The following is a 72,089-nucleotide window of genomic DNA, read 5'->3' on the forward strand; positions in this document are numbered from 1 at the left end:
CACACACATACAGACAAAAATATTTCCTGATAGGAAAGTAAGAAAATGCTTCCTGACAAATTAGGGTTTTATTTAAGGATATTTACTTTGTATATTTTCACATGTGATGTTGACAATTTGTGTTTTAATAGTTATACAGCTTAAACTCTTTGAATCTCAATATATAATGTAATTTTAAAAATGGCTGATTCCCGCATACAATTGAGAAAATATAAATAGATAAAAAAAAAGTTTAAAATACGTATTTTTGTGGAATGTATAAATTTAAATAATTTAAATTAGGAAGAAAAGTCTTAAAATAATCATAGATTATTATTAAAAATTGACTTTTGCCACCCTAAAAATAACCTAATAAGGGTTTAGCCAATTTTGGAATAATTATTTAAAAACAAAACACAAGGGGAAAAAAGAACAAAGGATGTCATTATGCCATAATACCCATTGAAGTCAATGTGAACTCTTCCCTCCATTTTGGTCAGCATTGAATTTATTTGTCAAATCTTGTTTGGATACCCCGAAATTCAACGGAGGCTTAACAGCGATAATTCTATAAAGATATAAAATGGGATTTTCACAGCAGTTCAGGAAATTTAGTTGCCCTAGGTTGCAGAGCAGTTTTTAAACTAAGAGATGGGGAAAAGCTGACTGCTGCAGAGTAGCAAGTGGATCGGACAAAGACTTCTCTTAGAGGAGAGTCTATTGATAGAGATACTCTAGGTTTTAGTCAGGAGGAGAGGATGGAAGAGGATAAAGTAGAGGCCAGATCAAACAAGAAACATTCACATACACATCAGAAAAAGCGAGACAAATAAACAGTGACAAATTTTTAAAATGCTTGTACACAAATGATAGAAGTCTAACTAATAAGACAAGTGAACTAGAGCGCCTTGTGTTAAAGGAGAATATTGATATAATAGGCATCATAGAAACCTGTTGAGTGAGGACAATCAATGGGACACAATCATTTTGGGGTACAAAATATATTGGAAGGACAGAACAGGTCATTCGGGGCAGGGTTAGTGGCACTATATGTGAAAGAAAATGTAGAATCAAATGAAGTAAAATCTTAAGTGAATCCGTATGTTCCATAGAATCTCATGGATAGTAATTTCATGCTCTAATAAGAATATAACAATAGGGATCTATTATCGACCACCTGACCAGGACAGTGATAGTGACAATTAAAAGCCAAGGAGATTAGAGAGGCTATCAAAATAAAAAAATACTGGGGGATTTCAATTATCCTCATATTGACTGGGAAACATGTCACCTCACGATAAAATGCAGAGACAAAATTTCTCGATGCTTTAAATGACTGCTTCTTGGAGCAGCAGGTACAGGAACCCACAAGGGGAGAGGCAATTCTTGATTCAGTCATGAGTGGAGCACAGGATCTGCTCCAAGAGGTAACTATAACAGGACCGCTTGGAAATAGTGACCATAATATAATAACTTTTAACATTTCTGTGGTGGGAAGATCACCTCAACAACCCAACACTGTGGCATTTAACTTCAGAAAAGGGAAACTATGCAAAAATGAGGGGGTAGCTAAACAGAAATTAAAAGGTACAGTGACTGGAGTGAAATCCCTGCAAGCTGCATGTACACTTTTCAAAGACACCATAATAGAGGCCCAACTTAAATGTATACCCCAAATTAAAAAATAGATAGTTTTGAAAATCTTACTGAGTGGCTTAAATAAAAAATCTGGGCCCCATGTGCTTAACTCATGTTTCAAACTCTGGCCCCAGGTGCACAACCTGCTCAAGCACTTGTGAATATCCCATAAAAAAAAAACAAAACTGTTCACCCCAGTAAGTGTAACAACTCAGTATGTTAGACAAAGCCCTTATTGAACAGCTATTTTTCACATCAATACAGCTCCAGCAGCTAAGTACCATAATAAAGCCAAGTTCATATAGTACTAGAGCTAAAAAAAAGATATTTATCTTCCATTGTTATTAAGAGATTAAAACTTTTAATAATAACTTACAGAAATTTACTAGTTTTTCAATGGAAAGACACCCCTCTTCAAAATATCTGTCCTTCCTGACCAAATGCCCTGACTATCCTGTGTTATTTCCAGCAAGCCTGAAAGGCCTGTAAATGCCCGTAGTCATAAATTACCACACAAACCATTCGAAGCAGGCGCATTTATTGTTCAGGTGAAATCATTACAGAGGAAACATCTTAAAACAACAATAGAACCTAAACAGATGCTAATGAGCCAGCCAGCGATCATCCCCACTTCAGTCCTTCAAACTCCATCTAAAGGTCTTTCTGTGGTAACAAGTTCATAGCAGCTTTAGCTCAGAACAAGAACCTGCATGCATAGGTCAGTCTTTCCTTTATATAGCATGGGCCTTTGATCTTCAGATTCTGGGAAGAGGTGATCAGCAGGGAATGGTCATTTCCTCAGGAAGCAGCTTCAAAAGGCTGGGGGTTTGCACAACAGAGGCAGAAATTTGCAGTCACCTCCCCCTAGAGATTCCCCAGGCCAGTCATTTGACACTGTTTGTTCAAAAGTCCATTCTTGTCAATTGAAGTTCATAATACTTCCGAGACTCACAATAATCCATCACCTTTGCATTTAATGCAATAGATGCCAAAGAGACTTAAACACAATGTAATCAGGTTTTTTCTGGATACTGCAGGAAATTGCCATGTCTATCACCCCTATGTAGGAGCAGCACAATGCTGTGATCAGGGAGCTGCCCATCACATCATCTAAGCCGGAAAAGAAGGGAGGGATAGAACAGGAAGGACTGTGCTTTGGCTCAGTTCCTTTCAAACCTCAGACTCCCAGAAGGGGTGAGATCAGACAAGGATCTTTTTTTTTATGATACTCTTGAGTGCTTTTAAGAGTAAAATGAATCTGGTTAATATATCCCTCTGCCTGGCCTTGCTTTCCTGCCATGCTGTTCCTGATGGTGTTAAACTAGAAGCTCAGAGAGATGAACTCTCTGGGATGGAACTCTTGGGGAGTGCGTGTAAGCATATAGAGTAGCTCAGGGGATCTGGCACAATGATTCCAGAATCAGGAGTCAACAGGATACCAGGTATCTGAACCAGGGAGTATAGAACAGAGACAGTGACCACACTCCACCCAGACCCAGTTAACTTTAGAAGCACATGGGATCCACTGACTCATAACTTGGGGTAGCCAGAAGGATCCCCTGGTCAATTTTGGGAATGGGCTTACTTTCCATATTCTGTCTCCACAAACTGTTTTTGAGAAATGTTAAACAATAATCTCACTCAATAACGAGCCAGGCATAACCATGCTGGAAACATATTGCATCCATTCATATTTGTAGGTGTCAAATAAAGGACCTCTTCTGTTGTTTTAAAAGATGTGTTAATACCCGAACATTCCCAGATATTACCCAAAACATTTTGTGTTCAAGTGATGCTAAACTAAGAATTTGCAACTCAGTACATCCTACGGTCAAGTCAGTTTTATTTCCTAGTTCTATTTGTTGTTTATCCAGCAGTCAAGAGATTTTAACATTAGGCGGCCCACTATGGAGTAAGGGTATATCCACTTTGATTCCAGTGAGTGGCCCCTTTTTCCCATTTTAAGGTACATGCCTTGGGCCCGTTTCCCACAGGGCTGCCTTTGTGGGCCTTTGTTTCTGAATTTTGTTGTTCATGTGTTTGATGACCTGATTAACCCTATACTGGAGGGTGGTTTTATCTTCTTGTACCAGTTTGAGCCATTGAAATAATCATGCTGGGTTTCTATTAGAGCTCTTTGCTTCACCCTGTACCAGGTAACTCGGATCAATCATTTGGATCATTGGATGTCAAAACAGAATTTGAAAGGGTTGAGTTTTTGTCCTTAGTCTATTACTGCTCTGGATGACAGTCAAAATCCTGGGCAGTTTATCCGGCCAGTCTTTTCCTCTGTGATTTACTACCTTCTGGACAAAGCAACAAAGAGTCCTGTGGCACCTTATAGACTAACAGACATATTGGAGCATAAGCTTTCATGGGTGAATACCCCACTTCATCAGATGCATGTTTTACAGATTCAGACTAACACGGCTACCCCTCTGATACTTGATACCTTCTGGAGCGGTTTTCTTAATAGTGTGGTTAATGAGCTCTACTTGGCCTGAGGACTGAGGCTGGTATGGTACATGGAGCTTTTGTTTAATTCCCAAGGTTTGGTATCATTACTGTAAGATTTCTCCTACAAAGGATCCCCCCATTGTCAGAATCTATTTTTTTGGAGATGCCATATGTACATACTACCTCATTAAAGAACTTTTTGGCTACCACCCCTGGTGCTGTTATTTTTGGTAGGAAATGCTTGCACCCATCCTGAAACGGAATTAATTATTACCGATAAGTACTGGAATCCTTCCCTATTCCTTGCAATTTATCAATAAAATCAATTTGACCCCTGTGCCACAGCCCAAGCCTTTGTTCATGCATCATGAGTTGACAGTGTGGAGGACGAACCTTGTCTTAAGAGCAGCACACCACAATTTTGCTCCCATGTTTTAATATAATCTCCATACATTCCCACTCTGCTTCTTGCTTTAGCCTTCTTAAAGTCCCTTCACACTCCTTCATGCATAAACTGATGGGATACATTAAATAACTCCTGTCTTTCTTTTTTTCCTGGAGCTCGGTTAGGGCAATCTGCAGTTCCATCTGTTGGCTTAGTTGTGTCAGCACAGATGTTTCTTTTCTGACCTCTGGTTCCAACTGCTATGTCATGCTGTTGGGCTATTGTATCTACCCGGTTACTCCAGGTGGCCTCCATACCAGTTCCTTAACTGTTTAGGGATCTTTGTTACCCACTGGTAATCCATTTCCATTCCTCTGAATATGCAATATTATTTCCATCTGCTGTTTTCCATCCATTCCTATACCAATCATGCATCCAAAACTGTATCCCCGTCACACAAAAATAACTTCCTCTTCTAACTTAATGGCTATGTACTTTACACATCCTTTCCCTTTTACTACCATTGCACTCCTGTCAATAACCAGATGTGCTTTTCTTGACCCACAGAGGGAATCTAATTCTTCCAGTGAGGGTGCTTCTTCCAAAGCAATTCTTTAGTGACTTCTGGTCATTCATGTGGGTTCCCTTTTTCAATTAGGGCATGTATTAGGGATGTCCAGCTTGGACACTGTCTCTGTGATCACCCCTCTGTTAACTAAAATAAGTGTCCATTGAGCCATTTGGGTGTTTGAGACTTTACCTCCCATCAATCTCCCTGACAAAATGTACTTGAGAGGAGTGTGGGTGCTTTGGATAGTAATAGGAACCGTTCCTGTGAGGGGCTCAAAAGATTGTACTGCCCAGATGGCTACTAGACACTCGCATTCACGGGGTCAAAATTTATTTCTGCTCCTTGTAATTTCCGGGATTCATTTGCTATTGGCACCAGCTTCCCTCTTCATTGTTTTGTAACAGTGCAGCAGCCAATGTCAGGTTATTAGCCACCAAATGAATACCAAAAGGCTGTGATTCATCAGGGAAACAGCAGGGCTGGGGCTGTAAGAGCCTTCTGTTTTAGCAGGGTTCAAGTGGGGTCTTGTTCTTTCCTCCATTTCCATTTTGTCTTTTTCTTTAGCAGTTTCAGCAACGGGTGAGTTATTTCACCACATTTATAAATGTGTGGTCTAAGAATATTGTGAATCCTCCTAGCAAAACTCTTAAAGAGTGGGCATTGGTAGGGGCTGGCATTTCTACCAGTACCCTTACCTTCCTCTGATCGATCTGTCTTCCTTCTTGTTCAACGACTGTGCCCAGGCATGGAACCTGAGGTAACACCAACTGAGCCTTATCTAAGACTACTTTGAACCCCATTTCCTGAATTAGTGCCAACACTTTTTCCATTAGTATTTGAGTTCATGCCTCCATTTCCCGAAATATCAAAATGACATCTACATATGAAAACACAAAAAAGCCTTTCTTGTGGGCTCAACTGGTCTAGCATATGCATAATATGCTGGGCTGTTGTGATATCCCTGGGGCAACCAACAAAATGTCCATTATTTCTCCTTTATTGGAAGACAAAGTGATCTTGTGAGTCTGGATGTAGGGTATGGCAAAGAAACAGTTGGTCAAATCAATTACAGAGAAATTTTTAGATGTGGCTTTCACTTTTTGTATGATCTGTGTCATATCAACTAAAATAGGGGTCATAGGAATGGTGCCCTTATTGATTCTTCTATAATCAATTGTTAAACGCCAGGATTGGCCATCTGCCTTTAGCACTGGCCACACAAGGAAGTTAAAGGGTGCATATGTTTTTTGAATGACCCCTTGTTGCTCTAATTCCTGAATGGTTGGGCCTCTGCCTCCCTTGGGTAAGAGTATTGTGTTTGTGGAGGCACAAATTCCCCAACAATCTTAACACAAGCATTAATTTTACTGCAATCTATTTTCTTCAGAGTCCATACTGAAGGGAATTTTAAGTGCCACTTTTCAGCTTGTTCAGCTGAAGTGTAGCTACTGAACTTTCTCCCCCTTTGGTTCATATAACATCCCGTCCAATTTTTCCTGAATGGGGAGGAGGAATTTCTAACTTCCAAAGAGTACTTCTAGGTATATTAATCACCGCATTGTTTTTTCAACAACCAGTCAGATCCCAGAATAATTTCATCAACCATATCAGGAGTATGGATCAAATGCTCTAATGTTAAAAATCCTTGTACTGAAAAGGGGGCTTGGGTCCATTCCCACCTGAGAGTAGGTTTCCCTTGAAAGGATTTCAAAGCTGCCTGTTTTAATCTTTTCCTGCTTTGGGGGTTGTTTTCATTAAGAATACAGTGGCTCCTGTATCTATTAGGGGTATATCCACCCTGCTTAATGTACACACATGGTCTTCCCTCAGGATTCCAGGAGACCATGGCTATGAACCTCCACCTCTGTGCTGCTACTGATGGTGGGGGTTCCTCATTCAGTGAGCCCCTCTATTCTTGCTCCAGAAAAGAGTGTGGGTCCGGGAATCATTGCATCAAGGGAGAAGAGGGCGGTGCACTAGCAGTTATGCTAGTCACCTCTGTTGGTGGGGTTTGCAACCTCATAGCCTCCCTGACTATCTCTAGTTTGAGGGCCCTATTCCACTGTTCTTGGTTTGCCCCAGGCGATCTGGCGAACCTCATTTTCCGTGTGCCCACTTCCCTCCTTTGATTGCTGGGAGGAGACTGTCTGATATTGCCAGAGGTCTGGGTATAACTGATCTCCTTATTGCACCCGATTTCCCCATCCATGGGATTGGCCTCTAGTATGTCCTCCTTGGGATTCTCTGATTCCCTTTGTGCCACTTTCATTCATGTTTGTAATTGCTGGTTCTAATGCAGCTACATAGGCAGCGCTTTCTTTTTTATAGTGGGCTGTGGTCCAGAATGGATAGTAATTGGGTTGGACCAAGCCTCCTAGTTCCCCTAGGGTAGCTAGGCAGCCTTCTTGCCAAATTCCAAGTCTTCCAGAGTAGTAAGGGATTAAGGAAACAGCACAGTGCCTTTAGGATTCTATGGTGAATGTCGCTGTATCCAGTGCTGTGGCCTTGCCCCAACGATGGTAAGCCAGCCATTATCTGCTTCAGATCCCATCGGGTTAAATAATTCTCGGGCTATTTATTGGGCTTTTGGGTTGTGGCTATGACTTGTGCTATGAAATTGTGCCTGCCTATTTGCTCCCCCAAAAGTACTATTAAAGGCACTATGCTGCTGTTCTCATTGACTCTAATTCTATCTCGGACCCCCCGAATATCTGAAGCCGTGCAGACACTCATCAAGCAGTGGACTTCAGTGGTGTTCAGCTCTTCCCTCAGTGCGAGCAAAAACACACTAGAGCACCATCTGGAGAAATGGTCTTTTTTTAGGGGTCACAAACTATCAGTCATGGCTTTTAAGTCAGTGGCTGATACAGGGACAGTGGTTCTTCCCCTCTCTCTGTGGGTGTTGTGACTGTAGTTGGTCGTATTGCTGCAATAGGGTTTTGTTGAATAGGTTCCAATCCCTGGGGCTCATTCCACATATCTCCATTCCAAGCTTCACTCGGGTCCCATTTTCCCTCTCATTCAGGGATCTCGCTGTAATTGACTTGATTCCATTCTGCTGCCATCACAGCCACTACTTGGTGGGCTGCAAACCCCAGTTTTGTTTTGAGACATTTAACAATAGATTCACAGCAGTTGTGATTGACAGGAGATTTCCTTGTTCTAAAGATAATTTCTTTACCATTCTCTGTAAAATCTGATCCTCTTTTTGTGTTTTCTCCTTTTCCTCTGCCTGTTCAGATAATTTCTTCTCTTTTATTTTAACTTCTCTTAGGGTATCTTTGAGAATATCTAACTGGCTTTGGACCCCAGTGGCCAGTATTTTCCATTTAACAGTTTCTTGTTCAGATACACCAAGTTTCTCATGCAGTGCGCATTCTCCTCTCGAAAGGCTAGCCAAGCAAAGGAGTGCCTCATTGAATGCTTCCCACAATAGGCAAATTGCAGCCGAGTCTCTTTTTATCGAGGTCAATGGTCTGTAGACCAACAGATATATTGTGAATCCATCTGCCAAATCAGTTACAGTATGCACATTGGCTAATGCTTGTTCAGTCCATGGGCTGTGCCCACAAACTTTTGCAAAATTGTCCTAAAAAAGGAGTAATTTCCTGTTTGAATGGCAATTTCTTCTGCTCTTATTGAGCTTTGTTCTTAAGGGATTCTTTTGCCTGAACATATTTTCTTTATGAATCTCTTTTATCTTTATAACTTTTCTGTGCCCACACTTGTGCTGGAACTTACAAAGCACAAATAATCTATATCTACAAAAAAATCTGCCTGACAGAGCAGGAGGGGGGAATGCAAAGTCCCCCTACCTTCTGGGTTCGACTCTGCTAAGATCGAGGGTATATTCACCTAGGCAATTTTTCCCCAACAGAGAGGAAGGAGCAAGGACTCTAATCCTCCTCATTAGGTCCCAGTATCTCTGCGACAGGGGGGTTTATATACCTAGACAGTTTGTACAAACAGTTTACACATATATCTTGTCTGTATAATTTTCCCCAACAGACGGGTCAGAGGGAGGACTCTAATCCTCCCTCTATTCCTGGGACCTCTACGACCAGGAGAGTGCACATATGAATGATCTATCACTTTATACATACGGCATACCTTTTAGCAGATGATTTCTACAATCAAAGGGTATGTCTTCCCCCTTTTGCTATTCTTTAACAAAAATGTTATGCTTCTAAGAAGCACACAGAATCTTTTTCAGGGGGAAAGGCAATATGCCATGTTTACTGAAGATATAACAATTAGCATGTGCATTGAGTCACACACACACACACACAAAAGGAAGACAGGAGAGTAGCAAAATACAGACTGTGGACTTCAGATAATCAGACTTTGAATCCTTAGGGATCTGATGGCAGGATCCCCTGGGAGGCTAATATGAGGGGAAAAGGTGTCCAGGAAAGTGGGTTGCATTTTAAACAAGCCTTATTTCAGGCCCAGGAACAAACCATGCTGATAGGCAGAAAGATAGCAAATATAGCAGGTGACCAGCTTGGCTTAACAGTGAAATCTTCAGTGAAGTTAAACACAAAAAGAAAGCTTATAAGAAGTGAAAACTTGGACAGATTGACTAGTGAGGAGTATAAAAATATTGCTTGAGCATGCAGCGGTGTAATCAGGAAGGCCAAAACACAACTGGAGTTGCAGCTAGCAAGGGAAGTGAAGGGTAACAAGAAGGATTTCTACAGGTATGTTGGGCAACAAGAAAAAGGTCAGGGAAAGTGTGGGAGCTTTAATGAATGGGGGAGGCAACCTAGTGACAGAGGATGTGGAAAAAGCTGAGTTACTCAATGCTTTTTTTGCCTCAGCCTTCACAGACAAGGACAGATCCCAGACTGCTTTCCTGGGCAACACAGTATGGGGAGGAGGTGAGCAGCCCTTAGTGGTGAAAAGCTGGACATGAATAAGTCCATGGGTCCAGATCTAATGTATCTGAGGTGCTGAGAGAATTGGCTGGTGTGATTGCAGAGCCATTGGCCATTATCTTTGAAAACTAATGGTGATCATGAGAGATCCCGGATAAACTGGAAAATATAGTGCTCATCTTTGAAAAAAGGGAAGAGGGAGAACCTGGGGAGCCACAGACCAGTCAGCCTCACTTGGAGTCACTGGAAAAATCATGGAGCAGGTCCTCAAGGAAACCATTTGGAAGCTCTTGGAGGAGAGGAAGGTGATCAGGAACAGTCAACATGGATTAACAAGGGCAAGTCATACCTGATCAACCTGATTGCCTTCTATGATGAAATAACTGGGTTCTATGGATATGGGGAAAACAATGGATGTGATCTATCTGGACTTTAACAAAGCTTTTGAAGCAGTCCTCCCGCAGTATATTTGCCAGTAAATTAAATAAGTATGGAGTGGATGAATGGACTATAAGGTAGATAGAAAAGCTGGCTAGATTGTTGGACTCAATGGCTAGTGATCAACACTTAATATCTAGTTGGCAGCCAGTATCAAGCAGTCCTGGGGCCAGTTTTATTCAACATCTTTAATAATGATCTTGATGATGGAATGGATTGGACCCTCAGCAAATGTGCGATGACAGTAACTCAGGGGAGAGGTAGATATGTTGGAGGGAAGGAAATAGGTTCCAGAGAGACCTAGATAAATTGGAGGATTGGGCCAAAAGAAATTGGATGAGGTTCAACAAGGACAAGTGGAGAGTCCTGGACTTAGGATGGAAAAATCCCATTCACAGCTAGAGGCTGGTTACCGACTGGCTAAGCAGCAGTTCTGGAGAAGAGGATCTGGGGATTACAGTGGATGAGAAGCTGGATGTGAGTCAGCAGTGTTCCTTTGTTGCCAAGAAGGCAAATGACATATTGGACTGCATTAGTAGGAGCATTGCCAGTAAGATTGAGGGAAGTGATTATTCCCCTCTATTCAGCACTGCTGAGGCCACATCTGCAGTATTGTGTCCAGTTTGGGGGCCCCCGGTACAGAAAGGATGTGGACAAATTGGAGAAAGTCCAGTGAAGGGCAATGAAAATTATCAGGGGGCTGGGGCACATGAATTATGAGGAAAGGCTGAGGGAACTGGGCTTGTTTAATCTGCAGAAGAGAAGAGGGAGGGGTGATTTGATAGCAGCCTTCAACTACTTGAATGTGAGTTCCAAAAGGATGGAGCTCAGCTGTTCTCCATGGTGGCAGATGACAGAACAAGGATCAATTTCTCAAGTTGCAGTGGGGGAAGTCTAGGTTGGATATTAGGAAACACTACTTCACTAGGAATGTGGTGAAGCATAGGAATGGGTTACCTAGGTGAGGTGGTGGAATCTCTATCCATAGAGGTTTTTAAGGCCTGACTTGAGAACACCCTGACTGGGATGATTTAGCTGGTGTTGGTCCTGCTTTGAGCAGAAGGTTGGACTAGCTCAGGGGTCGGTAACTTTTCAGAAGTGTGGTGCCAAGTCTTCATTTATTCACTTTAATTTAATGTTTCACTTGCCAGTAATACATTTTAATGTTTTTAGAAGGTCTCTCTCTATAAGTGTATACCTTATATAACTAAACTATTGTCGTATGTAAAGTAAACAAGGTTTTCAAAAGTTTAAGAAGCTTCATTTAAATTAAATTAAAAGGCTGATCTTACGCTACCGGCCCACTCAGCCTGCTGCTGGCTTGGGGTTCTATTCATCTAGCCTGGCAGGGGCTGGCAGCCAGAACTCCAGATCAGCAGTGGGCTGAGCGGCTCATCCCGTTGCTGCTCATCCCGCTGCCAGTCTGTGGTTCCATCCTCCGGCTCCTGCCAGTCAGGGTCCCGGCTTCTGGCCCTACTCAGGCCCACTGCTGGTCTGGGGTCCCGACCCTGCCCACATAGAGTTTGGTACCTACCTTCTCCCTGGTTTTAGCCCATTCTCTCCTTTCTTCTGCACTGAGCTAAGGGTTCGAGTACACTGAGCACAGGGCTGGGGGTTGGTGTGTAGGGTCTGGCCAGGAGCTAGAATGAGGGAGGGGGCTCAGGGTTGGGGCAGGAGGAGTGCTGTGTGAGTGCTTACCTGAGCAGCTCCCATTTGGCACAAGAAGTGCAAGATGGGAATGTGGTTGTGGGGTGTGGAGAAGATTCCTTTTGGTGCTCAGGGTGAGGGTGGGGATGTGGAGGGTGCAAGAGTCAGGGCATGAGATGAGGGGGGGCTGGGTATTTGTGAGGGATGCAGGAGTCAGCGCAGGGGTATGGGGGTGGATGAGGGGGATGCAGGAGTTGGGACATGGAGTCTGGGGGAGTTGGGTATGTGTGGGGAGTGCCAGAGTCAAGGCAGTGGTCGTAGAGGGTGCAGGAGTCAGGGCATGGAGTGTGGGGGAGATGGGTATGTGTGGGGGTGCTTGAGTAAAGGCAGGGGGATGGGTGTATGTGAGGGGATGCAGGAGTCAGGGAATGTAGTGTGGGGGAGTTGGGTATGTCTGGGGGGTGCAGGAGTCAGGGCAGGGGGATGGGTGTGTGTGAAGGGATGCAGGAGTCAGGGCTGGGGTTGTGGTGGGGTGCAGGGGTCAGGGCAAGGGGCTAGGTGTGTGTGAAGGGGGTGCAGGAGTCAGCACAGGGGCCTGGAAGTGTGGGGGTGCAGGGTGCAGGGCAGAGGGCTGGAGGGCGTGGGGGCTTCATGAGTCAGGGCAGGGGGTTGGGGGGGTGGGCTGGAATCAGGGGTAGTGGTGCTCCCAGCCCCCTGCCCTGAGCAGCTCACAGCAGGAGGCTGGTGGAGATATGCCCTGATTCCTCCCTCCTTCCCAAGGCCCTGCCCCACTTCTGCCTCTTTTGCAGATCAGCGAGCACAGCTGCAACCTACGGTTCCAGCCCTGCTTCTCCCCCACCCTCTCCAGGGACATCTGCTGTTCTGCCACTGGGGGGGTGCAGAGGAGGGGCAAGAACCCATCACTCTGGGGGTAGAAAGCAGGGAAGGAGGGAACTTGGCTGCCAGTGGAGGCTGCCCTACAGCAGCAGCTGCCCCCTGCCCCCACAGGAGAGAGCAGTGGGTGGGGACTGGAGAAGAGCAGGCTGGCCAGGCAGGATTTTAATGGTACGCTGCTGCCTGCTGGGGTCCCAGCCACCAGCCCTGCTCAGCCCAGGGGCTGGTGACCAGGATGCCGGCAGGCAGCAGCTTGCCATTAAAAATCGGCTCATGTGCTGTCTTTGACACATGTGCCATAGGTTGCCAACCCCTAGACTAGATGATCTTCTGAGGTCTCCTCCAACCCTAATCTTCTATGATTCTATGATTGTTTGACAATCCCGCCAGTTGATGTTGTAAGTCACCAGTCCAGAGTTGAATCAAACTAGTGGCCAGCTAGATTGATCAAGGGTAAGGAGAAGTCGGGTTCTGTTGGTTGTGACATGATGCTCTGGGGAAGTCTTGGCAGCATGAACCCAAAATTTCTTGGCAAGGCACTCTGTTTATATAGTGATTTTCCTTCACTGGGACCAATGAATTTTGCACTGTCATGCTATAATCAATTGTTTGACGAGTGCCTGTTTTACTAAATTGTCTTTTATCTCATTCTTTCATCACGGTTCTCGGGGAGTTTCCCAATGCTGGTTTTGATCACAGCTATCTTGTCCCTCATCTTTAGAGTCATCAATCTGCCCTCTTCAGACATTTTAACAGGGATGTGTTGTAATCTTCTGGTGCCCTTGTATCTGTCCTTGGTTCCTCCCTAGAACATCTGGTTTGGTGATGGCCTTCAGACTTGTTTTCTAACACACACATTCCTCATTCACAAACAAAACAGAACATTTTTAACAGGAACATCAAGTTGCAATGCAAGAGAAAAACAATCGTGGCATTCTTTTACTTATTTTAAAGTGCTAAACCTATAACAAAGTGGTGACTCTAAAAGGTCTGTTACTGCCTTAAAATCAGCCCAGACACAGATTCTGGCTGATGCATCTCTACCAATGGCTCATTAGGCCAATACTTTCTGCTATTCAAAAAGCATGGCTGGCAGGATATGGTTAAATCATACACAGATATATTTAATGCACATTTAATGCATGCATCATTTACTGAGGTCATGGGTTTTCACATCCAGTTATTGCTGCTGAGTCAGATCATTATCTCCATCACTGAATATCTTTTAAACTCTTTTATTAAAGTCCCCCCCAAAACCAACATACAAACACAAACAGTTTAGCTCTATGTAAAATAAAGAATTAAGTAATGATTTCATGGCAACAATTTCCCTTATTCCCTTCCTTTTAGCCATACAGTCTTTTCTGTGGAAAACATCTGTTTACAGAGGGTTTTGTAGGGTATTAAAGATGGCTTAATTGTCCTTTTTGGGTAGAAAATAGAAAAAAAAATAGTTTTGATGGTCATGAGCTCTTGTTGTTGCTGGAGTCCAAACCTAGCACAATAGAAACACACATCAGAAAAAGAACAGCAAAGATAAAGAATGCCGACTTCTGTCTTTTGTGCTGACTCACACATGGCTAGGAAAACATAGGTCCAGCACATGGTCTAATCAGCCACTCTGAGACCTGGCAAATGCTTGCCAGGCTCTGGATGTTCAAGGGGTAGCTTTAGTTGCCTTTCTGGTCACCTGCCTAGAGCTCTGTAATGTAGGTTTGAACTCCTGTGGTCTCTAAGCCAGACTCTTACTAGATAGAAGACAAATGGAGAGGGATTAGAAAGAACAGACACAACGCAAGGAAGGAAAATGACACAAGGGGCAGTGATATCAGGAGTCAGAGGCTCCTTTTCTTGTGTTTTGGGGGATTCCTCCAAAACCAGGGAGGTGGGGGTGATGTCAGTCGGTTCCCTCTGTCTGCCCAGGTTTGGTCCAGATGTCTTTCAGAAGCTGGACAAAAAAGGTCTAAAAAGGTCATGGTGGAGCCAGAGTCTTGGGTGTTGGTGGGGTTAGACACCATAATGATAAACCTTCTCCTTCCACTTCATCCATTCCTATCTAATCCCGTGGAGTGACCCCCAGATAAATAATATTCCAGATGGTGCAGCCAAGCAACTAGCATTGGCCACCATCAGAAGATAGGATACTGGTCTAGACAGACCTTTGTTCTGACCCAGAATGATCATTCTTATGTTCTTAGCCTCACCCAATCACAGTTCACCAATCATTCTGGTGATTTCATCTGCAAATATTTCCACCCATTTCTAGACTATTTTGGCTCATTTCCAAGACAATCTGTGACTTTCCCAGGAGCTCTGGAGACTAATTAGCACTGTTCCATTCACTTAAACAAGACAGTTTTTACCAGTCTTGTTGAGACCCAGTTTTGCTGAGATCTCCAACCATCCCTCTGCAGTGTCCATCCCTTGGTACATTGGATATTCACAGGTTCACCACACTCAAATGAGCAAGATCCTCAACTGGAGCAAATCTCATAACCCCATTGGTTTCATTGGAGCTATTGTGAATTAGAATAGCTAAGGGCTGGACAATATTTTATGCAGATGTAGCCACGGTTAGTACAAGTCCAGATATGTTTATAGATGGACATTTGGAAATTAACTTCCCCATCATTCAGTGAGTATGTTTCACCACTGATTTGCATCTTGTGTAGCCATTTACCTTTGTGCAAAGTCCCTGACATTCTCCTCTCACCTATAGCAGCTTTACACAGGAGTAAGTCAGAAGTGCTCACCAGCACATAGTATAAGCTGTTGGACAATCAGGTCCACTGCTTTCTTTGCAGTCGTTTGAGATTCAAACCACTGGAAGTGTGAAGAAAATCAAATCAGGAAAGCAAAGTGGATGTGATATGTGAAAAAGTGAAAACGAATGGGGAATTCTGATTTAATGTTCTTGTTTCCCATTTACATTAAGGGCTAGAATCACAGAGGGATTTAGACATTGCAAAGCTTATGTATGCTCTACACTACAGACCTGTATTGGTATAACTATGTCATTCATGGGTGTGAAAAATCCACTCCCCTGAGCAATGTATTTGCACTGACCTAACCTACTGTGTAGACGGTGCTATGTCTACAGGGGAACTTCTCCCACCAACATAGCTACTGCCTCTCAGGAAGGTGGATTAACTATGCAGAAGGGAGAGCATTTAAAGGGTGGATGTTCCCTCTGAGTCATCACACCTATCTTTTGGGCACCTAGAAAATCACTGTGATACACAAAGCCAGAGTCAGGCATGATAGGTGCCTAAGAATAGGATCCACAAAAGGTAGCATGTTAAGTGGCTCCATGCCTAAGCTCCCCAATAGGAGATGTCAAAAAAAGGGTTGTGTACTAAGCCCAGCCCCTCTTAGGACTTCACCACCTAAACCCAGGCCAGAGGGAGACATCTACCTCTGCTTGGGATTCTCAGCTGTGGGCCTTCTCTTAGAGGTCATGGGGAAGGAGCTCCCTCATAACTTTCAGGTCTGTGGTGAAGGCGCTCACCTGGTATGGGGAGGCCCTGATTCATGTCTCTCCTCTGCCTGAGGAGATGTGACCAGGAATCTGCACCACTCAGGTGAGTGCTATAGCCATGGTGATAGTATGTTGAGCGGACTCCTTCAATCTCTCCTGCTGAAGCTCTTTCACTTTGGACAAATATTTCAAGAGCCATTGGACCAGAAAAAAAAAAGAGTGAGAGCGAGCGTACAAGTATGAGAATGACTTTAGATCCTAGTGGTTAGAGCATGCCCCTAGGATGTGACAGAACTAGGTTCCTCTCCCTATGCTCCAGTGAATTTTTTTAAAATATATTTATCGACAATAGAAGAGTTTCAACAGGAGAGACTGAGGGAGTCCAACATCAACATATTCCCTAGGCCAGCATTTAGTGCATTCGCCTAAGAAGGACTATTGTCATCATCTACTCTGACCTCCTGCATGGCACAGGCCATAGGACATACCTGAATTAATTTTTCTTTGAACTAGAGAAGATATTTTAGAAATAAAAACAACAACATCCAGTCTGGATTTTAAAATTGCCAGTCAGGGAGAATCCACCAAACACTAATTAATTTGGACCAGATCCACATTGGTGTAAAGTAGCAATGAACCAGGTCCTGTGGTGCAGAGGCATGTACTGTAAGTTTTGCAATGAACAAAAGTTGAACTTCTTCTTTTACTTTATTTTATTTTTAAATCAGAAAAAGTGGAACACAAATAGACTGGTACAATCTGGCTTGTTTAAGTGAACAGAACTGTGATAAGTGATCTCTAAGGTTCCTGGTAACTTCCAGGATTGCCATGGAAATGAGCAGCAAGATTCTAGAAATGGGTGAAAATGTTTACAGTTGAAATCACCAGACTGATTGGTGAATGTTGATGGGATGAGGCCATTTGAAATATTACTTATCTACAATCATTCCATGGGATCAGAAGCAGGTGGATGGACACCCCCACCAATTCCTGAGGCCATTGATCCACCATGACCACATTAGGCCTTGTTTGTTGAGATTCTGAAAGATGTCCTGGCCAAAACTGACCATAGAGAGAGAAAAGAAATTACATCCTCTGACTTCTCCAGTGGTGCTCCTTAAATCCCACATAATACTGGAATTGAACTCTCAGTTCCTGCTGTCATTCCCTCCCCATGTGCCATTTTTCTTCCTCTCATTGTGTTGGGATTGCCTCCAAGGCCCTTCCCATTCCCTTTATCCAGAACACCTCATGTAGTTCTGGGAGAACTCTTCAATCAGTAATTCAGTTTGACTCTAGCTTAACCTCCAGATCTCAATAGAAATGTGATTGAAAAATTCTGGGTTTTTAATGTCTCAAAAGAAATCCTTGAACAGAGAGATAGTTTTATTTTGTTATCATACTTACTGACTCAGGAATAGAATAGAATAGAATAGAATAGAATATTCTGATTCAGCAAGACTGCATACAAAATAATGTGCTACACAATGGGACAGATTTTTATAGGTATTTAGGCACCTAAAGTGTTTTCTCAGCACCTCTAGGTACCTCAATTGCTTTAAAATTAATGAATTTTAGGTGTCCAGGTGCTTTTGAAAATCCCAGTAGGTACCCCGTGTGCCATAGTCCAGCTAGTGTCCCATGTGCCACAGTCCAGCTAGTGTGACTCAACATAGTTCCACCAATGTCAGTGGGCTCTGATCCTCAGCCTAGCCATACTGCAGTCAGTGAAACACATCCTCAGCTGGTATAAATTTTTGTATTTCCATTATAGTGAATGTACCAGAGCGCAAATGTATGTGTACTGAAATCCTTAGTTCTATGAAAATTTACATCACATTTGGACCTGGCCTACAAGGGACAAGGCAGGTGAGAGTCAGATTCACTCTTGGAAAAATTGCTATTTTGTGTTGAAGGGAAGAATTTTCCTTATGGCCACTTTGATCTCGTTATTGCGCAGACTGTAGATCACAGGGTTCAGAGTGGGAGTGACTAGGGTGTACATTATGGCCACCATCTTGTCTTTATCCAGTGAATAACTTGAAGTGGGACGGATGTAGGTGTAGATGATAGTGGAGTAGTACAAGGAGACCACGAGCAGGTGGGAGGAGCAGGTGGAGAAGGCTCTTTGCTTCCCTTTGGAGCTCTGAATTTTAAAGATGGCGATGATGATGAAGCTATATGACACGGTGGTCAGCAGGAAGTTCACCATTGCCAAGAAGATGTCAGCCATGAAGATCATTATTTCATTGAGATAAGTGGAGCTGCAAGACAGTGCCAACACTGGTGGGATCTCACAGAAGAAATGCCGGATTAGGTTGGGTCCGCAGAAATCCAGGCGCAGCATGAGTAATGTGTGCACCAATGAATTGATGGTACCAACAGCCCAGACACCTGCTGCTAAACTGATGCAAATGTCCTTACCCATGAGACTGACATAGCTTAAGGGGTGGCAGATGGCAACATACCTGTCATATGACATAGCAGTGAGAAGCACAAGCTCTGTCCCTGATGACAAAGTAAAGGCAAAAAGCTGGGCAATGCAGCCATCAAAGGAGATGGTTTTCTTCTCCTGAAACAGGTTTTTCAGCATTTTTGGTAGGACTGAGGAAGAGCACAAAATGTCAACCAGGGCTAAATTGGCAATGAAGAAGTACATGGGAGTGTGGAGAGGTGGGTGGATGGCAATAGCCCCAATGATCAATGAATTACCCATGATGGCAGTCATATAAAAGCAAAGGAATAGGCCAAAGATCAGCCGTTGGTGTTGAGGGTGGTCAAAGAGACCCTGCATGATGAAATCAGTCACCCTGGTGTGGTTACTGGGTTCCATTGCTTGAGTGTTCCTTCTGTAGGAATAAAAAATTAATTTTTGTCAGATATTGCAAAAACTAGCAACATGGCAACTGAAGAATCTAGACTGACTGACAGAGAGAGAGAGAGAGAGAGAGAGAGAGAGAGAGGGAGAGAGTTCTTTGTGATATTCTAGACCTTTCACACAGCATATATACAAACTGAGCTACATTAAAATATATTAGCACAATAAACCGCCTGAGATACTCAGTCTATATTTTCCCGATATTTGATTGTAGAAGGGAAAAAAATAACATCCTGGATGTTCTCAGATAGAGGCACATGAAGTCTGTTAGAATATTTTTATAAACTACATGAATTAGGAGTTCACAGTATGATCTCAAACTTCTTTCATACACCAAAAGTCTTATTAGTAACCAAGATTCTACTCTCTGCACTAATTTTGCAAAATGTATCTGTCAAACCTTAGTCCCAGATTTGGACCTTAGCGTCCAAAATATGGAGGTTAGCATGAAAACCTCCACGCTTAGTTACCAGCTTGGACCTGGTACTTGCTGCCACCACCCAAAAAATTAGAGTGTTTTGGGGCACTCTGGTCCCCCTGAAAAACCTTCCCTGGGGACCCCAAGACCCAAATCCCTTGAGTCTCACAACAAAGGGAACTAATCCTTTTTCCCTTCCCCCCTCCAGGTGCTCCTGGAGAGATACACAGACACAAGCTCTGTGAATCCAAACAGAGTGACTCCCCCTCTCCGTTCCCAGTCCTGGAAACAAAAAGCACTTTCCTCTTCACCCAGAGGGAATGCAAAATCAGGCTAGCAAATTCAACACACACAGATTTCCCCCTGATTTCTTCCTCCCACCAATTCCCTGGTGAGTACAGACTCAATTTCCCTGAAATTTCCCAGAAAAGAAAACTCCAACAGGTCTTAAAAGAAAGCTTTATATAAAAAAGAAAGAAAAAATACATACAAATGGTCTCTCTGTATTAAGGTGACAAAATACAGGATCAATTGCTTAAAAGAATATTGAATAAACAGCCTTATTCAAAAAGAATACAAATTAAAGCGCTCCAGCACTTATATTCATGCAAATACCAAAGAAAAGAAACCATATAACTTACTATCTGATCTCTTTGTCCTTACACTTAGAAACAGAAGACTAGAAAGTAGAAACTACTTCTCCAAAGCTCAGAGAAAGCAGGCAGACAGACAAAGACTCAGACACAAACTTCCCTCCACCCAGAGTTGAAAAAATCCGGTTTCCTGATTGGTCCTCTGGTCAGGTGCTTCAGGTGAAAGAGACATTAACCCTTAGCTATCTGTTTATGACAGTATCTATTGCAGTATAGGATATTTACAGTACATATAATATATAGAATATATATAATCCAAAACATGACATAATAATATGTATATTTAGGTGGAATCAAGATGCAAAAAATAAAGGACTTGATAACCCTTTAACTCACACAGGCTTAAATCAGGCTTAACCCCATTGCAATCAAGGGCGCTAATTCTCCATTCACTGGAGATGCACTTATATACAGCAAAGAGTTCTGTGGCACCTTATAGATTAACAAACATATTGGAGCATGAGCTTTCATGGGAGCATCTGAAGAAGTGGGCATTCACCCACTAAAGCTCATGCTCCAATATGTCTGTTAGTCTGTAGGGTGCCATAGGACTCTTTGCTGCTTTTACAGATCCAGACTAACACAACTACTCCTCTGATACTGGTACACAATTAGTGAAAATGAAAGGGGATTTGAGCTTCCCAAATTTCATTTTTATGATAAGCTTTACCTCTACCCCGATATAACACGACCCTATATAACACAAATTAGGATATAATGCAGTAAAGCAGTGTTCCGGGGAGGCATGGCTGCACACTCCAGTGGATCAAAAGAAGTTTGATGTAACGTGGTTTCACCTATAATATGGTAAGATTTTTTGGCTCCCGAGGACAGCATTATATCAAGGTAAAGGTGTACATTTATTCATTATTTGGAATAGTATTAGCCTGGTATGACAAGCAGAAAAGTTTCCCTCCATTGTCTTTAAACATCTCCCGTCTTAATACTGCTTCTTCTGATTTTACTCTCATTCCTGCAAGAGTAAATCAGGATTATCTCCTTTGAAATCCATAAGGTTACTCAATTGTAAAAATGATGAAACAGAGAAGACTATCGAAGCCAAGAAATCTAACTAATCATGAGATCATATTAGATAACTTTAGCATATTTCATAGAATAGTATTTTGAAAAAAAATACACCTTTGCATTACATTTCAAATTTGATTGCAAACTTTTGAGGGGACAGAAAATGGGTTATGAATTTTCTTCCCTTCCTATCAATGTTACATTTTTATTCCTTGACTTTAGACTTGACTACAGTTAAATCCAAAAGAACTGCATTAATGTATGTTACAATTAAATCCAAAATTCATAAACATAGTTGTGGTAATGTATATTCCTGCAAAGCACATTTAGCCAAATGACAAAAAGTATAACACAACACATAAATTAAATGTTGTTTGACTTTCCAAAGAGCATAAAAGAATTAATCCTTTAACTCTCATTTAATTTCATAGGGAGCTGGTGCCTGTGTGAGAAAGCAAGCAAGAAATAAAGAAAGGAACAGGGAAATCAATCAAGTAAGCAAGAGGAATATTCTTACCTCTCATTCAAACCTCAAATGCAATAAAACAAACAGTAATTTAAAAACAGACTTCTAGTGAGAAATAACGTGTTGAAGGTAATTGTCTTTGATATATAGTAAACTTCTGTAGGGAGATCTTGGATCCCTTGTGAATCTGGTGAACATTTAACTCTCAAACAAGGTCCCAAAGGAGAAGGTAAATTGGAATCACCTAAAATAGTACAAATAACTTTCTACATTAAGCTGACAAAATTCCTCTTGATGTTAGGTCCAAATGCAGATTTATATGCATTTTCCAAGAAAAACATACACACACACACACACACACACACACATACACATATATATTTCTGAACATAGTGCTACCAACAGACATATATTCCATGTTAATCAGTGGATAGACTCTCAGAGTGAAATCCTGGCACATGGATGTCAATAGGAATGTTGACCTTGGCTTCAGTAGGGCCTGGGCCTTACTCTCAGGCTTCTTCTACTATCAATGATCCTTAATGCACAACAAATTATATGAGCTGGCTTTTCATGGTAAAATGCCTCCAGTGTCTTTGGTAATACAATTAATAGACCAGCTTCTGGTATCACTGAGTAGCATCTTATGTCTCCATTGCTCCTGTCAAGTCATTGGGACAGATCTCCAGCTGGCTTGAATCAGCTTTGCTCCAGATTCCCAACTGTTATAAATCAGCATAACCCCTTCAGAGTCAATGCTGTAAACCAGCACAGCTCCATTAATTTTGTTCTCTTTTACAACAGTTGAGGACTAAATGGAGCTACACAGGGGTCACTGCATGCAATATCTGAAAGTAGTAAAGTCAAGGTTTTAATGATAGCCCTGTGTTACAACTTGATGCCATATCACTCTGCCTAGCAACCGATCTGCTACAAGTAGACACAACCAGTGGATCCCATGTGTTTCATGGTCTCTCTGAGCTTCTAGTTTAAACCTGTTGGTTACAGATTGTAGGAAAGCAAGACCTAGCAGCGGGATTTCCCTAACCAGACTCATTTTACTCTTAAAAATCCCTCAATATTTCTAATAAAAAAGACCCTAGTCTGGTCTCCCTGCTTCTGGGAATCTGAGGTTTGTGAGTAACTGAGCCTAGGCACAGTCTGTCTTGCCCTCTCTCTTCTTCTCTTCCTTCTTAGATGTGGTCATGGTCAGATCCTCATTCAGAATAGTGTGTAGTTCCTATGTGGGTGTTATAGATATGGCAATTTCTTGCATTATCCTTGAAAAACCTGATTAAATTATGTTTAAGTCTCTTTGGCATCCATTGCATTAGATGCAAAGCCGATGGAGTATTGTGAACCTTGGGAAGTATTATGAACTTCAAAGGACAATACTGAACAATGGGGCAGGCAAGAATGGACTTTTGAACAAACAGTGTCAAGTGTTTCCCGGGGGAATCTCTAGGGCAGAGTTCTCAAACTGGGAGTTGGGATCCCTCAGGGGGTTGTGAGGTTATTACATGGGGGTCATGAGCTGTCAGCCTCCACCCCAAACCCGACTTTGCCTCCAGGATTTATAATGATGTTAAATACAGTGAAACCCTGCTATAACATGATGTTTGGAGTCCAAAAAATTCCATTGCAATAAATACAGGGTCACAGTGTAGTGGAGTTTCAAGCCAGTCAGTTTAAGTCAGTGGTCCCCAACACAGTGCATTGATGCGCTCTGCCTAGTGCCTAGTGCCCAGCAGGGGAGAGAAGCTGCGGCCCTGTGCCTGCCGGGAGAAGAGAACTCTGAAGCTGCGGGCGCCAGTGCTCTCTGTTCCCAGCAGGCCTGGGGCCGTGGTTTCTCTCCAGCTTCAAGAGGAGCCGTGGCCCCGCACCTGCCGGGGACAGAGAACTCCGAGGCTGTGGATGCTGGTGCTTTCTGTCCCTTGCAGGCATGGGACCGTGGCTTCTCTCCGGCTTGTAGAGAAGCCTCAGCCCGGGGCCTGCCAAGGACAGTGAGTACCAGTGCCCGCAGCCACGGAGTCCCCAGCAGGCGCAGGGCCGCAGCTCCTCTTGAAGCTGGAGAGAAGCCACAGCCCCGCGCCTGCCAGGGACAGAGAGCACTGGCACCAGCAGCCTCGGAGTTCTCTGCCCCCAGGAGGCATGGGGCCATGGCTTCTCTCCCGTGCAGGACACTAGGCGGGGGCACATCAATGTCCCAACGGGCGCCATAGTATTGGAGATGTCGGAGAAAAACTTAGTTCTTACTTTTTGGTTGGGTACAGCAAAGTCAGATACTTTATACTGTTTAGCAACTACAGCAGGGACAGAGTGCACTAGGACATAGGGTCTCTCCTTCCTAGACAGGTCTCTCAACAGGTAAACAATTACAGCAGCATTTATACTTTTGTTACAGACAATAATAAGCAACAGCTGCATTTTGTTTATACATAAGTCATCCTGATATCTTGTTTTTCTCACTTAAGAGACTCCAGTCTACTTTTCGTATTATCTATGCATTATCTACACAAGGTCCAAACAACTTCTCACACAGTTCTTTTCCACTAGCCTCACACAATCCTCGTTTCTACAAATCTTGCGTTATTAGGGTTACAACTAGCCTCACTCTTGCTAATAGAGACTGTCTTGCATTAAGATCCCCTACAAATCCCTGTCAGTTCTTTCTCTACTTCCACAGGGACCACTGGTATTAGGCCTTAAAGGGGAGCTAACTTCTGATCTCTTTATATGTGATTTCTCCTTATGGCAGAGCACGTTATTGCGAGGTTTGACTGTATAAAAAAAACGTATAATGTATAAGGAGGGGTCGCACTCAGAGGCTTGCTGTGTGAAAGGTGTCACCAGTACAAAAGTCTGCGAACCACTGCTCTAGGGGGAGGTGATTTCAAATTTCCTCCTCTAGTTGTGCAACCTCCCAGCCTTTTGAAGCTACTTCCTGAAGAAGGGAGCATTGTCTGCTGTTTACTTCTTCCCAGAATCTGAAGATCAAAGGCCTATGTTGTATAAAGGAAAGACTGACCTATGCATGCAGGTTCTTGTTCTGAGCAAAAGCCAGGGGTGAAAGTAAGCCTGTAAGAAGCCAGTACCAGCCTGTACATCATTGCCCCTTCCCTCTCTCCCTGCAGGCCATTGACAGGGTAGGCAAAAGGGGCAGCTACACCGGGACTAGCGATTTAAATGGGCCCCAGGCTCATGGCCACCTCTGCCACTACCACTGCAGCGGCTAGAGCCCCAGGCCCTTTTAATTCTCTACAGGAGCCCCGAGCAGTGCAGGCCAGGGAGCACGGATGGACTGGCTAGGGAAGGCTGACCCCCAGACCCACCCCTTCTGGGGGCCCGGAGGCAGGCCCCTGTACTGGTAAGAGTTTAATATTATTTTCACCCCTTGCTAAAGCTGTTATGAAATTGTAACCATAGGAAAAAATCCTGGGTGGTCTTTCAAGGGCTGACTCCTACCTCACCCTTAGGTTTAGTTGAGGTGATCTCTGGTAAGCTCATTAATATATGTGTAAGTTCTTTTATTGTTTTAAGACGTTTCCTCTATAATGCTTTCACCTGAACTATAAATGTGAAATGGCTGTGTGGTAACATAACTATGGGCAATTACACTATTTATAGCCTCTGGAGAGAGAGCAGAGTGCAGACACAAGCCTTTTAGGACTTTCTGTGCATAATACAGGGAATATCAACACTACCCGCCGGATCGGCGGGTAGTGATTGATCTATTGGGGTTCTATTTATCATGTCTAGTGTAGACGCAATAAAATCGATTCCCGATTGTTCTGCAGTTGACTCCAGAACTCAACCGTGGACAAGAGGCAGAAGCGGAGTAAACGGAGAAGCGTCAAACACCCCAATTAAGACTAGGGCTACAAAAAGAGTACTGTAGATCACATCAGCTAGATGAAGCTCTTTGTCCTCCTTTTGTGGCAGAATGACATATGAGTCTACTTCTCAACTCACATGATCATTCTTCAGCTCAGTCAAGAGAGTATAATGTTTTTAGATTTATAAATCCAGGGTTCAGTCCCTGCTGACAACATCATACAACTACACAGCAGAAGTAAAGGCTGATGGCCTCAATCTCAGGAGGGTATATGATGATGATATATTTTGTATAGCATTTCAGTTGAAGCATATATTTGTTCTTGACATAGAATAATAGAATCATAGAACAATAGGGTTAGAAGGAACCACAAAGGTCATCTCATATAACCCCTTGCCAAGATTCGGGATTGGTTGTGTCTTAACCATCCAAGACAGATGGCTATCCAGATTCCTTTTGAAAACCTCCAGTGAAGACATTTCCACAACCTCCATAGGCAGTTGTTCCATTGTCCTCCTGTTCTTACAGTTATGAATTTTTTCCTGAGATTTAAGCTAAACCTGCTATGCTATAATTTGAACTCATTGCCTCTTGTCCTGCCCTCTGTGGCAAGAAAGAACAATTTTTCTCCATCTTTTTTTTATGGCAACTTGTCAAGCATTTGAAGACTGCTATCATGTTCCCCTTAACCTCCTCTTTTCCAAACTAAGCATACCCAGTTCCTTCAGCCTTTGCTCATATAGCTTGCTTTCCATCACTTTGATCATTTTTGTTGCTTGCCTCTGGATCCTTTCCAGTTTATCTACTTCTATACAGTAGTAATCAGAATTGGACGCAGTACTCCAGTTGAGGCTTAACCAGTGCTGAGTAGAGCAGTACTATCACTTCCCATGACTTGCACGCTATGCCTTGGTTAATGCAATTGAATTTAATTTTTTTTTGTAACAGCATCGCATTATTAACTATAACAATGTGTGAATCATTGTACTTTGTAACAGTGGAGCACAGGGCCTGTGTATGACTTTCAGTGCATTGCAAAGGACCAGCACAAAGTTTATGGACCACATAAGTCTGTCTTTTCTATCTATGGTATTATTGTAGTATGTGGGTATCTCACAATCTGTAACCTATTTATTCTTCAAACCTACCTGTAAGGTTGGGAAGTGCTATTATCTCTATTTGACAGATGGGGGAATTGAGATGGGGTGAGATTTTTCTTAAGCCTGCATGCCATTTATAGGCACAATCTCTCCTACTTCCAATGGCATTTGTCCTCCTAAATCATTTATGTCCTTTTGTATACTCCCACAAAGACTCTGATCCAGGTTCAATTTACTTTAAGTGACTTCAGTGAGAGCTGGATCATGAGTCATTTCGCAGGCTCAGCTGTAGAGTTCATTGTTGTCTAGTAGGTAGAACCTTGCTTGCTTGCTTGTTTTGTCACTGCTAGCGATAGATGCCTGACCATAATGCTCTTGACCAAATTTTAAACCCATTGCAGAATTGACATGTGGCAGCAGTCCCAGGATCTCATGCATTTGTTTCTTATTATGGTATTTTGCTATTTAGAACACATTCTGAGCTGTATGTGAAGGAAAATACTTTTCACCCAACTTGTTTATCTAAGTGGCCTGGCAAAACTGCCATCAACAATTTGCTTTGAGAGAAATGATAACCTTTTTCTCTATGCAGTCAATACCACTACTGCTGCTGCTGCTGTTGATGATGATGATGATTAAAAATAATGACGTTTTATTTCTCCATCAAAATATTGATTCACTTCTGAACAATGAGCAATTACACTTTATGAAGAGAATGATAGACAGATAGATAGATGTGTCTATATTTTGATTGATAGAGCAAGAGAAGAAGAAAGAAAAGATTTTGACATGACTACAACCATACGTTTACTCGAGTAAGGATGTGGGGAATGTCTCTAGGTAATCCCTATGTATTTATATACTGACATACTCACAATGACTAGCAACTTTCTCTTTAAGTCCCTTCAGTTACAATGAGCCATTCCTGGATTAAGTTCCCACCCAACATGAATAAGAGTGAGAGATAGCTGACAAAGTAAACAGCAAATATTTGTCAAATAGTAGTCAAGTTCTGCCTGGAATTTTCAAAGGAGCCTAATGGTGTTAGTTCTCTTAAGATCCATTCAAAATCCTAACTATAGTTTCTATCCCATTGAAAGATAAAATGTTGGGATTTTCAAAAGAACAACAGGGATTTAGGAACACAAATCCAATTGAAAATATATTGGTAAATCCTCAGGAATGCTTAAATAAATTAGGAGAACGAGTCCAACCGAAAGTCAGTGAACATTGGTCATAGGATCTTAAAAGTCACTCTGGCAATTTTGAAAATCTACTCCAATTTCCTATTCTACTTAACACCCTCATAGATAGCACTGTGGTTCTTCCATATTATCGTCTCATTCTAGTAAAAGATTTCCATATGGCTTTTTTTCACATCTTTATTCCTTAGAGTATAGATCAGAGGGTTTAGCAGTGGGGTAATGACACAATAGAATACAGACACCACTTTGTCTAAACCAAAGGAATATATGCTCGGAGGCCTGACGTATGTGAAGATGATGGTCCCATAGTAGATGGTCACCATGGTAAGGTGAGAGGCACAAGTGGAGAACTCCTGGGTACTGAACCCGGCCACTGTTGCTGCTAACTCAGAGAGGCAGAAGGGTTACATTTAAATATTTTTAGAGCTCTTCAGAGTCTTTTCTATTTCCCCCTAGGAGACAACAGTTGACTTTTCATAGAAATTGTAAAAACTAAAGCTTTTTTTTCTTTTTGTTCATTGAAAACCGGACAATTTCAGGTAAACTGCTTAAAACTGAAACATTGTCACTGAATTAAAAAAAAGAAAAGAAATGTTTTGACTTTTCCAGTACATAGGTTGTTTTTCAAGAATAGCAGAGACTTCCTTGGAACATGTCTCAGTTTAAAATCCAGTTTTCCTTTGAAATAATTTAAACTGAAAGTGTCTGAATACCCCAGATTGGACTTGTAGATTTCAACGAGGGTAGGAACACTGATATAGTCCAATAATTGTACAGTTTTAGCCCAGTCACTCTATTGCAACTGTGTTTATTTCTGTTTCAAAGGGACACTTGTAGAATGGCAAAACTGAGTAAGCAGCAAAGTTGGCAGCCAAGAGCATGGGTATTAAACATATTAGCGCCTTAGATAGAGAACAGTGAATTGAAGTCCCCAGCCAAAGCCTGTCTCTCTTATCCTTGCCCAAGGACATAGAAGATGTCAATGGGATTAGAACTGAGATATTCTGCTCTAGCGCTGTATGTGCTGTCCCACAGTGCTGCCTGTAAAACAGAAATGTTGTAAATGGGGGCAGTGAACATACATATAATAAGACACAGCTCATCCGCCAAAGAATTCACAGTACAAGAAGACAAGGCAGAGAAGTGGAAGGAGGGGAAACAGAGGCACAGGGAGGGGAAGAGACTGGCCCAAAGTTACAGAGCAGGTCAGTGGCAGAGCAAGAATAAAGCCCAAGTCTCCTTATGGCCACTGACCCTCACACCCTTAAAGTAACAGAGGAAAATGACACAGCAGAGAAGTAGCAGAGCGTTGCTGCTAGCCCATCGGTACACAGAGATGGAAATGCAGTCAGTATTCGGAGACATAAATCAATACGTTTACAGGCACCTGGCTATCTACGTGGTGTTGCAGTAAAATTGTTACAGGCAGGGCCGGTGCAACCATTTAGGCAACCTAGGCGAATTTGGGGGGCAGCATTTTTTATGGCAGTGACCGCGGCAGCCGGAGGGAGTTGGGGCTGAGGAGAGCGAAGAGGGCTGCCTGCAGCAAGTAAGGGGTGAGGGGTGGCACACAGGGGAACTCCTCACCCCAGCTCACCCCTGCCTTGCTTCCTCCTCAACCATGCTGTGGCTGGTTCACTTCTCCCACCTCCCAGCTTAGGCGCCTCAAGCCTGGGAGGCGGGAAAAGTGAAGCAGCGACTGCGTGCCCGGGGTGGAGGTGGAACAGGAGTGAGTTGGGGTGGGGAGGGCACCTCAGGGCAGAGGGTGGGGATCTGCCACAGGGAAGGAGCCTCAGGGAGGAGAGGTGGAGATGCCCCTGGGGGGTTGCCTCATGGGGGGGGGTTCGGGGATAGGGGATGGCGCAAGGTAGAAGTTTTGCCTTGGGCGTGAAACATCCTTGCACCAGCCCTGGTTACAGGCGAACTGTCATACACAATGCCAAGTCCATCTCGTATTTCCACAAAAAGAGGATATCAGGCAGTGTTGTCCAAGTCCAGAGGCTGCTGTTTGTAGCAATAGGGGATCCATCTTGGTTAGAAATGTTCAACTGAGATTGTACTTTGCTCCATCCTTCACACAGCAATTTGTTAAGCAATTTCATAGGGCCAGGTCTTCAGATGATGCAAACTGATAAAGCTCCATTGACATTAAGGGAGCTGCACCTATTTACATTCATATGATAACTCACCAATCTTAGTTAATTGCAGTAACGAGTGCTGTGCATTGTTGACACTCACATTATATTGTTGCAGGAAATCAGGGCCACTCCCTCTGTCACTGTAATTCCCACACTGTCTTTGCCCTTCCCTCCACAGCCATCACACAATGAACTGAGAAAGAAAATGGCCAACCAAACCACCCTTCTCCTGGGATTCTCTGACATTTGGTAGCTGCAGATTTTGCACTTTGTGGTGTTCCTGGTGATTTACCTGGCATCCCTGATGGGGAATCTTCTCATCATCACAGCCATAGCCCTCGACCACCATCTTCAAACCCCCATGTATTTCTTCCTGGTGAATCTGTCCATCTCATACCTCAGCTCCATCTCCGTCACCATCCCCAAATCCATGGCCAATTCCCTCGTGAACACCAGGGTAATTTCTTATCCTGGATGTGTCACTCAAGTCTTTCTCTTTTTCCTCTTCACTGCAACTGATCTTGCCTTACTCACCATCATGGCATACGACCGATATATCGGCATCTGCCAACCACTGCACCATGAGACAGTGATGAACAGGAGAGCTTGCGGCCAAATGGCAGCCAGTGCCTGGATTACTGGTATTATCTTCTCTGCCCTGTACACTGGGAACACCTTCAGATTACCCTTCTGCCAGTCCAATGACATCAACCAGTTCTTCTGTGAAATCCCCCAACTACTCAAGCTCACCTGCTCTGAGTCGTACCTCAGTGAAGTTGTGGGTATTGCCTTAGGTGTGTTTATAGGTTTAAACTGCTTTGTTTTTATAATTGTGTCTTATGTTCAGATCTTCAGAACTGTGCTGAGAATCCCCTCTGAGCAGGGCCGGCATAAAGCCTTCTCCACCTGCCAGCCTCACCTCACTGTGGTCTCCTTGATGGTTTTCACTGGCATCTTTGCCTACCTGAAACCCACCTCCAGCTCAGCATCAGGTCTGGAAGTTGTGGTGGGTGTTCTCTATTCCCTGGTGCCTCCAGTGATGTATCCGATCATTTACAGCATGAGGAACAAGGAGATCAAAGCTGCATTGAAGAAACTGATTGTGTGGAAGTTATTCACCAAGACTTAAAATGTCCATCCCTGTAACTTGACTGTGATTTCGTTGTGATTTTCTTTGTAGATATAATGAACTGATGACAAATTTGTCTCTTTGAGAGCATAAGGTGCAATCTGTTGATGAAATCATGAAATCTGGACTAGTTTCAATGAAGTCATATGAGTTAGAATAAGATTACATCAGTATACATAAGATCAGAATCTACTTACGTATGCACCTATCTATCTTTCATAGGGATTTATCGGTCTACTGTCACCGCACAGAATATCAACAGCTATATCTAAGTCACTAAGGGACTTCATGAAGTCTGTGGCTCTTCTTCTTTTTTGGGATTAAAATTGTGCCTGAGGTATGAGAACTTTAGCTTGTGTGTTTGCTTGTTTCTTTGTCATTTTGTTTGATTTTGTTGATTAATGTGTTGACTTGTTTCTTTGTTCCAGGTGGCTTTTTTTGGAGAGGAAGGAGCTTGGGAGGGTGGAGTATGTATGACTAAATGGTGGTATCCATTATTATCTCATCTATTCAAGATGTCAATGTCATCATCATGTTGATGAGGTTTTTCTGAGAGATTTGATGTTTGCTTCCCCCATTGATGAAGAATTGAAAAAAAGTTTCTGCAGGTGTTTGTTCAAGTGATGATTTTAATGCTGATGGGATTTTACTGTGTCATGTATGATGTGTTAGGGCACCTATAGCCTTATATAACTGTATGCATTGCTTCTATTTATTTAAATTTATTAAAATAAATAAATACTGTATTGTTCTTCCTATGATACAAAGGTATTTGGAAGAGAAAGATATTAAAATGGTTCCGAAACTAAGTCTGAATAATAAGGCCAAATTTTGATTCCACCGAACTACTGCAGTGATCCATCTGGAAGTGCTCATATTTTCTCTTATGCTATGCTTTCTTCCTATTGTGGTAAATAAATCACACTTTGCATGGTGAAGATGTCTAGTCACTCAACATACTACTGGTCACAACTCCTGTGGGAAGAACTGCAGGTACCAAACACAGTTGGAGAAATCACGGTTGGGACCCAGTTTGAGAGATGGAGAATGACATGATTCCACCCTAAGACAAGGATAAGCACAAAGCTTAGACCAAAGGGTTTGAAGTAAGAGACCAACATGGGGAGAAGAGGTTGAGCTAAACTTTTAATCATAACAATTGGGATATAACCATTCACTTCAACATGTAGCTTTGTATGGAGCCATTCCTCTCTCATCCACACAAGTATCCAAATGTGTCTAGCTCTCCAAAGCTAGTTACTGTTATTATTATTAATTTATATTTATTAAACCATGTTTGTGCATCGTTGTGTGTACTACATATACTATAGATAAAATAAGATCCTTTAGATAGATAGATAGATAGATAGATAGATAGATAGATAGATAGATAGATAGTGAAAAATCAATACCAGTTTTTCATGCCTCTTTTTATGTCTATGACTGTTGATGTCCAACTCATGATTTTCCTGTGATTATTTATCATTTGTTGTTATTGCTCTTAATGTTTCTTACTCCCCATTACTCTTTTACAAGAACTTCATTACATTCAGTACCTGTCAGCTTTGAGTCTTTTAAATTCATACATTAAAACATGCTCTCTGTCTTATTGGATAAAATGAGTTTTCTTAAAAACAAAGCTACTCAGTTGGTTTAAATCATAGTTGTGATGGGTTGGATCACAGAAACCCCCTTGGGAGCTGCCACCTGATGTGCCAAGACTACTTCTACCCCTGCCTTCCTTTCCAGCTTGGGGCCCCAGGCACTCCCATCTGCTACAACAAAGACCCAGGTTCTGAATTACTTGCCCTAAAGATGCAGGATTACCTGAAAGCAGCTAACAGAAGTGTTCCTGTCTTTAGCACTCAGACTCCCATCTCCCAAATGGGTCTAAAACCACATAAATCCATTATACTCTGTATAAAGCTTATACGGGGTAAACTTCTAAATTGTTCTCCCTCTATAACCATGATAGAGAGATATGCACAGTTGTTTGCTCCCCCAGGTATTAATACATATTCTGAATTTATTAAATAAGGAAAGTAGGATTGAAGTGGTTCCAAGTAGTAACAGACAGAACAAAGTAAGTTACCAAGCAAAATAAAATAAAATGCTCAAATCTATGTCTAATCAAACTGAATACAGATAAGATCCTCACCAGTTCCAGAATGCTCCCTTTTACAGACTACGCTTTTAGGCTGGTTCCAGCAATCAGTTACACCTCTTGCAGTCACTGCCCTTTGTTCCAGTTTCTTCCAAGTATCCTTGGTGGGGGGAGTGTATGGGGGAAGCTCTGTCTTAAGCCAACTGAAGACAATATAGAGAGAGGTCTCCCAGGGGTTGAAATAGACTTTATCTTGTAGGTGGAGACCCCCTCCTCACCCCTGTGCAAAGTCCAGTTGCAAGATGGAGTTTAGGAGTCACCCGAGCAAGTCACATGTCCATGCATGACTCACATTTTTTACAGGTAGCATCCATAGTTTACATGCTATCTTGAAGGTCCTCAAGTAGACTTCTTAAGTGGATTGGATCATTCCAAGATCCATTGTCCTTTAAGTGAATCTTGATTAGGTACTTAATTTCAACATTCCTTTCTCCAGGAACTGACCAAATGCTCTACTAAGGTTATTTAGAAATCAAGCCAGTACATAGCCAATATTCATAACATTCATAACTAGAAAACAAAAACGATACATGCATAAAAATAGAATTAATACGGTCAGTAGATGATAACCTTTCAGATATGTTACATGGCATATGTAGCATAAAACACATTCTAAGCATATTTCCATAAAGCTTTATGGGACGTACCATCACAATAGTAACTTCTTGTGGAAACACTCAATGATAATGAATTTCAAACTCATACTCCTTTGAAGTTTCCTTTGGTGAAATGCTGTGCTATATATTTCAATAGTGATGCTCATTGAACACCAGGTCATTATTATTTGGTGAGACACTTGTGAAAATAAGTGGTGGTTCATTGACACCTGAGTTGCCTTCTCATGGTACAGCCCAAATCTCTTGACCTTCAGGATGTGCCCTGAGGCATACTCATTCTTGCAAATTTTCCTTGAAGTGGTGGATTGAAGAGGTAGCATGACTGGATTGATTAGTTGAGGTGCAAGAGTGTTATGGTGAATAGATGAGGAATAACCTTATTGGGGTGAGTGAAAAGTGTTGAAGTTGATTGCTGGATTAGGGACACAAATTGTATAGATTGTGAATGGATCAGGTGACTTCTAGTCTTCCCATGATCCATTAATTATTGGCTATTGCCCAAAATCACTACATATGCCAGTGGCAAATCAATAAGCCAAGGCCCATGGGAGTTAAATGCTAAAAACTTTTGAGGACCTGGACTGAATCGAGTTCTTCTAAATTTCTTTCTAGTGCACTACCTTAGACTCCTTAGAAATTCCAGCCTAGATATGTCATTTTCATGTGCCAATATGGAGTAATTTGGGGGTGAAGAATAAAAGTAACATTTGCAAATGTGACTCCAAATAATTATTTCAAATATTGTCTTAATAATAACAAAGAAGTTACTACAAACATTGATGGAGACCTAAAATGACTTGAAGTTGTCACACAACTCACTCTTTTATTGTATGCGCCAGCAATGTTTGGTTGGCAACAATTGTCCATTTTGATGGCTATCACAGTCTCCATGGAGAGAACATGAAGTTACTGGGATTGAGAGATTGAACTACCCCATCCCACTTCTGATATGGTCTCTTTGTCTCTGCTGAGGTTGCTCACAGAGGGTCAACTGGACCCATTTTGGATGGATGGGCTGTTGGTGGGTTCTATCTTGATATGTCCAAGGAGTTGAGACACAAATCTTCCCTTTTCACAGATATCAGAAGAGGGAAGGACACAGAGCCACTGCCTCTGGATTTGAACAGATGACTTGGAGATGAAAGTATGGCTTTCATCTCTTATCTCCTGAACTATCTCATGTCATAGTACTCTGCACAGTCTGTATCATTCACATGAAAAGATTCTTTTTTTGTGTTTAAGATCAGCAAGGATTTTACTGTTAAGCCAAGCTGGTTGCCTGCCATATTTACTATTCTTCCGACACATCTGGATGGTTTGTTCCTGCAACCTCAATAAGAAATCTTTAGAATACAGCCGCCTCTCCTTGACTCCATTTCCCCTCATGTTATTCTCCCAGGGCTTCCTGCCCATCAGTTCCCTGCCGGAGTCAAAGTCTGTTCTTCTAAGGTTCAGGGTCCATGCCCTGCTGCTCTCCTTTCTTCCTTGTGTCAAGATCCTGCACTTGACCATCTCATAGTAACTTCCTTCCAGGGTCCTATGCACTCTTGCTTTCCCTACCAATTCTTCCCTGTTTGTGAATAGCAGGTCAAGAACGGAAGGAGCCATTGGTAACCAGACGAAGTTTCCAAAGCCCTCAAAGTTGGAAACATTTTGGATCTCTCTCTAATTGTCCAAGCTTATATGTGCAAAGCCTCTTTAGGGATTTCAGACACTCGGGGATAGATTCAAAAAAGGACTTGGGTGCCACATTTACAAAGGTTTTTAGATGACAAAAAGGATTTTCAAAAGCACTGAGGTACCTAAAACTCATGGTTTTCATAGGTCTTGTGCATCTAGCAGCTTTTGAAAATCCCACAAGGCACCCAAATACATTTAGAAAGTTGGCCATTTTGTGTTGCAACCCTGAACATCTCAGCACTTAACCTTTGGGCACTTAGAAAATCATTGGGATTTGCAAACCCTGAGTTAGGTGCCAAAGCTCCTGTACAATGAACATGGAGAGACAGACACTGAAGAATACGATCCAGCAAAGCCAGTATGCATTGTAGGGAGGCATCTAACTTAACTATGGGAGATGCTGACCAGAAAGGTGTGTGCTAAGCCACACCCTCTAACAGGTACCTAAGTGCAAGTCTACACTTAAAACTCTGCATCAGCATATCTGCCCCGATGGACCTGCCCCCCTGTAGTGTTTAAGTGAAGACGCTTCTACACCAACAGGAGAGCTTCTTCTATTGGCATAGTTAATCCACTTTCCCAAGCAGCCGTAGCTATGTTGACAGAAGAAGCAGTTCCCATCAACAAAGCACTGTCCACAAGTGGGGTCAGGTTGGTATAGCTGTATCGTTCAGGGGTGTGGATTTTTCACCATCCATCTGCCCCGGCCCTCAAAAAAGTTTCTGAGTTCTTCCAACCCCCCCAGCAGCTTAAGCACACATCCTCCCCCACCCCAAGCTCCACCTAGATTGTGGTGACTTTGGACATCTAGTTTAACCCTTTCAGGGACAATGTAGTAGCAAAACAGAGAATGCAGGATGACCTAAAGGATTTCTTAAATACAGTAACTTTACTTTTAAAACTCTTGTGTGTTAGACATTATTTGAAAACAACAGTGTCCTGAGATGTCCCCTCCTTTGCTCTGGTCTCACCTTTTCTGGAAGTCTGAGATCCATCAGTGTTTCCGTCTGGGCAGAGTCCTGCTTACTCTGAGCATGTACTTTTTACTTCTGGCCTCGGTCAGCCTCTCCTTGCACAGAATAGAATCCCGCTGTTCAATAGGACCTGTCTCTGTGCCGTGGGTTCAAATTGTGAAGTTCTCTTGTTCTATACCTAATTATACTTTTACACTTGACTTGCAGAGGTTTATTCTCCTTATGATTTTCCACAGTAGTATTTAACTTCCAGTGTTTAAAGGGTGACTTTTTGCCTCTATCTACTGTACTTATATTACTTTACTCTTTAGCCATGGTGGATTTTTTTTGGTCCTCTTACTAACTTATTAACATTTATCAATAAAAATCTGATCCTTCTAAGCTTAGCTATCACAAGTCACATACATCAATGTTTATAGCAATATTGAATTTAGCCCAGAATCTTTGGCTACAGCTTCTTTGGCATTGAGTTGGTGATGTCAATGGAAATTCTGTGCTTTGGAGCTAGTATAGCTAACACTGGAAATTTTACCCTTACATCTCTGTCACACTGACTTTCTCTAGGGTGACATTAGAAAAAATGGGTCTTTTTGTTTCTGAGCCATTGGCCAAATCCTGATCTCTTTGACGTGAAAGGCTAAACCCCAGCGACTTCACTTGGATCCAGAAATGGCATCATTATTGCAAGACAGATATTCTTTAGGAAACAACAGGAAAGGTTCCTCATCACAATAGCCTCTTCCAGCCTAGAAAGAATGACACAACTTGTAGGTATTTTAAAAACTTTTAATAATAATAATAATAATAATAATAATAATAATAATAATAAATAAAGACTCTAGGTCGTTAAGCATACAATCAATATTACATTAATATCCCAGCAGTCCGACATAAATTCAGAGATAATTCAGTGTGACAGATCCAGACCAGCGGGGTACAGGAGTCTGGTAGAAGGCAAATATCCTCGTCACTGGATGAGTAGTTTTCTGTTGCCTGAGTGACCAGAGCAGGGGCTGCACTAGAGTAATCAGGAACTTGCTAAAACCAATTAAGGCAGACAGGCTGATTAGAATACTTGCAGCGAATCAAGGCAGGCAAATCAGGGCACCTGAGTTAAAAAAGGAGGTCACTCCAGTCAGGGAGGGGGGAGCCAGAGGAGAGGAAGTGTGTGTGAGGAGCTGGGAGCAAGAGGCGCAAGGAGCTGAGAGTGAGAGGGTGTGCTGCTGGAGGAATAAGGAGTACAAGCATTATCAGACACCAAGGAGGATGGTCCTGTGGTGAGGACAAAGAAGGTGTTTGGAGGAGGCCATGAGGAAGTAGCTCAGGGAGTTGTAGCTGTCATGCAGCGTTACAGGAGGCACTATAGATAGCTGCAATCCACTGGGCCCTAGGCTGAAACCTGGAGTTGAGGGCGGGTCTGGGTTCCCCCCAAACCTCCCAACTCCTGATCAGACACAGGAGGAGTTGATCCAGACTGTGGGGAAGATCACTGAGGTGAGCAAATCTGCCAATAAGCGCAGGATCCACCAAGGTAGAGGAGGAACTTTGTCACATCAGCTACTCAGAGACCTCTTTTCCACCCCTTGGCCATGGTGGAAAGCAAACTTATGGCTCACTTGTAAAACCTTGTCAAAGTGTTCATAGAATATCGGGGGTGGAAGGGACCACAGGAGGTCAGCTACTCCAACCCCCTGCTCAAAGCAGGCCCAATCCCCAACTAAATCATCCCAGCCAGGGCTTTGTCAAGCCTGACCGTACAAACCTCTAAGGAAGGAGATTCCACCACCTCCCTAGGTAACCCATTCCAGTGCTTCACCACCCTCCTGGTGAAAAAGTTTTTCCTAATATCCAACCTAAACTTCTCCCATTGCAACTTGAGACCATTACTCCTTGTGCTGTCATCTGCTACCACTGAGAACAGTCTAGATCCAGCCTTGGAAGACCCTTTTAGGTATTTGAAAGCAGCTATCAAATCCCCCCTCATTCTTCTCTTCTGCAGGCTAAACAATCCCAGTTCCTTCAGCTTCTCCTCCTAAATTATGTTCCCCAGCCCTCTAATCATGTTTGTTACCCTCCGCTGGACTCTTTCCAATTTTTCCACATCCTTCATGTAGTTTGTTCTCCAGATGAGGCCTCACCAATGTTCAAGAGAGAGGATGGATATACCGTTAGCTTTTAGACTGAAGAGTTCAGAAAAAAAATCTGGCCGTTCAGATCTGGCATTAGCAGATGATATGTTAGCTAGAAAGCTGGCAGAGGAACCTAACAGCAGTTTCATTAAAACTTTTAAAATTTCAAACTTTATGTTTTGCAATTTTTAATCATACATTTTAAAATATTGATGAAAATATTCTCAGACACTGGGATCCACGCTGGGAAAATAACAATTTGCTTTGCATAGCCACAGGAATGGCTTTAAATGGACAGAAAAGAGTGACTCCCAGTCACTTTAGCTGAAATTTTCAAAGGCAGCTCTAGGAAGTGAACCCCCTACCCACATTCATTTTCCTGGGAATTTGGCATACCCATCCCCTAGAGACCCAGGAAAACTTCAGCCTTTGCATTTCTAATCATGTATTTAAAGTATTTCTAGCAGTTCCATAGCTGCAATACATGAGAATCTCAAGATATTTCAAGTAGTTATCTTAATACAGTCCAGGGAGGTAAGGAAGTAGCATTATCCCCATTGGGATGGGAAACTGAGGCACAGAGAGCCTAAGGGCTAGGCATCTAATGGTGGTCAGACCCCTAAAATGTAGAGAGGTGCCCAGTAAGACTTTCAGAAGTGCTCAGCTGCCTTAAGAAGCCCAAACACCTTTAAAAATATGCTGTAAGTGACTCGTTTAAGGTCGGACAGGGCATGTGTGACAGAACAAGGAATGAAACCTGCATTTCTGCAGTGGCAGGCTGCTATCCTAAGGGCTCAATCATCCTTCCTCATCTGCTAAGAGGATAGGACTGATGCTGATTGATCCACTACATGCTGGGCCATTAACAACATTCCTGATGTCTCAGCCAGTGCTCTGGGTCAAGCTAATTTCCATGCAGTGGCGTAGAGTGTCTAATGGAAATGTCCCCTCTTGCAGTAGCCAGTGGGTCAGGCACAACTTCCACCGGTTAGTGGCAGGTGCAGTTTGGAGAGACAGTGTCCAACAGGGAAGTGGGGCATAGTGACTCAGTACCACACCAGTCAAACACAGGATGCAAATGGAGAAGCAAGGAACTGAATGCTGGTTTGCCAAGTCCCAGCTTAGTGCTCTAACCATTGGACCAACCTTCCCCACTAAGTAGAAGACTTTAACTGAAGCAATGAAATATCTGCTGCTTTGGAGCAGGGATGGTTCCTGCCGGGGGTAATGGGAATGGGAGTTTGCTTCCCAGGTCTGTGCAATGGCTGCAGACTATAAACTCATCAAGACCAGTGAAGTCAGGGGACAGAAACTGATAATAAGGATCGTCCATGTAAAGTCGGCCTGCATAGAGAGTCACATCCTTTCCCTCTTTATATTCTGCAGCAGGAGAAGTGGAGCCCAGCTGCCTCTACCTGGCTGTGTTTGTTTGCCAGCATTTGTTTGACATGGGACAATTGTGCAAATACAACAGGACTTTAATTGCCTATCGGATCCTCAGTTACTGAGATGTTCTGTGCATTTTAGGAATTAGAGCCAGGTTTTTAAAAATATTTAGACACCCAAAGATGCACGTAAGAGCCTAGTGGAAATTTCATAAGTGCCTAACTCTTATAGGTTTCAGTGTTTGGGTGCAGAGGTGCTTTTGAAACCCCTCTAAGTGCAGGTCTGCATCATTTGGAACCTAAATACCTTTACAAATCTGGCTCCTATTGACTAAGATTTATGCTCCCTGGTAGGGTTCAATGTTCAGCTGCTTGTACTGGGAATTGGGTGCCTGACTCCTCTAAACAGCTTTGGAAATCTTAGCCTGGAAGCCCAAAATACCTCAGCCTAAGGGTACATTGTTCCAAGCTATCTTCATGATTTAAGAGCCCAGGTCCCACCTTCTAACATTATCCATCCAAGCTCAGGCCCAGGAGAATCAGGTGGGCTTGAGACCCTGCACTGCAATATCCACACTGATAATGTCAATGTGCTAGCTTGCTCCAAGCTGCAATGTAGATATACCCTTAGGAGCCTAATTCTCATGGAATGTTCATGATCTACAAGGCTAATTCTCAGCACTGCTGGATTTAGTCCTGGATCTTTAAAGGAATGGATGTCTGACACCTTTAGGCTGCTTTGAAAAACTGGACATTCGATGCCAAACCTTAGCCTGATTTCACAGAGTCGGGTCCGGGCTAAGTCCCTGGCTCTCAGTCCCTTCCATCAGACCCAAAGTGGGATTTTCAAAAATTTAAAAGGGCCAGATTTTCAAAAGAATTTATGCACCTAAAGATGCAGATAGGGTCTTAGTGGGATTTTCAAAAGTGCCTAAACTTCATATATGCCTAACTTCCATTGCTTTCAACAAGAATTAAGTTCCTAAACTGCTCAAGTGTTTCTTAAAATTCCACTAGACACCTATCTGCCTTTTTCGATGCCTAAGTATTTTTAAAACTTGGCCATTAGGCACTTTTGAAAATGCAAATAAATACCTTTGTGAATTCCACTCTAGGTCCGTAAAACGGAATGATTTCATTGTATAGTAGACACCTAGGCTCTTTTGAAAATCCTTCTAGGCACCTAAAGACCTTTAGCATTCTGGCTCTCCTATAAGTCCAGGCATTAATTACTCAGGAAAGGGAGAAGAAAATTATTGACAGATGAAAGTTGTGGTTATATTAAGTTCCTATACACAAATGCAAGAAGCATGGGCAACAAGCAGCGAGAACTGGAAGTCCTGGCACAGTCAAGGAATTATGATATGATTGGAATAAATGAGACTTGGTGGGATAACTGACATGACCGGAGCACTTTAATAGATGGATATAAACTGTTCAGGAAGGACAGGCAGGGCACAAAAGGTGGGGGAGTTGCATTGTTTGCAAAAGAGCAGTATGACTGCTTAGAGCTCTGGTATGAAACTGTAGAAAAATTTAAGAGTCTCTGGATTAAGTTTAGAAGTGTGAGTAACAAGGATGATGTCGTGGTGGGAGTCTGTTATAAGCCACCAGAACAGGGGGATGAGGTGGACGAGGCTTTTTTCAGGCAACTTGCAGAAGTTACTAGATTGCAGGCCCTGATCCTCATGGGAGACTTTAATCACCCTGATATCTGTGGAGAGAGCAATACAGCAGTGTACAGAAAATCCAGGAAGTTTTTGGAAAATATTGAGGACAATTTCCTTGTGCAAGTTGTGGAGGAACCAACTAGAGGCAGAGTTCTTCTTGACCTGCAGCTCACAAACAGAGAAGAGTTAGTAGGGGAAGCAATAGTAGATGGGAACCCGGAAGGAAGTGACATTGAGATGGTCGACTTCAGGATACTGACACAAGAAAGAAAGGAGATAGGGGTGGCTCCAAGCCCCAGCAAGCCAAGAGTGTGCTTCGTGCTTCATGCCTCTGGAGGCACACTGTCCGTCGCCAGGAGGGCAGCAGACGGCTCCAGTGGACCTCTCTCAGGCATCCCTGCGGAGGGTCTGCTGGTCCTGAGGCTCTGGTGGACCTCCCTCAGGCGTGCCTGCAGAGGGACCGCTGGTCCCGTGGCTCCGATGGACCTCCCGCAGGTGCCCCTGCTGAGGGTCCGCTAGTCCCACAGCTGAGGTGGAGCATCCCCAGGCACGCCTGTGGGAGTTCCACCTGAGCCGCGGGACCAGCAGACCCTCTGCAGGGACATCTGTGGGAGGTCCACCGCTGCCGTGGCACCGGCAACTGGCAGAGCACCACCCGTGGCATGCCGCAGTGCATGGAGCAGTGAAATGGCTAGAGCCGTCCCTGAAAGGAGAGCAGCAGAATACAGACCATGGAATTCAGAAAAGCAGACTTTGACTCCCTCAGGGAGCTGATGGGCAGGATCCCCTGGGAAAATAACTTGAGTGAAAAAGGAGTCCAGGAGAGCTGGCTGTATTTTAAAGAATCCTTACTGAGGTTGCAGGAAAAAAACATCCCCATGTGTCAGAAGAATAGTAAATATGGCAGGCAACCAGCTTGGCTTACCAGTGAAATCCTTGCTGATCTTAAATGTAAAAAAGAAGCTTACAAGAAGTGGAAGATCGGACAAATGACCAGGGAGGAATATAAAACTATTGCTCAGGCATGCAGGAGTGAAATCAGGAAGGCCAAATCACACTTGGAGTTGCAGCTAGCAAGAGATGTTAAGAGTAACAGGAAGGGTTTCTTCAGGTATGTTAGCAACAAGAAGAAAGTCAAGGAAAGTGTGGGCCCCTTATTGAATGAGGGAGGCAACCTAGAGAGAGAGGAGGTGGAAAAAGCTAATGTACTCAATGATTTTTTTTGCTTTTGTCTTCACAAACAAGGTCAGCTCCCAGATTGCTGCACTGGGCAGCACAGTATGGGGAGAAGATGACCAGCCCACTGTGGAGAAAGAAAAGGTTCAAGGCTATTTAGAAAAACTGTATGAACACAAGTCCATGTGGCTGGATGCGCTACATCTGAGTGTGCTAAAGGAGTTGGTGGATCTGATTGAAGAGCCATTGGCATTTATCTTTGAAAACTCATGGCGAACGGGGGAGGTCCCGGATGACTGGAAAAAGGCTACTGTAGTGCCCATCTTTATAAAAGCGAAGAAGGAGAATCCGGGGAACTACAGTCCAGTCAGCCTCACATCAGTCCTTGGAAAAATCATGGAGCAGGTCCTGAAGGAAACAATTCTGAAGCACTTAAAGGAGAAGAAAGTGATCAGGAACAGTCAGCATGGATTCACCAAGGGCAAGTCATGCCTGACTTACCTAATAGACTTCTATGAAGACATAATTGGGTCTCTGGATGAGGTGAAAGCTGTAGATGTGTTATTCCTTGACTTTAGCAAAGCTTTTGATACTGTCTTCCACTGTATTCTTGCCAGCAAGTTAAAGAAGTATGGGCTGAATGATTGGACTATAAGGTGGATAGAAAGCTGGCTAGATCATCGGTCTCAAGAGGGTTGTGATCATCGACTCCATGTCTTGTTGGCAGCCATTTTCAAGTGGAGTGCCCCAACGGTTGGTCCTGGGGCCGGTTTTGTTCAATATCTTCATTAATAATCTGGAGGATGGCATGGACTGCACCCTCAGCAAGTTTGCAGATGACACTAACCTTGGTGGAGAGGTAGATACCCTGGAGGGTAGGGATAGTATACAGAGGGACTTAGACAAATTATAACACTGGGCCAAAAGAAAACTGATGAGGTTCAAAAGGACAAGTGCAGAGTTCTGCACTTACGACGGAAGAATCCTCTTCACTGTTACAGATTAGAGACCGAATGGCTAGGAAGCAGTTCTGCAGAAAAGGACCTAGGGGTTACAGTAGACGAGAAGCTGGATATGAGTCAATAGTGTGCCCTTGTTGCCAAGAAGGCTAACAGCATATTGGGTTGTATAAATAGGGTCATTGCCAGCAGATCGAGGGATGTGATCATTCCCCTCTATTCAACATTGATGAGGCCTCATCTGGAGTACTGTGTCCAGTTTTGGGCCCCACACTACAAGAAGGATGCGGAAAAATTGGAAAAAGTCCAGCGGAGAGCAACAAAAATGATTAGAGGGCTGGGGCACATAACTTCTGAGGAGAGGCTGAGGGAACTGGGATTATTTAGTCTATAGAAGAGAAGAATGAGGGGGGATTTGATCGCTGCTTTTCAGCTACCTAAAGGGGGTTCCAAAGAGGATCGATCTACACTGTTCTCAGTGGTACCTGATGACAGAACAAGGAGTATGGTCTCAAGTTGCAGTGGGGGAGGTTTAGGTTGGATATTGGGAAAAACTTTTTCAATCAGAGAGTGGTGAAACACTGAAATGAGTTACCCAGAGAGGTGGTGGAATCTCCTTCCTTAGAGGTTTTTTAAGATCAGGCTTGACAAAGCCCTGGCTGGGATGATTTAGTTGGGAATTGTTCCAGATTTGAGCAGGGAGTTGGAGTAGATGACCTTCTGAGCTCCCTTCCAACCCTGATATTCTATGATTCTGTGGAGGATAACAGGACACAGAGCTTCAAGGAAATTCAGTGTTAAGTTTGAACTTAAAAAGAAACCCAATATTTGAAAGAATGGAAATGTTCAGTTCAAAGCAGCCACACAAATGAACTCTCCCCCTCTGGCTTCATTGTGAAATAATGAAATATGCATTCTGGGAGAGACTTAGGCCTGGTATGCACCTAAAATGGAAGTGAGCCTAGCTTCATCATTCAGAGCTGTGAAAATGTCATGCCCTGTGTGACACAGTTAGATCGACCTAACCCCCACAGTAGCCACAGTGTGGTTGATGGAAGAATTCTTCCATCAATGTCGGTACAGAGTCTCAAGAGGGTAGATTTACTGCAGTGATGGAAAATCCCCTTCTGTGACTGTAGTAAGCATTTACACTGCAGTGGCATAGCTTGTAGTGTAGACACATCCTCACTCATCCATAAATAGGGGACTTATTTATGAGTTTTCATGCACTACACTGTGCTTTACTCTTTACTGGACAGTGGTTTTGTTGACTCTGCCTAGGAAACACACTATGCACAGATGAAGACATGCATCAATAAGTTCTGATTAGTGAGATGTCCAGACAATATTCACAACATCCTCACCTCTTCCATGTGCCATGAGTTATACAAATGCTTCTAGGTTCACTGCTTACGTCTCTACACACACAAACTTCCTAGCACTGTTGAATTTACATACGGTTAGAATATAGGAATCATCTGATGATTTTACTTTGAGTAAAGTTCCCTGCCTATGGCCAACATCAGAGAGAAAGGTGAAAGGAATGCAGTAATATGTAATTTCTTAAAGTGCCCAGGATTATGTCTCCTTCCTGAGTTTGCAGGAGCAGTTAACTTCACAGTGGTGTTGGAAAGAAGGGAATTCCTAAAGGAAAAAAAGACAACAAGAAACACAAATGCTGCCAAACTGAAGTTAAGATTGACAGTTGTTACCAGTAATTTAAGAATAGAAATACCAAAAAGCAAGTGAACATATTTTTCAGAAGTTGGTGGTGGATCAAAAATTTCAAAACATTTCGGGGGAGGTGGTGTCTCTGTTATAAACTGTAGCTTAGTGGTTTGCAGAGGTACCTGTGGAGTGGGATGACAGGGTTTGGTTTCCCTTTTTGTCTAATACAGTGAAAGGATTTGAATTAAGATCTTCCGTAAGAGAGGAGCACGCCCTGGGTTATGGAATATTGGGGTCTGGGGTTTACTCAATCTCTACTCTTGAATCTCTGCTATTTTGTGTAAATAATTAAAGAATGACTGGAGCAAGGATTTTATTTTGAATATCCTCATGACTACCTTAACCACCAGGCTATAGAATCATTCTTACCAGCTTTCTGTCGCAAATACTAAGAATAGCTATGAATTGTCATTATGAAAGACAATGGACCCAGGATGTCACCTCTCAGTAGTTCATAAACTTACCTAGCATGTGTGCCACCACAATTAGTGAGTCCTAGGTACTTATTTAACCATCTACCCTTTTCCCCTGCAACTACACTGTTATTTTTTGTGTGCTTTCCCAATCAGAAAGGGAATACCTAAGCAAAATAATGCACAAAACAAAAACTTTGTAAGGTTGTGAGTGGGTATCTGACCCACACATTCGTCTTCAACTTCATCAGGGGCACTGTGGTCTTCTTCCTAGTAATGATAGCAGCTGATGGGTATATGGCCATCTATAAGCCATTGCACTAACAGTCTATCATGAACAGAAGTATGTGCATGGGGCGGGTGGCAGGGGCATGGCTGGGTGGCTTTGTTCATTCCATTGTCCAGCTTGCACTGATCATCCAACTGCCCTTCTGTGGACCCAACACACTAGACAGTTTGTAATGCAATGTCCCCCAAGTCATCAAACTGGTCTGCACAGACACGTAAAGGAGTTTCTGACGGTCTCCAACAATGGGCTGGTCACCACAGGAGCCTTCATCAAATTGCTCATATCCTACACCATCATCCTTGTCAAGATAAGGACACATGTCATGGAAGGTAAGCACAAAGCCCTGTCCACCTGCGCAGCTCAGATCACAGTGGTGAATTTGCATTTTGGGCCTTGTGTTTTCATCTATGACCGGCCTTTCCAGAATCACCGTGGACAAGGCAGTGTCTGTGCTGTACACAGTGGTCACTCCAATGCTGAACGCAATGATCTACACCCTGAGGAACACTGAGATGTAAAGTGCCATCAAGAGGTTAATGGGAAGTTTTCTGTGCTCAGGGAGGAAAGCGAACGTCTAACAGATTTGTGATGCAGGACAGTTGCGTGTTTTGCCTTTCTAAATACTTCCAAGATTTCCTATGTATCTGAATGCTCAAATCTCATAGGTTTTCATGGGATTTAGACATGTTTAATCCCTAAGGCAGCTTTGAGATTCTAAACCTTCAATCTGAAATTATATGTATTTTTTTAATTTCAGAAGACCCACATGAAGGAATCTGATTATAGCCCTTATGACAGGGGTGGGCAAACTTTTTGGCCCAAGAGTGACATTGGGTTTGTGAAAAGGTATGGAGATCTGGGTAGGGCAATCTATGCCTCCTCAAGAAGCCTGGCCCCCTCCCCCTCACACTTCTCGCCCCCTGACTGCCCCCCCTCGCAACCTCCCCATCCAACCCCCCTGCTCCTTGTCCCCTGACTGCAGGGAAGGAGGACAGCAGAGGAGGGGCTTGGAGGCTAGCCTCTCCAGCTGGGAGCTCAAAGGCCAGGCAGGATGGTCCCGCAGGCCAGATGTGGCCCGCAGGCCGTAGTTTGCCCACCTCTGCTCTGTGAGATAGAATTGTTGGTCAAGATTTTCATTCATTCAACGTTATGTACTTATATGGCCTCCATAACAGAGTATCTGAGCGCTTCACAACCCTTAGTCCTCACAACACCTTTGTGTAGTAGACAAATGCCATTGTCCCTGTTATACAGAAGGGGAACTGAGGGAGAAAGAGATTAAATGATTTGTCCAAAGTTACAGAAGAAGTCCCTGGAGGATGAAGGGAACCAACGCAGGTCTTGACAGTGCCAAGTTAGTTCCTGTTAGGATATAGATATTCAGGCCCGTCTGTAAAGGCATATACTTTAAGAACTTAGGTATATTTTTATCACTTAGCTAGTTACAGGGCTATAAAACAATGAATCAAAATCACAGTTCACCTGTGTATGGGCCTTCTCTCACTAATATAGTCTGACGCCCAGTTCTTAGACTAAGGCCTTTGTCTAAGCAGCAGAGGCAGCCATATGTTTGAAAGGTACAGTCACATCCTCACAATCCAAACTAGTCACATTGAAATAAAGTATTATTGGGCTGTTAGGAATACAGTCCTTTCCTGATAATCACCACCAGATAAAGAGAGCTAAAGATGGGGGGGAGGGATAGTTCAGTGGTTTGAACATTGTCCTGCTAAACTCACAGTTGCAAGTTCAACCCTTGAGAGGGGACTGTGGTAAAAATCTGTCTAGGGATTGGTCCTGCTTTGAACAGGGGGTTGGACTAGATGACCTCCTGAGGTCCCTTCTAACCTTAGGATTAGTTTGATAGCATCATGTCTGGGAAGAATTCACTTGCTCAAGAGCTACAAAGAGTCCTGTGGCACCTTATAAACCAACAGACATATTGGAGCGTAAGCTTTCATGGGTGAATACCCACTTCATTAGATCCAGAATAACACAGCCACCCCTCTGATACTTCTCAGTGGTTGTGAAATCCTCATTTCTAATTTGGGTAGTGGCATATAATTGGTTAGATAGTTATGTTATAATATGTTAGCATTCATTAGACAGATTTCAGTAAAATGATTGGTTAAGGTGTAGCTGAGACTATTACAATATAAATTAGGCACAAACAGGAAGTAAATTGGGATTATAAAATAAGGAAAAAGGAACCTGGATTTAAGCTTGCTGGAAGTTCACCCCAATAGACAACACATTGTTTGCACGTTCAGACTTTGGGTATTGTTGTTCTCTGCTCTCACAAGAAGGACCAGGGAAGTGGGAGGGTGAAGGAATAAGTCCTCTAAGCGTTCCCTAAACTGATCCTTTCACACCTTTCACATCCTTTTTCTCCATGACCACCAGAACCCCAAGAAAGGGAGTGTTTCTATGTAAGAGATGATGCAAACAATCATCTTAATATCACATTACTACTGTCTTTTTATGTAATTTGGAGTCTTTGTATCTTTACTAAATGTTCCAATGAAATTGTTAATGTTTTCATTTGCCCTCAGTGCATCATCATTCTACATATCAGAGTTCCTAACCAGACGATTAGAAAAACAGATCTTCTGTTTATCACAGGTCATTAAGTACCACCCAGTGACCTCTATGTTTACCCCACCTCCCAGGAGCTAGACAGAGCTTCAGATAATAGCTCTAAGAGGGGAAACTGCTTTGAGTTTGACTGGTGCAGCTACATCTGCCTGAATGTGCAGAGACGCTGAACCAGTCACAAAGATAACTACATAAGGTTGAGGGACAGGCTGCTGCTCCAGGATTGCTCTCACCACTGGTGGACAGATGGGACAATTCAGGGAGATAGAGCCCAGTTTTTTACAAACATGGCATCACTTCTCCCCACTGTCTCCGAGGGTGTCTCTAAGGTGGCCCTCCTCCAGCCGGAGTAGGTCCTTCCTCTGTCTGGGTTTCTCAAACTGGGCATTTTTCCGGTCTCTGATCTCTCACCATCTCTGTCATTTTACCTAGGGATCCCAGAGCTAATGTTTATATATTTAGCAGGCAGTTAACCAGCAGGGAGTATATCTCACAGATTTCTGTCTATGAACTATAATCTCAAGATTTTAGAATATTTTATGTTTATTAAAATGGGATAGAGGTTCTAAGCAATGAGAATGTCATATACTGGAACAAACATAATGCCAGGCATCATGGTACAGATACTGAGGTTACATCAACTGAAATAGCTACATATCACTATGCAAATTTACAGCATCCGGAGATCTGGTCTCATTGACTCTACCTGCATTATGGCAGATTTACGCAAGGTTTGTGTGAGGGTGGTGGGCGGATTTGACCCCTTAACGCCAATGGAGCTACAATTGATTTACACCAGATGAGGATCTGACCCTTCATCATTGTTCAGTCTCTCTGTCATACCTACAATCAGTGTGAAATAAACATTTTTAAGATGTCATAGAGCATTGCACCTTCAGACTAATGAGTCTGTTATTTTGGAGATGTCTGCAGGAAGAAAACATATAATTGCTGAGAAAGAAAGAAAGAAAGAAAGTGGGTCTATTCATCCAAATAAAAATTGCAAATCAGATACAGAAAATCAAAGCAACACTGAATTCCTCCAAAGTTCTCTCTTCAGTGGGAAAGAAATGCTCCTTAACTATTAAAAGTTCTATTCTTGAAATTAATATCATGGGGCAAAATATTAAGAACATGAAGACTGGTTAGGAACTTTTGTCTCCTCTTCAGATTCACAGGCAAAGAATGGGCTAGATCCCCAGCTGGTGTAAATCCCCAGTAGCTCCAGTGGAGTTAATGAGGCCTAATTCCCCACCTCATTAAAACTATGTAATCCATCGGCATCTCATCCCCAAATAGTGTAAATCAAGGACACTCTGTGGAAATCAAAGGGTCACATCTCCACTTGGCATAAACAGCCCTAACTACTCAGAACTCAATGGAACTGTATCAATTTACCCCAGTTTAGGACGTAGCTAGGAGCTTTTAGTGTTTGACTCTGGCTGCTTCTTAGTGACCAACATTAAACAGACAAGGCAGCATGATCTGTCTTCCTTTGGTAGCTGCATCCCAAGAGCTGATGATGAAATGCAGGAGAAAAACATCTCTGCTCTCCAAGAGCTGTTTATGTGGCGTTAATGAAGGAACAGGCTATTCCAGGTCAGCTGGCGCTTCAGTACTGTGGCCTCTGAGCTAGTGTAGGTCACATGTCTGTGCTTCAAATACATATTTTATTCTGAAGTCTCCTTGGGATGCCACTTGCCATTCAGCCCTGCCTTGTTTCTGGCCAAGAGTCCTTCCAGGGATGCTGCCATCAAATGAGATTCATTTCGTCCTCTGGGAGGTTAGGTTTGGTTAGGGCTGGTTATCAGGGTGGTTTCTTCCTGAGATGAGATCAGAGCTGGGCTAACAGCCCTGGAGACCAGATTCAGCTATTTAACCCCAAGTCAGGTATATCCTGTGCTGTGATCATATCTTTATCCCACACAACTCAGGATTAGCTCAAGAGTTGGGAGAGGCTTTCAATCCCCCATTTAATTTAGTCCTTCACCTCTCAACCAAGCATGATCCAAGTGGGAGTAGAGAGTGGTCGTCTGTGGAGTGGGTTCCTGTCTGTAGGGAAACGCAGAGACTCAACCACTGAGGAAATATGGTGATGGGACAGGGAAACAGCTGCTGGATAATACTGTGGTGGGAGCATTATTGAGAGATATAGAGACAGATAATGCCTGAGAATCTTGGGACTGGACTATCAAATGCTTCTCAGGCTTGAAAACATTCCACAAAGACCAACACTGTAAGTTTGCTATTTCAGTTAATATGTTTGGGGTATAATACACTGGAGGAAATGTAATAATAGAACTTTTTGAAACTGTATCAGTTTACATGGGTTGAGGACTTTGCACTGAACTCTTCGTGTTTGCCTCTGGCTACTTCTTAGTGACCAACATCAAACAGCCAGGGCAGCGGGTTTCTCTGATAGCTGCATCCCAAGAGCTCCTGATGCAACATAGGGGGAAAAACATCTCTTCTCTATCAGAGCTGATTATGTGAAGTTCATGAAAGAACAGGCTTTTCCAGATTGGCTGGGGAGCTGATGCCACTGGGCTCTGAGCTATTGTGGGTAACATGTCTGTGTTACAAATATATATTCTATTCTTCAGTCTCCTTGGGACTCGTGTGGGGCATCAACCTTGTCTTCTTTTTAGCCCAGGGTCCTTCCAGGTACACTGCAATCATGTGAGATCCAGGGCAGGTGCTGATCCCCTTCTGTGGGGTTAGGGTCTACTAGGGCAGGATGTCAGGGTCATTTGCTCCTGAGGTTAGATCAGAGCTGGGCTCACAACCCTGGATTCTGGGTTCAGTTATTTAACTGCAGAAGAAGCATATACTGAGCTGTGATCATGTTTGACATGAAACTCCTAGAGACTTCCAATGGGAATTCGGCACCCAACAACCACATACTGAGTTGTGTCCATATTTGAAGAGTGCAGAAGCTATCATTTGTTATACAGCTTGGAGAGGTTTCACTCCTCAGCCAAGCCTGTCTGAGGAGGAGAGGAGGGAGCTCCTATCTGTGGAGTGGGTCCCTGACTTCTGGTAACTGCAGAAAGACCCAGCATCACAGGAAATATGGTGAAGAGGCAGAGAAACAGCAGCTGGATAAATCAGTAATGGGGCATTATTGACAGGTAAATAAACAGGCAATAATTGAAGGATCCTTGTGGTGGATTTCAAATGCAGGGTTTCGCAAACTGGGGTTGCTGCTTGTGTAGGGAAAGCCCCTGGTGGGCCGGGACGGTTTGTTTACCTGCCTCGTCCGCAGGTCTGGCCAATCGCAGATCCCACAAATCCATCACAAATTGGAGAATATTCCACAGAGACAAAACAGTAAGTTTGCTATTTGCAAATAAATATCTTTGTGTATTAACATAACAGGCAAATTTCATAATAGAACTATGAGTTACAATTGGAACTCTTCAAAACCTTTAATATAATTTAAGCAAACATTTAGAGCTCCTCAGAGTTGTTGTTGTTGTTATTGTTGTTGTTTTTCCAGCAGACAACAGTTGACTTTTCATAGAAATTGTGAAAACCAAAACTTTTTTTCTTTTTGTTCATTGAGAACTGGACAGTTTCTGGTAAACTGTTTAAAACTGAAACATTGTCACTGAATTTAAGAAAAAAAATATTTAGACTTTACCAGTACATAGGTTGTTTTGTCAAGAATAGCAGAGACTTCCTTGGAACATGTCTCAGTTTAAAATCCAGTTTTCCTTTGAGATAATTTAAACTGAAAATGTCTGAATACCCCAGATTGGATTTGTAGATTTCAACCGGGGTAGGAACACTGATATAGTCCAATAATTGTACAGTTTTAACCCAGTCACTCTATTGCAACTGTGTTTATTTCTGTTTCAAAGGGACACTTGTTGAATGGTAAAACTGAGTAAGCAGCGAAGTTGGCAGCCAAGAGCATGGGTATTAAACATACTAGTGCCTCAGATAGAGAACAGTGAATTGACGTACCCAGCCAAAGCCTGTTTCTCTTATAGCTGCCCAAGGACATAGAGGATGTCAATGGGATTAGAATTGAGATATTCTCCTCTAGCGCCATATGCGCTGTCCCACAGTGCTGCCCGCTAAACACAAATGCTGTAAATGGAGGCAGTGAACATACATATAATAAGACACAGCTCATTCCCCACAGAACTCACAGTCCAAGAAGACAAGGCAGAGAATGGATGAAGGGGAAACAGAGGCACAAGGAGGCAAAGGGACTGTCTCAAGATTACAGAGCAGGTCAGTGGCAGAGCCAAGAACAGAACCAAAGTCTCCTGATGGCCACTGACCCGCACACCCATAAAGTGACAGAGGCAAATGACAAAGCAGAGAGGTAGCAGAGTAATGCTGCTAGCCCATCAGTACACAGAGATGGAAATGCAGTCAGGATTTGGTGTCATAAATCAGTATGTTTTTAGGCAGCCGGCCATCTACGTGGTGTTGCAGTGAAATTGTTACAGGCCAGCTGTCATACAGAATGCCAAGTCCATCTCCTACTACCACGAAAAAAGGATATCAGGTAGTGTTGGAATTTTATCACTTTAGTTTCTTGTCTAAGTCCAGAACCTGCTCTTCGTAGCAATAGGGGATCCATCTTGGCTAGAATTGTTGCATTGGGATTGTACTTTGTTCCATCCTTCACACAGCATTTTATTAAGCCACATCATGAGCCAGATCTTCAGATGGTGCAAACTGATGCAGCTTCCTTGACTTTAAGGGAGCTGTGCCAATTTACATTCATGTGATATAACTCACTAATCCAAGTTAATATCAGTAACGAGTGCTGTGCATTGTTGACAATCACATCATATTGTGGGGAGAAATCAGGGCCACTCTCTCTGTCACTGTAATTTCCCCACTGTCTTTGCTCTTCCCTCTACAGCCATCAAACAATGAACTGAGAAAGAAAATGTCCAATGAAACCACCCTGACCGAGTTCCTTCTCCTGGGATTTTCTGACATTCGGGAGCTGCAGATTTTGCACTTTGTTATGTTCATGGTGATTTACCTGGCAGGCCTGATGGGGAATCTTCTCATCATCACAGCCGTAGCCCTCAACCCCCATCTTCAATCCCCCATGTTCTTCTTCCTGGTGAATCTGTCAATCCTAGACTTTGGCTCCATCTCCGTTACTATCCCCAAATCCATGGCGAACTCCCTCATGAACACCAGGGTGATTTCTTATCCCGGATGTGTCGCCCAAGTCTTTCTCTTTATCCTCTTCGCTACAACTGATCTTGCCTTACTCACCATCATGGCATATGACCGATACATTGCCATCTGCCAACCACTGCACTATGAGAGAGTGATGAACAGGAGAGCTTATGTCCAAATGGCAGCCAGTGCCTGGATTACTGGTATTGTCTACTCTGCCCTGCACACTGGGAACACCTTCAGGTTACCATTCTGCCAGTCCAATGACATCAACCAGTTCTTCTGTGAAATTCCCCAACTACTCAAGCTCACCTGCTCTGACTCGTACCTCAGTGAAGTTGGGGGTATTGCCTTAGGTGTGTTTTTAAGTTTAAACTGCTTTGTTTTCATTATTGTGTCTTATGTTCACATCTTCAAGACTGTGCTGAGAATCCCTTCTGAGCAAGGACGGCATAAAGCCTTCTCCACCTGCCTGCCTCACCTCACTGTGGTCTCTTTGTTGCTTATCACTGGCATCTTTGCCTACCTGAAACCCACCTCCAGCTCAGCATCAGGTCTGGACCTTGTTGTGGGTGTTCTCTATTCCCTGGTGCCTCCAGTGATGAATCCCATCATCTACAGCATGAGGAACAAGGAGATCAAAGCTACATTGCAGAAACTGGTTGTGTGGAGGTTATTCACCAAGAGTTAAAATATCATTCACTGCAACTTGATTGTGATTTCATTCTGAGTTTCTTTGTAGATATAATCAACTGATGACAAAATTGTCTCTTCCAAAACTTAGGGTGTAATCTGTTGATGAAATCATGAAATCTGGACTAGCTTCATTGAAGTCAAATGAGTTAGAATAAGATTACACCAGTGTACATAAGATCAGAATCTATCGACGTATGCATCTATCTATCTATCTATCTATCATAGGGATATATTGGGTTACGTCACCTATAGCCTGGGGTATGAGAGGTTTGGTTTGTGTGTTTGCTTGTTTCTTTTTCCTTTTGTTTGATTTTGTTGATTCATTTGTTGACTTGTTTCTTTGTTTCAGGTGGCTTTCTTGGGGGAGGGAGGAGCTTGAGAGTGTGGAATATGTGTGACTAAATGGTGGTATCCATTTATTTTGTCATCTGTTCAAGGTGTCAATGTCAGAATCACCTTGATGAGATTTTCTGAGAGACATGATGTTTTGCTTTCCCCATTGATGAATAATTGAAAAAAAGTTTCTGCAGGTGTCTGTTCAAATGATTTTAATGCTGAAGGGATTTTATTATGTCATGTATGATGTGTTAGGGCACGTAGAGCCTTCTATAACTGAATGTATTATTGTTATTTATTTAAATTTATTAAAATAAATATATACTGTATTGTTTTTCCTATGGTGCAAAGGTATTTGAAAGAGAAATGTATTAAAATGGTTCCTAAAGAGAAACGAAGTCTGAATAATAAGGCTAAAATTTGATTCCACCAAACTACTGCAGTGATCCCTCTGGAAGTGCTCATATTTTCTCTTATGTTATGCTTTGTTCCTATTGTGGTAAATAAATCACACTTTGCCTGGTGAAGACATTTAGTCACTTATCTTAGTGCTGGTCACAGTCCTGTGGGAAGAAATGCAGGCACCAAACACAGTTGGAGAAATCACGGTTGGGACCCAGTTTGAGAGATGGGGAATCACATGATTCCACCCTAAGACAGGGATAGGCACAAAGCTTAGACCAGAGGGTTTGAAGTAAGAAACCAAAGTGGGGAGAAGAGATTGAGCTAGCCTTTTAATCATAACAATTGAGAAGTAGTCATTCACATCAACGTGTAGCTTTGTATGGAGCCATTCCTTTCTCATCCACACAAGTATCCAAATGTTTCTAAATCTCCAAAGCTGGTTGCTGTTATTATTATTAATTCATATTTATTAAATCAGGTTTGTGCATGGTTGTGTGTACTACATATACAATAGATAAAATAAGATCATGTAGATAGCTAGACAGATCATGAAAAATCAGTGACAATTTATCGTGTCTCTTACTCTGTCTATGACTGTTGATGTCCAACTCATGATTTTCCAGTGACTATTCATTATTTGTTGTTATTTCTTTGAATATTTCTTACTCCATTACTCTTTTATAAGAACTTCATTGCATTCACTTCCAGTGTGCATTTTGAGCCATTTTAAATTAATACATTATAACGTGTTCTATTTCTTTGCCTGATTGGATACAATGAGTTTTCTTTAAAAAAAAGCTACTCAGTTGGTCTAAATCATAGTTGTGACAGGCTGGATCACAGAAACCCCCTAAAAAATCATCAGGATTTGCAAACCCTGACTTATGTGCTCTGGTTCCCTGTATAATGAACAGGAAGAGACAGACACTGAAGAATGGGATCCAGCAAAGCCAGTATGCTTTGTTGGGTGGCACCTAACTAAACTACAGGAGATGCTCACCAGACAGGTGTGTGCTAAGCCAAACCCTCTAAAAGGTACCTAATTACAAGTCAACGCTTCAAACTCTTCATCAGCATAGGTGCCCAGATGCAGCTGCACCCCTGTAGTGTTTAAGTGAAAATGCTTCTACTTCGACAGGAGGACTTCTTCCATTACTGTAGTTAATCCACTTTCCCACATGGCAGTAGCTATGTTCACAGAAGAAGCAGTTCCCATCAACATAGCGCTGTCCACAAGTGGCGTTAGGTTGGTATGGTTGCTTCGTTCAGGGGTGTGGACTTTTCACCATCCATCTACCCTGGACCTCAAAAAAAGTTTTTGAGTTCTTCCAATCCCCCCAGTTGCTTACACACACATCCTCCCCCCTCTCCAAGCTCCACCTAGATTGTGGTGACTTTGGGCATCTAGTATAACTCTTTCAGGAACAATGTAGCAGCAAAACAGGATGACCTAAAAGATTTCTTAAATACAGTAACTTTACTTTTAAAGCTCTTGTGTTTTAGACATTATTTGAAAACAACAGTGTCCTGAGATGTCCCCTCCTTTGCTCTGGTTTACGCCTTATGGGAGTCTGAAATCCATCACTGTTTCCCGCTGGGCAGAGTCCTCCTTACTCTCAGCAAGTCCTTCTTACTTCTGGCCACAGTCGGCCCCTCCTTGCACAGAACAGAACCCCACTGTTCAATAGGCCCCCGTCTCTGTGCCATGGGTTCAAACTGTGAAGTGCTCTTGTTCTCTTGTTTGGCCTACCTAATTAGACTTCTACACTTGACTTGCTGAGCTTTATTCTCCTTACGATTTTCCACAGTAGGATTTAACTTCCAGTGTTTAAAGGGTGACTTTTTGCCTCTAACTACCATACTTATATTACTTTGCTGTTTAGCCACGGTGAATTTGTTTTGGTCCTCTTACTAACTTATCAACATTTATCAATAAAAATCTGATCCTTCTAAGCCTAGCTATCAAAGTCACATACATCAATGTGTATAGCAATACTGAGTTTAACCCAGAATCTTTGGCCACAACTTCACTGGCATTAAATCGGTGATGTCAATGGAACTCCTCTGCTTTGGCGCTAGTATAGCTAACATGGGAAATTTTACCCTTACATCTTTGTCACACTGACTTTCTCTAGGGTGACATTAGAAAAAAATGTGTCTTTTTATTTCCAAGCCATTGGCCAAATCATGATCTTTTTGACATGATAGTCTAAACCCTTCAGTGAGATCCAGATTGGCCTCATTATTGCAAGTCAGATATTCTTTGGGAAACAACAAAATAGCCTCTTCGAACCTAGCAAGAATGATACAACTTTTAGTTATTTTTAAAACTTTTAAATAATAATAATAATAGCTAAGACTCTAGGCACTTCAGCATATAAACAATAATACTATAATATTCCAGCATTCTGACATTATTTCAATGAGAACTCAGCTACACAGAAACCTCTTTTCCTCCCCTTTGTCATTGTGGAAATCAAGCCTATGGCTCACTCAGAAAATCTCATCACAGTAATCATAGAATATCAGGGTTGGAAGGGACCTCAGGAGGTCATCTAGTCAAACTCCCTGCTCCAAGCAGGACCAGTCCCCATATAAATGATCTCAGCTAGGGCTTTGTCAAGCCTGATCTTAAAAACATCTAAGGAAGGAGATTCCACCACCTCCCTAGGTAACCCATTCTAGTGCTTCACCACCCTTCTAGTGAAATAGTGTTTCCTAATATCCAGACTAAACCTCCCCCACTGTAACTTGAGACCATTACTCCTTGTTCTGAGAACAGTCTAGATTCATTATCTTTGGAATCTCCTTTCAGGTAGTTGAAAGCAGCTATCAAATCCCCCCTCATTCTTCTCTTCTGCAGACTAAACAATCCCAGTTCCCTAGCCTCTCATCCTAAGTCATATGCCCCAGTCAACTAATGATTTTTGTTGCCCTCCACTGGACTCTTTCCAATTTTTCTACATCCTTCTTGTAGTTTGGGGTCCAAAACAGGACACTGTACTCCAGATGAGGTCTCACCAATGTCAAATAGAGGGGAGTGATCACATCCCTTGATCTGTTGGCAATGCCACTCCTTATACAGCCCAAAATGCTGTTAATGACACATGGGCACACATCGTAGATGACAAACATTGACAACCTCATCGAACCAAACACTCATCACCTACACAGAAATACCTTTAAGAAAGAAACAACTCCACCCATCAACAGATCAATTACAAAAAACTATCTAAACTAAGAAACAGAGAAAAGGAAAAATACAAACAGCTGCACTGTTACCTCAAATAGAGTTTTTATCCCCAAAAATCAAGAGACAGAGGCTCCAAGGTGTACACTAGAAACTTTGCTATGGCTACTGATCAGAAAATGTAGTGATGGGTTGCTTTATAAAATCATTAGATATATAGATAGATAGATAGATAGATTTTTTTAACCTATTTACGCTGGTGTAAACATAGATTAACTTCATTGACTAGATTTTGCCAGAGTAAATACCCCAATGTTCATACATAGATTGCATGCTACATTCTTATGGATAAAATAATGTCAACAGTAGATTATATTTACAAAGAAACACAGAATGACATTGTGGTTATGGGGAAAAGACAGATATTTTATTCTTGGTGAATAGCCTCAATCCAATCATTTTCCACAGGGCAGCTTTAATCTCCTTGTTCCTTATACTGTAGATGATTGGATTCATCATGGGAAGCACCACAGAATAGAGAATCGGTGCCACAAGATCTATGCCTGATGTGGAGCTGGAGATGGGTTTTAGGTATGCAAAGGTGCCAGGGAAAAGGAACAAGGAGATCACAATGAGATGAGAGAGGCAGGTGGAGAAGGCTTTAAGCCGGCCCTGTTCAGAGGGGATTCTCAGCACAGTTTTGAAGATCTGAACATAAGACACAATTATTAAAAAAAAGCAGCTTAAGACTAAGCACACACTAAAGACAATAACTCCATTTTCATTGAGGTACGAATCAGAGCAGGTGAGCTTGAGTAGCTGGAGAATTTCACAGAAGAATTGGTTCACCACGTTGCCTCCATAGAAAGTTAACGCAAACGTGTTCCCAGTGTTCAGAGCAGAATACAGAATACTGCAAATCCAGGCAATGGCCACCATTTGGACTCATGCTCTTCTGTTCATCATGGTCTTATAGTGCAGAGGTTGGCAGATAGCGATGTATCGGTCATATGCCATGATGGTCAGTAAGGCTAAATCTGCTGAAGCAAAGAATAAGAGAAGAAAGACTTAGGTGATACATCCATAATAAGAAATCACCCTGGTGTTCATGAGGGAATTGGCCATGGATTTGGGAATGGTGACAGAGATGGAGCCAAAATCCAGGATGGACAAATTCATTAGGAAGAAGTACATGGGCCTGTCAAGATGGTGGTTGAGGGCTATGGCTGTGATGATGACAAGATTCCCCATTAGGGTTGCCAGGTAAAGCACCAGAAACACCACAAAGTGCAAAATCTGCAGCCCTTGAACCTCAGAGAATCCCAGGAGAAGGAACTTGGTCACAGTGGTTTGGTTGGACATTTTCTTCCTCAGTAAGTTGTGTGATGCCTGTGGAGGGAAAGAGAAGGGCAATAGGCAGTATTAAAGTGACAGAGAGAATGGTCCCAGTTCCCCTGTGCAGAGTAACTCCTGAAGTGACTGTCAAAGGAGCAGATCACTCGTCGCTTCCATTGAGCAGGAGAGGTGAATGGTCATCACCTGCTGACAATCAGACCGCTAGGCTGGTGCATTGTTACATGACAATCAGTACATGTCGCTAAAACCAGTGGAGCTGGGTCAGTTGACACCATCTGAAGCTCTGATCCAAGACCAGCAAGAAGATGGAAAAAAGTATAAGCCAAATCCAACAGTCTTTGCCAAAAATGGCCCTCTATTGTGACCAACAGCAGGCTCTCAGTCTGGGCATGGAACTGAAATTCTAAAACACCAGCACAACCTAATTTCCATTTTCCTGGGGAATAAGGCATAGACTCCCCTGGTGTCCTACATCTCAATTTGTCTGTGATTATTCCACCCCAGCACCACATAGACAGCCTGCTGTCTGACCATACATTGATGTATGGAACCCAGTGCCAGCTATTCTTACACAGCTATGAGCTGATGAGTTAGTAGCATCACTCACTTACTGCTGTGTTGTATCACTTGCCTCTGTGAATTTGTGTCTGCTCTGTGTGACAGTCAGGAGACTTGGGGTCTATCCTTGTCTCTACCACTGACCTGTGGTGAGAAAACCCTTTGCTATGACTCCGATTAGCTTGCTGTGTCAGATATCTGTCTGTGTTTTCACCTTTATTTTCTTTGTAACCAATTCTGACTTTTAAGACTCATTACTTATATTCACTTAAAATCCATCTTTCTGTAGTTAATAAACTTGTTTGATTGTTTCATTTAAAGCACTGTGTGTTTGGATTGAAGTGTGTGTTAACCTCCACTTGAGATAACAAGGTTTGCGCATATCATTTTCCATTGATGAAATGATGGACTTTATATGAGCTTGCATTGTCCATTAGAAAGCTGGGCAGTACAAGTTGCACATTTCTGGGGAAAGGTCTCGGTCTGGGAGTTTGCTGGTATTGGCCTGCATGTAATCCAGGAATGGCTGGCCAGAGCATTCATGTAATGCAGCTGGGAATGATGTTGCATTCTGGAGGCTGTATGTGAGGAGGACCAGGAGTGATTTATCTCACAGCAAAACAATGTAAAAGGCACGCCAGATGGGAGAATGGAAGGGACACAGCTGTTCAACTGTCCAGATTGTACCATAGGGAATGTCACAATGTTCTTTCCATGGAGCAGGGGCGGCTCTAGTATTTTGCTGCCCCAAGCACGGCAGGCAGGCTGCCTTCAGTAGCTTACCTGCGGGAGGTCCCTGGTCTCACGGATTCGACGGCACATCTGCAGGATGTCCGCCGAAGCTGCGGGACCAGGGGACCCTCAGCAGGCAGGCTGCCAAAGGCAACCTGCCTGCAGACCTCTCGGCGACCAGCAGAGTGTCCCCCATGGCTTGTTGCCCCAGGCATGCGCTTGGTGTCTTGTGCCACCCCTGCCAGGAAGACTGTGATATCCATCAGCACAGAAAATTGTTTCCAATCAAAGTAGTGAAGGCTTCGGTTGGGGTAGGCCAGAAACAGAATTTCACATCCTAGCCCCCCTCACTTGAGCTGTGGGGAAGCAAAGACCCTAATATTGATCCCAGTGTCTGAACTGGGCCCTTCTTTGCTTCATTTGCAATGTGGTGAATTCCTGTTCAAAATATTCTTCTCCTTTCAGCCCTACAACTCTCAGCAAGGAAGGCCCAATCCTGACCCCACTGGAGTCACTGGCAATGCTCCATCTGACTTCTTGAGAGCTGTGTTTAAACATCGAGGGATTGAGTCTGTGTTTGTGCTGTAACTTCATTAGAGCTAATTTCTCAATGGAAATGTCATCACGGCGTAATATTTTGTTTCATTTCTCCCACATTCGGTACAGAGGTGACTGCATTGAGCAACGGACATCTTTATGGAAGTGAAAGTAGGTAAAAAAAAGTCAATAAATTGACCGATTACTGAGTCATATAGAGTTAGGAAAGGAGAGGGCTACCGATATGGAAGTAGGCTCCCAAGTTTCCTTACCCCACTATCAAGAGAGACATTAATGCGGGGGTCCCTGTATGTTCACAGTGGGGCAAATTCCCCTCTCGCTCCATCCAGGGTAAATTAGAAAAGGTATAATAGAATATCTCTGGTTTAAATAGGAGATTCAGGTCTTTTGTCTCCAGCCCCTGCTGCATCCTCCACTCATTAAACTTCTCTTACACTAGTCCCTCAGCATCTCCCTCCCTCTGCCTCACACAGCCCATCCCCCAAACAAACTTCCACAGCCCCAATCCCATCTCTCCCCTCTGACAACCCTATGCCCCACAGATGATCTCAGCTCCTGTTCTTTGAGACTCCCTGTCCCATGGCCCAGAGCCAATTCCCCACCCAGAGTTCCTGACCCAGCTTCCTCAGAAAGCCCTGCTTAACCTATCTGCCCACAAGGTCCCTCCTCTGCTCAGCCACACATCCCAGATATGACCTCAGACCTCCAAGCACTCATTCTCTTTTCCTTTTCCCCATTGGCAAGTCCTGGCCACTTCATTCCTCCCTCCCTCGCCTCCTTCCTCTGTCTGGCCCCAATCCCCTCTTCTGAACACTGCCCCCAAGGTAGCTTCTGACCTGCATCACCCAGCACATGGCCACAAGGTGTAACTGAGACAAAGGTCTCGACCTGGTGAGATATTATCCTGGTCAGGGCAGCCTCCATGGTTATATTAGAACAGAGATCTGCAACCTTTGGCACGTGGCTCGCAGGGGTAAGCCCCTGGCAGGCTGGGCCTGTTTGTTTGCCTGCCAACTCCCCAGGTTTAGCCGATCACTGCTCCCAATGGCCACGGTTCGCCGATCCAGGCCAATGGGAGTAGTGGGAAGCAGCAGCCAGTACATCCCTTAGTCCATGCCACTTCCCTCAGCCCCATTGGCCTAGAGCAACTAACTGCTCTGGTAATCCCTTCTCAGCAGAAACTGATTGACACCCCTCCTCAGATGATAGGAAGGAGGGCTTTTTAACCTTCTTGTACTGTTTTCTACCTTTCCCTCCCCCGCAAGTACTACGGGATTGGGCAACCTGTGTTGGCAAACAGCGCACCCTCTACAGGCCATCAGCACTGCTATGCTGGATTCTGGGCCTATGTTGTACTCTAAAGGGGGAGGATTATAGTGACATGAAGCACCTTGTTACTCTTGCATTTCTTTCTTTGTTTTTGTGCATCCACTTCAGAGAGGGATGGTCCATGATGAGGGTAAACCTCCGTCTGAGTAGATAGTAGCAAAGGCTTTCTTTGGCCCACTTTATTGCCAGGCATTCCTTCTCTACTACAGCATATTTACATTCCCTGGGCAGGAGTTTGCTACTGAGGAACAGGACTGGGTGTTCTTCTCTGACCATTTGAGAAAGGACCCCTCTCAACCCGACCTCAGAGGCCTCAGTTGTAAGATAAACTCTTTCTCCCAGTCTGGAGTTGCCAGCATGGGGTTGGTGAAGAGGCTGGTCCACAGATCTGGAAAAGTCTCTTCGGTCCATCTTACTATGGTGCTTTTCTCCAGAAGTTCTTCTTTAAGGTGACCCATGAAGAGATTGGTGAATTGGGGAGCCATCCTGGTATCCATGGTAGTTCCCATGATTCAGACCAAAAAAAAAAGTTGTTGAAAGTGAAATTGTTATAGGTGAGGATGAAGTGGGTGAATATGATGATGTGTTTGGGATATATGAGGGTTGTCCATTGTGTGGTAAATATGTCATGCAGGCAGCTATGCCATTATTGTGAGGAATATTGGTGTACAGGGAGATGGCATCCATGGTAGCAAGGATGTTGTTCTGAGGGAGGTTGTTAATGCTGCAGAATTTGTGGAGGAAGTCAGTTGTGGAGGAAGCTTTCCCCTTGTGTGGTTTGAGGATGGTTTCTAGGAGTCCTGATATTCCTTCAGTAAGAGTGATGTGCCCAGATATGATAGGTCTGCCTGGGTCCACTCCAAACACACCAAGAAATCTCTTTACAGCAAGAGACTTCTCTTGTCTTGCTCTACAACACTCCTACTAATATATCCCAGAAAGATATTCACTGTTTTTGCAACAGAAATACATTGCTTTGTGATCCACTGTAAGCCCCAGATCCTTTTCTGCAGTATTCCTTTCGAGGCAGTGATTTCCCATTTTGTATTTGTGCAATTGATTGTTTCTTCCTGCATGTAGTACTTTGAATTTGCCTGTATTGAATTTCACACTATTTAATTCAGATCCTACCTCCAGTTTGTCAAGATCATTTTGAATTCTAATCCTGTCCTCCAAGGCACTTGCAACCCCTTCCAGCTTGGTATCATTGTCAAACTTTATAAGTTTACCTCTATGCCATTAACCAAATCATTTATGAAGTTATTGAATAGAACCTGACTCAGGATAGATCCCTGAGGGACAACACTAAATATTCCCTTCCAACTCAATTGTGAACCATTGAAAACTACTGCCCAAATATGGTTCCAGCCACTTGTGCACCCACCTTATAGTCGGTTCGTCTAAGCTATATTTCTGTAGTTTATTTCTGAGAAAGTCATGTAAGACAGTATCACTAGCCTTACCAAAGTCAAGATATACCACATCTACTGCTTTACCCCATCTACAAGGCTTGTCACCTTATCAAAGAATGATATTAGGTTGGTCTGACATGATTCATTCTTGACAGATGAATGCTGACTGTTGCTTATTAACTGATTTTCTCCAAGGTGCTCAAAAATAGTATGTTTGATGCTGTGTTCCATTATCTTTCCAGGCACCAACACTAAGCTGACTGGTCTCTATATCCCTGCATTGTCCTTATTCTCCTTTTTATAGATACATACCATATTTGCCCTTTTCAAGTCTTCTGGTATCTCTCCCATCCTCCACTTTCTCTAAGATAATTGCTAGCATTTCAGAGATCTCTTCAACCGGTTCCTAAATATTCTAGGATGTATTTCATCAGGCCCTGCCAACTTGAAGACCTCTAACTTGTCTAAGTAGTTCCCAATGGCTGGAAGCTGAAATCAGACAAATTCAGACTGGAAATAAGGTGTGAATTTTAATAGTCAGGATTATAAACCCTTGGGACAACCTATCAACAGTGGTGATGGATTCCCCATCACTGACAAGGTTTAAATCAAGGTTGTATCTGAAGAAGTGAGGTTTTTTACCCACAAAAGCTTATGCCAAAATAAATCTGTTAGTCTTTAAGGTGCCACTGGACTCCTTGTTGTTTTTGTGGATACAGACTAACATGACTACCTCCTAATACTTTAAATCAAGATTGGATGGATTTCTAAAAGATCTGCTTCAGGAATTATTTTGGAGGAATTCTTTGGCCTGTGCTGTACTGGATATCAGATTACATAATTAAAATGATCTCTTCTGCCTTAAGGAGCTCCAACTCTATTGACTCCAATGGTATCAGGACTGAGTCTTCCCTGCTATTTAAGAGATGAGGGTTGTCTGGCTGAAGGAAGGAGTAGCAGGAATATGCCACTTTGCATATGGAACAGAGCTGGGTCTAGCTCACACACAGGATTCTGTACTAGGCTCCACACTTCATAGACTCATATACTCCAGGACTGGAAGGGACCTCGAGAGGTCATCGAGTCCAGTTCCCTGCCCTCATGGCAGGACCAAATACTGTCTAGACCATCCCTAATAGACATTTATCTAACCTACTCTTAAATATCTCCAGAGATGGAGATTCCACAACTTCCCTAGGCAATCTATTCCAGTGTTTAACTACCCTGACAGTTAGGATCTTTTTCCTAATGTCCAACCTAAATCTCCCTTGCTGCAGTTTAAGCCCATTGCTTCTTGTTCTATCATTGGAGGTTAAGGTGAACAAGTTTTCTCCCTCCTCCTGATGACACCCTTTTAGATACCTGAAAACTGCTATCATGTCCCCTCTCAGTCTTCACTTTTCCAAACTAAACAAACCCAATTCCTTTAGCCTTCCTTCATAGGTCATGTTCTCAAGACCTTTAATCATTCTTGTTGCTCTTCTCTGGACCCTCTCCAATTTCTCCGCATCTTTCTTGAAATGCGGTGCCCAGAACTGGACACAATACTCCAATTGAGGCCTAAGCAGCGCAGAGTAAAGCGGAAGAATGACTTCTCGTGTCTTGTTTACAACACACCTGTTAATGCATCCCAGAATCACATTTGCTTTTTTTGCAACAGTATCACACTGTTGACTCACCCTAGATCTCTTTCTGCCATACTCCTTCCTAGACAGTCTCTTCCCATTATGTATGTGTGAAACTGATTGTTCCTTCCTAAGTGGAGCACTTTGCATTTATCTTTATTGAACTTCATCCTGTTTACCTCAGACCATTTCTCCAATTTGTCCAGATCATTTTGAATTTTGACTCTGTCCTCCAAAGCAGTTGCAATCCCTCCCAGTTTGGTATCGTCCGCAAACTTAATAAGCGTACTTTCTATGCCAACATCTAAATCGTTGATGAAGATATTGAACAGAGCCGGTCCCCAAACAGACCCTTTGGGAACCCCACTTGTTATACCTTTCCAGCAGGATTGGGAGCCATTAATAACTACTCTCTGAGTACGGTTATCCAGCCAGTTATGCACCCACCTTATAGAGGCCCATCTAAATTGTACTTTCCTAGTTTATCTATAAGAATATCATGCGAGACCGTATCAAATGCCTTACTAAAAGTCTAGGTATATCACATCCACCACTTCTCCCTTATCCATAAGGCTCGTTATCCTATCAAAGAATGCTATCAGATTAGTTTGACATGATTTGTTCTTTACAAATCCATGCTGGCTATTCCCTATCACCTTACCACCTTCCAAGTGTTTGCAGATGATTTCTTTAATTGCCTGCTCCATTATCTTCCCTGGCACAGAAGTTAAACTAACTGGTCTGTAGTAAGAAAGGAAAGGTTTCAAGTGGCTACATGTAATGAAACATAAAAGTCAGAATTGGTTACAAAGGAAGGGAAAGACAAAATGTAAACTAATGGCTAACTTAACGAGCTAGCAGAATTCAAAGCAAAGGCATTTCTCTCACCACATGCTGCACTAAATTTCACAGCCTGGGTCTCTTTTCAGTCCAGAACTTTTCCTCTTTATTTCTGTGTCCTTCAGATATTCATTGATGTCATGAGAAGAGAGATCGGAGGAGGAGTGGGGGCAAGTGTTTTGCTCCCCCTCTTTATAATTCAAATTCTTGCGTTAGAAACATCCTTGCTGAGTCGTGGTGGACATGAGGCTTCAATGGTCCTGGTGATGAAATGTAAATTTCTTGTTCACACCTTTCCCCTGCCAAAAAATGGATGTCTAAGCAGGTAATGGTCCATTAATACTAGCCTGGCTAGTCTTGCTGTCTTTCAAAAATTGGTATGTGGGTGCACCCCCAAATTGTAATATATTTCCAGAAACATGATACAATGAAATGTTATAACTTTATGTTGTGTAGCTACTCATATTTTAACAAGACAAAAATATTGAGCAGATCATGCTGGAATGTCATAAAGAGTGGGGTCCTGCAGGGATCAGTTCTGGATCCAGTTCTGTTCAGTATCTTCATCAACGATTTAGACTATGGCCTAGCGAGTACACTTATAAAGTTTGTGGATGATACCAAGCTGGGAGGAGTTGCAAGTGGTTTGGTATGGGAGCCTTTTGAGGGCCTGGAACACCAATTGTGCCTCCTCCTCTCTCCACTGTTGAAGAGCAGTGCTAATTTTGATTCCATTAGGAGTCCATCTAGAGGCTGCTGAGCTGAATTCACTTTGGGCCAATGGTGCACCAGCACTGTGGCTCCCCTACTACAAGCTGAGATCACTAAGTAGCTGAAATCACTAAAAGAGCTAAACTTACTGAGCTGAGTTCTGTGTTAACCAGTGGGGAAGACTGAAGATCTATCACTAAAAGTGGCTGGCAGAACAGAGCAGCTTACAACACGGTTGGAGCAGCCCACGGAACAGTGAGCGGAGCTGAGCAAAGCGGTTTGTGGGAAGGTTGGAGCGGCCCATGGAACAGCGAGAGAGTGGAGCGGTTTGCGGGGATGGCTTGGAGTGGCTCACGGGTCGGCTGGAGGAGTGGCACAGCTGGTGGAGTGCAGCCGGTCGTGGTGAAGGCTACAGCAGAACTCCATGGAGAGGCGGGGCAGTCGGCCCCAGACCACATAAGGTGCACCTTTAAAACGCTGCGTGCCCCCCCATTTCCACTCAGGGCTGGGAGGGGTAAAACTCTGCAGATAAACTTTTGAACTCTGGGGATGGCACTGACCAGGGACAGAGACTTTTGAGTTGTTGGACTTTGGGGTGATTGAACTTAAGACCCTAAGGGGGAAAATGACACTGTCAAACTTACTTGGTGGGTCTTTGCTCATGGTTTATGTTATTAATCCTGTTTGTGGTGTTTCCCCAATGTAATGCCGCATTGTTTCCCTCCTTTATTAAAAAGATTTTGCTACACTCAGACTCTGTGCTTGCGAGAGGGGAAGTATTGCCTCCTAGAGGCGACCTGGTATGTAATTGTTCCAGGTCACTGGGTGGGGGCTCAAGCCGGTTTTGCATTGCGCTATTGAAACGGAACCCCTGGATGCTGAACCTGGCCCTTGGTGCTGCCAACTCAGAGGGGTAGAAGGGTTACATTTGGTTTATTTATTTATTTATTTATTTATTATTTTTGTCTTTAGGGTTTTTTGAAGAAACCTCAAAATATTTTCCAAGAAAAAATTTGACAAACAAGCAAATGAACCAATCATTTCATGAACAGGTTTATTCAACACCCAGTGTATTGTGTTTTGTTTGAAAATTTGGCCTTTTAATTCGGTGCCTAATTGCCTATGGGCATAAGAAGAAAATTACATATCATGTCCACCACTGGGCAAAGTGATTTGTGGCCTTCCTGTGAAGCACCAAGTACTGGCTATTTCCCAAAGTCACTAAGTATGTCAGTGGAGAAACAAGGACCCGAGACCCATGGGAGTTAGGCACCTAAGTACCTGTGACAGCCTGGGCCTGAGTCAAGTTTTTATGAATTCTTATCTAGTGAATAAACTGCCTTAGATTCCTCTGAAATCCCTGTCTAAATATGTAGCTTTTGTGTGTATATCTGGAGTTATTCAGAGTGCAAAATAAAAGCAACATTTGAAAATGTGTCTCCAAATAATTATGGCAAATTCTTTGAAAAGTAACATGACAGCAAATACATTCATTGAAGAATCCTCCAAATGGTATGGCTTCAGGAGGAGGAATAGCTCAGTGGTTTGAGCATTGGCCTGCTAAACTCAGGTTTGTGAGCTTAATCCTTGAGGGGGCCACTTAGGGTTCTAGGGCAAAATCAGTTCTTGGTCCTGCTAGTGAAGATAGGGGCCTGGACTCAACGACCTTTCAGGGTCCCATCCAGATTTATGAGATAGGTATATCTCCATATATTATTATATCATAATAAAATGATGGACCATATGCGTCAGCTTTGAACTCATTCCTACAAAACCCACCAGGTCTTTGAGTGGCAACAATTGTCACATTTTATGGCTATCACAGTGTCCATGGAGAAGCCATGAAGTATCAGGGACTGAGAGACTGAACTATTCTCTTCCACTTTTGAGACAGTCTCTTCTGGTCGGAGCGTGTCCTTGGTTTCTGCTGAGTCTGCTAACGGGAGCCAGCTGGTTCCAGCTTGGATGGAGATGTCTGGGGGGTGCTGTTATTAAGAGTCCAAGGAGTTGAGATACAAAGTCCATCTTTCTTCAGAAGTCAGAGAGGGAGAACACTGGGCCAGTACTCACTGGGGCTAGGTTTGAACAGGTGAGTTAGAGGTAAAAACAGCTGCTTCATCTCTAATCTCCTGAGCCATCCAGGGCAATCCTGCTGTGAGATGTCTGTAGCATTTATATGGAAATGAGGTGTGAATTGAAACCTCATGTCCCTTCAAATGGGCATTGGGCACAATCTATCCCAGTCTCTTCCACAACATTAAGCTTCTGTATGATGTTCAAAGGTGTATCAAGAGCCCAGGGATTCAGGTGTTGAAAGCAACTAAAGCAATTAAAAAAACAGACTGAATGGGGAATTCCATAGAAAATTCCCATGAGGGCCACCGAGCTGTGGTTATCCCCAGTGGGCATTAGCAGAAGAGTGAATAGAAAACAGCTCAACGGCATAGGCCCAATGTATCCTGGCTGCAAATCCACTGAGTTCCATGGAGAGGGCCTTGGAATGGGCTTGGCCCTGTGAAGGGACTTGAAACTGACTCTGCAGTATGTAGGCTCTAGGTGCTGCAAAATGTGGAACAATACAGTGGACTCTTGCGCCAGGCAGTGATCTGTGACATGGATTGTCAGAGTGGCTTAAGGGACTTAGGTTCCCAACTCTCAGTGACTGCACATTGACTGGAATTAATTATTCCAGCCTTAATACACAGGGGTTTTTTTTTGTCTTGCTCACTTGTGTCCTAATTTTCTTTGCACCACCCTGACCCTCAGGCCATGTCTACACTACAGAATTATGTTGACCTAACTTACTTCAGCATACAGCTACCACAGTTATTAAAACACTTGTATGCATGCACACTTGGCTGCTTATGTCAGTACTGTGCATCCTCACCGGGAGCACTTATACAGGTTGTATTGTCAATGTGGGGCTGTCAGAGTTCCTTCCCCACTCTGAACTCTAGAGTACAGATGTGGGGACCTGCATGAAAATTCCCTAAGCTTATTTGTATCAGCTCTAGGTTAAAACCTGGTATGCTGCCACTACCAAGTGATTTAACAAGAAACAGGGAAAGGACCACTTGGCGTTCCTCCTCCCCCAAAATATCCCCCCAAGCTCTTACACCCCGTTTCCTGGGGAGGCTTGAGAATAATATCCTAACCAAATGGTTACAAAGTAATCAAAGATACAAACTCCTGGGTCTTGGGACAATGGAAAAATCAGTCAGGTTCTTAAAAGAAGGATTTTATTATAAAAGAAAATGTAAAAATCAATCTCTGTAAAATCATGATGGAAAATAATTTTACAGGGTAATCAGATTCAAAGAGTCCAGAGGGACCCCCTCTAGCCTTAGTTTCAAAGTTACACCAAAACAGAGATAAACATCCCTCTAGCAAATGGCACATTCACAAGTTGAAAAAACAAAGATAAACTAGCACACCTTGCCTGGCTGTTACTTACAAGTTTGAAATATGAGGGACTTGTTCAGAAAGATTTGGAGAACATGGATTGATGTCCAATCCATTTTAGTTCTAAGAGTGAACACATCCAAAACAAAGAACACAAACAAAAGCCTCTCCCCCACTCCCAAGATTTGAAAGTATCTTGTCCCCTTATTGGTCCTTTGGGTCAGTTGTCAGCCAGGTTACCTGAACTTCTTAACCCTTTACATGTAAAAGGATATTGGTGCCTCTGGCCAGGAGGGATTTTATAGTATTGGATACAGGAGGGTTGTTACTCTTCCCTTTAGAGTTATGACAGGGACATTATGGGACAGCTCCTGAAAGTAAGTAACAGTCAACATAAGCAACACAGTGTTTACATTAGCTAATTAACGTAACACCAATATTTAAAAAGAGCTCTAGAGGTGATCCTGGCAAATAACAAATCGGTAAATCTAAGGTCGATACCGGATATATTAGTCTAAACAATAGTAAAGAATAAAATTGTGTGACACATAGAAGAATATAAATTGTTGGGCAAAAGTCAAACACGTTTCTCTAAAGGGAAATTGTGTCTTATTAATCTATTAGAGTTTTTTGAAGGGATATCACAACATGTGGACACTGGGGATCCAGTGGACATAGTGTATTTAGATTTCGCAGAAAGCCCTTTGATAAGGTCCCTCACCAAAGACATCTTATATATATTAAGTTGTCATGGGATAAAAGGGAAGGTCCTTTCATAGATTGAGAATTGG

At 43.0% G+C, this 72,089-nt stretch overlaps 2 protein-coding genes and 1 pseudogene across 2 annotated transcripts; 2 read left to right on the forward strand and 1 right to left on the reverse strand.

The window, feature by feature from the left end:
* Positions 1-18,264: 18,264 nt before the first annotated feature.
* Positions 18,265-19,197, reverse strand: LOC127040923 (olfactory receptor 13A1-like). The gene has a single exon (XM_050935460.1). The coding sequence runs from the start codon at positions 19,195-19,197 to the stop codon at positions 18,265-18,267; it is 933 nt and encodes a 310-aa protein (XP_050791417.1).
* An 11,070-nt stretch (positions 19,198-30,267) lies between these two features.
* On the forward strand, positions 30,268-31,212 carry LOC127040937 (olfactory receptor 14A16-like; annotated as a pseudogene).
* Positions 31,213-51,212: 20,000 nt separating this feature from the next.
* LOC127040933 (olfactory receptor 14A16-like) lies at positions 51,213-54,839 on the forward strand. Its single transcript, XM_050935469.1, has 2 exons — positions 51,213-51,227; positions 53,877-54,839. The coding sequence occupies exon 2, from the start codon at positions 53,904-53,906 to the stop codon at positions 54,837-54,839; it is 936 nt and encodes a 311-aa protein (XP_050791426.1). The 5' UTR covers positions 51,213-51,227; positions 53,877-53,903.
* Positions 54,840-72,089: the final 17,250 nt, after the last annotated feature.

This window comes from Gopherus flavomarginatus (assembly GCF_025201925.1).
Source record: "Gopherus flavomarginatus isolate rGopFla2 chromosome 11 unlocalized genomic scaffold, rGopFla2.mat.asm SUPER_11_unloc_1, whole genome shotgun sequence".
Classification (NCBI taxonomy): Eukaryota; Metazoa; Chordata; order Testudines; family Testudinidae; genus Gopherus; species Gopherus flavomarginatus.

What these genes read in the sequence shown, in the direction of transcription:
- LOC127040933 (XM_050935469.1), top strand. Translation starts at nt 53,904, where the DNA reads ATGTCCAATGAAACCACCCTGACCGAGTTCCTTCTCCTGGGATTTTCT.
- LOC127040923 (XM_050935460.1), bottom strand. Translation starts at nt 19,197, where the DNA reads ATGGAACCCAGTAACCACACCAGGGTGACTGATTTCATCATGCAGGGT.